This window comes from Prunus mume, linkage group LG5 (assembly GCF_029339155.1).
Source record: "Prunus mume cultivar Tortuosa linkage group LG5, ASM2933915v1, whole genome shotgun sequence".
Classification (NCBI taxonomy): Eukaryota; Viridiplantae; Streptophyta; class Magnoliopsida; order Rosales; family Rosaceae; genus Prunus; species Prunus mume.
Genome location: NC_142702.1, coordinates 15,575,370 through 15,628,189, shown reverse-complemented (window position 1 = coordinate 15,628,189; position 52,820 = coordinate 15,575,370). Strand labels below are relative to the sequence as shown.

The 52,820-nt window shown below is 35.6% G+C and overlaps 6 protein-coding genes and 2 pseudogenes across 7 annotated transcripts; 4 read left to right on the top strand and 4 right to left on the bottom strand.

Annotated features, from left to right (window-relative positions):
* Window positions 1-437: 437 nt before the first annotated feature.
* LOC103331425 (P-loop containing nucleoside triphosphate hydrolases superfamily protein) lies at window positions 438-5,192 on the bottom strand. The gene is made up of 8 exons (XM_008234048.3): window positions 4,753-5,192; window positions 3,865-3,969; window positions 2,876-2,953; window positions 2,024-2,174; window positions 1,820-1,890; window positions 1,473-1,569; window positions 1,092-1,297; window positions 438-747 (listed from the first exon to the last, which is right to left on the bottom strand). Exons 1-8 carry the CDS (start codon window positions 4,918-4,920, stop codon window positions 511-513), a joined length of 1,113 nt encoding a protein of 370 aa, XP_008232270.2. The 5' UTR covers window positions 4,921-5,192; the 3' UTR covers window positions 438-510.
* A 3,947-nt stretch (window positions 5,193-9,139) lies between these two features.
* LOC148917099 (secreted RxLR effector protein 161-like) lies at window positions 9,140-9,764 on the top strand. Its single transcript, XM_089052367.1, has 2 exons — window positions 9,140-9,256; window positions 9,351-9,764. The coding sequence occupies exons 1-2, from the start codon at window positions 9,140-9,142 to the stop codon at window positions 9,762-9,764; spliced, it is 531 nt and encodes a 176-aa protein (XP_088908493.1).
* A 1,334-nt stretch (window positions 9,765-11,098) lies between these two features.
* LOC103331385 (ent-kaurenoic acid oxidase 1-like) lies at window positions 11,099-13,982 on the bottom strand (annotated as a pseudogene). Its single transcript, XR_016127509.1, has 8 exons — window positions 13,672-13,982; window positions 12,776-13,253; window positions 12,434-12,699; window positions 12,145-12,234; window positions 11,991-12,069; window positions 11,766-11,872; window positions 11,549-11,670; window positions 11,099-11,432 (listed from the first exon to the last, which is right to left on the bottom strand). The product of XR_016127509.1 is annotated as an ent-kaurenoic acid oxidase 1-like (transcript).
* Window positions 13,983-17,457: 3,475 nt separating this feature from the next.
* Window positions 17,458-19,861, top strand: LOC103331384 (heavy metal-associated isoprenylated plant protein 4). Its single transcript, XM_008234005.2, is given in 5 exon segments — window positions 17,458-17,503; window positions 17,506-17,634; window positions 17,976-18,160; window positions 19,046-19,133; window positions 19,234-19,861. Coding segments are annotated over 5 exon segments (927 nt in total). The 5' UTR covers window positions 17,458-17,472; the 3' UTR covers window positions 19,728-19,861.
* Window positions 19,862-21,405: 1,544 nt separating this feature from the next.
* Window positions 21,406-22,821, bottom strand: LOC103331383 (AT-hook motif nuclear-localized protein 23 pseudogene; annotated as a pseudogene).
* Window positions 22,822-33,033: 10,212 nt separating this feature from the next.
* Window positions 33,034-35,512, top strand: LOC103331382 (uncharacterized). The gene is made up of 5 exons (XM_008234003.2): window positions 33,034-33,194; window positions 33,907-34,311; window positions 34,426-34,500; window positions 34,583-34,654; window positions 34,995-35,512. Exons 1-5 carry the CDS (start codon window positions 33,093-33,095, stop codon window positions 35,244-35,246), a joined length of 906 nt encoding a protein of 301 aa, XP_008232225.2. The 5' UTR covers window positions 33,034-33,092; the 3' UTR covers window positions 35,247-35,512.
* Window positions 35,513-36,398: 886 nt separating this feature from the next.
* Window positions 36,399-41,174, top strand: LOC103331424 (replication factor C subunit 3-like). The gene is made up of 11 exons (XM_089052165.1): window positions 36,399-38,218; window positions 38,305-38,415; window positions 38,511-38,543; window positions 38,767-38,938; window positions 39,092-39,270; window positions 39,349-39,485; window positions 39,627-39,722; window positions 40,057-40,126; window positions 40,252-40,329; window positions 40,420-40,528; window positions 40,768-41,174. The coding sequence occupies exons 1-11, from the start codon at window positions 37,382-37,384 to the stop codon at window positions 40,842-40,844; spliced, it is 1,899 nt and encodes a 632-aa protein (XP_088908291.1). The 5' UTR covers window positions 36,399-37,381; the 3' UTR covers window positions 40,845-41,174.
* Window positions 41,175-41,628: 454 nt separating this feature from the next.
* On the bottom strand, window positions 41,629-49,349 carry LOC103331381 (Sec23/Sec24 protein transport family protein). Its single transcript, XM_008234001.2, has 11 exons — window positions 48,321-49,349; window positions 47,227-47,388; window positions 46,750-46,892; window positions 45,186-45,261; window positions 44,933-45,108; window positions 44,753-44,834; window positions 44,290-44,367; window positions 43,599-43,760; window positions 43,233-43,496; window positions 42,329-42,433; window positions 41,629-41,870 (listed from the first exon to the last, which is right to left on the bottom strand). The coding sequence occupies exons 1-11, from the start codon at window positions 49,215-49,217 to the stop codon at window positions 41,730-41,732; spliced, it is 2,286 nt and encodes a 761-aa protein (XP_008232223.1). The 5' UTR covers window positions 49,218-49,349; the 3' UTR covers window positions 41,629-41,729.
* Between the last annotated feature and the right edge of the window lie 3,471 nt (window positions 49,350-52,820).

Below are 52,820 nucleotides of genomic sequence, written 5' to 3'. Positions count from 1 at the left end.
GACAACTCCACCTTGGGCACCCAATCCCTATATGCATCGTTTAGGGTGCTTTCCAGTACTGCAATCATCTAGAACTGTGTTGATTTGCATAGCTGAACCATTATCTTTCATACCTCTTGTCATATGTCAACAAGACCTAGCTTGCAGTTTTCGGTCGATATTGCCCTAAATTTAACCACTTGTCATGCTCGATTGTGGAGTTTAGATTCAAACAATTTCCAATATCCCACTTAATATTTCAACATTCAATTCATGTCTTATTTCTTGGGGTGCTGAGATGTTCAGATTAACTTATTTGAGTAGCACATAATGTGTTAAATTCACCACTTGCTTATTTTAGCACATGAAGACCCTGCTATCCAAAACACGGACGGTGTAAAAAGCTTTGGAGGATATATGCATTGGCATTGCTCGTCAAGAATGATACTTTACCAAAATTACTCCAAAGAATGACGGTAGTTTTCCGATAGCATAGCTTGAAAATAAATACTTACATGAAATTACTCCGAACTAGAGTTTTCTTGGAATAGAATCTAAAATGTAATGTCCAAGCCTTCCAGTACGAAAAAGATTCAACAACTTAGCTGCGATTTTATTTACAGCGTAATGTTCGGATTCCAGAGGAACCTGAAAAGCTGCGTGCATGGCCTTGAACTCTTCCTCAATAAGCCTTTCATCTTCCACATTACCATCAAAAGATGATATCACTTCAAAGAGCGTCCGACGAACATCATGCACTACGAAATCCTGGACGAAAAACTTGAATCTCAGTTTCATTTTTGGAAAGAATGATGATGGATCCAGAAACCTATTACTATTAGAGGTAATTGTATTTTGTATGTTAGATCAATAGCTCACTGACAAGATGTTTTGATCAAATTTTGTTACTATCATCTTTATCAATCTCAATTGGTATTGTCAAAATTATTGTTCTTAATAATGTAACAAATTATCCAAAACGCTCTTTTACAGTTCTTTAAAGACAACAAATCAACTGTGAGAACTTTGGAAGAAGCATAAACAATTATGAGACCTAGTTCAGAAATAATATGACAGCATAAGTCTAAGACTGACAACAAAAGCTCTCAAACCTGTGTGTGATCAGTGGGGTATTGCCTTTTTCGTTTCATGCCCATTTCAGAGCTAGTTGAGCATTCTATATTGCGATCTGCAAAAGATCTTTCATTCTCACTGTTGGACAACTTTGCCCACTTCTTGTATTCATCACTCCTGTTCAAGATAGACAGAAAACACTGAGCTAGTTCTTTTTCCCCAGCAAAACAATCTTGAATTGTTCCTGCATGTGGAAAAGCAAAAATGTCAGAATTTTCATTGATCCCAGTCATTTTGCAGTTAACAGTGTATGAGCGAGGCACTTAATCACTGTGGATAGGACAGACCTGCTACGTCAGACCAGAAACAGCAGCCATATGCCTATGGAAGTTGAAATAAATTGTCCGTGATGGTCATACCTGTCAAGGCTAGCTTGGTGCAGACCTCATCATCTAGAATGTGTGGAGGCAAAACACCTGGGGTGTCCAACACATAAATATTGGGATGGCTTGCAATCTGGAAATGAATAGCAACTTTCATTTGTAAAATGAAAAACTGAATGCTGAAAACAGATATAAATGTTCTAATAATAGAGAAGAAACAAAACATAGCTGAATTACATTTAGAAAAATCTTGAAACAAAACAATTTCAGAACAATTTTGTGAATATTCCTTCTATCCACTGTTGGGGTTATTAAAATATATTCGACAAACTTAAACAATATACAATTTAAGAAAATTAAATTAAAAGACAAAGACCACAAACCTTCAAGCCAGTAATATTTTTTGTCTCACCGGGCTGTGGACTCACAGTAGCATGCTTCAACTTTCCTTTCTCTATAAGACAAGCAATAAAACTTACAATTTATTCAAATTCTACTGATAATAATAGAAGAGAATGAATTTATTATTATTTCCAGCTAAACACTCTGACCAAATAAAAGTGAATGACTATGATTTAAAGTGGTACCAGCTGCACTAATCCTTCCAATTCGATGCAAGGAGTTGGCAAGAGCTGACTTGCCAACATTAGGAATTCCAACTAGCAATATTGTTGCGGTATGACTAGAGTGATCAACTTTCTTCAATTCTCGGACTCGAGCTTGCAAAAAGTTCAACAACTGTAAGAAGTAAACCATCCTCAGTATTTATCAAACTCAAAAAGCAATAACTCCAATGAGGCCCAAATTTTAAGAACCAAAAAAGAACAGATTATTCTGCTTTGCACATACATATACTCTGTAGAACCTATCAATTATTATTTTTTAATTGTAAGTAAAAGTTGACATATTAATAGAGACATGATCACCTAGCACATGCATTCTCCAGCGAAGCAGAATGCAGAACTGAAAATGACATTGTTCGAGTTAATTTTGAGAGCCCATATATTTGAGGCTAGTTTAGCCAACCATCAACCCAAGACTACACAATTGAGTTTCCTACTACATTTTGATTATAATTGGGGTATATTTTATTACCTTCCTTTAAGTTTGTAGTTATTCCACCACAACCTCACAGGTTTCAGAAATAGACATTTACCTCCCTGCCATCAGTGTCCATTTAGTCGAAGTTCCAGTAAATGGTTAACAATATCATTTTGCACTGCCCAAAAATTAGAAAATAAAAAATCCTCACGCCTCTATCCCTCCCCCTCCCCTCCCATTCCAGCACTGTGTGGTTATGGCCAACAAGTTGGTCTACATAACACCATACAAAAATCAAATGTGTTATTGCCTCTTCTGCTTCCCTGTATTTTTGTTCCTCCCCTGACAAATGCATTTAACAAAAGAAATAATAAACAAGCATGATAGTTGCATTTTACCTGCTGAATGCTCTCTTTATTATGGGCATTGACTCCATACGAAATGTAATTCTTTTGCTCAAAGTACTTCATCCAATCCTATAAATGAAACAAAATATGAAAGTACTACAAAAGGAGAAATGAGAATGATTCAAGACAAAATACTAAACGTTTATAAATTTCCACAAGTGCATAAATTCTTGATTACGGAGACATTTGAAATAGCTAGAACGCAATTCATGAACCCTGAACTCCATACGTATATTTAGCCCGGGATTTTGATTGCAACATTCTTACACACATTTATAGCCACATGCCCTTATATATAAATGTCACAAACTGGTTCTAGTCGCAAGAGTTAGGTTCTACACTAAAGTTGAAGGTAAATTTTCAATAACAAAGTTGATGGCTCACTGGTGGGAATAATTTGATTGGAAGCCATGAAAAAGTAAACATGAAGTTAGCTTCCATACTAAAGGAAATGGAAAATGCCAATAACAAATTGGATGAGTCACAAGTGGAAGCAATTGGTTGAAGGCCATGAGAGTGGCTATTTATATTCCAACATCGTCTCCTTAATTTGTATGTATTTGATTAATATTTGGCATCCAGAAAGAGTATGGGAAGGCAAAGCGCAATATATTAGACTTTATTCTGTAGCTACATGATAAACCCCACCCCAACAGAGCGACCACTACCAATCATGGCTTAGTTTTGGGGTGGGTAGTTGTGGAGCTAACTGTTAAATCTTTAAGGTGGCCAAGGTGTGATTTAATTTTCCGGGTGTCATATGAGGTTTATGTAATTCCAACAGACCAAAAGAAAAAAGGAAAGGAAAGAAGAAAAACATCATTCTCAGTAGATTGACCAAACTTACAAGCTCTTTAACCATAAAAGAAATTCCAATGTTAGTTCATAGAAGATTGACCAAACTTATAGCACTTCATGCTTGAACACTATTTCTCCTCTTTTATCATGACCAGAAATAAAACAGCAAAAAAAATACACACCTTCAGTTGTGAATGATTTGCAAGGTCCATCTTGTTCATCACTATAATTCGCTTTGAGGAGGATGTATAGTTCCTCAGTTGGTCATACACCGATGACAATGGAATCTAAAAGTAGAATAAATGAATCATTAATAGTTTGTGAACTCTATCATAAAACATAAAAAGCAGAACGTATATGAAATGAAGTTGTTACTATTGAATTAGAATTTCAGAAACCACTCATGATATCTTTTCCATTTAAGATCTCAAGCAATCTGTTTTTTTCTTTTTTTGAAGAATATTTCAAGCCCATTTTGTTTTTTCTCTGAAGAGCCAACTTGAATGCTAGAATACTTTGAAAATGGAAAATCCATTACAAGATATAAGTTTCAAAAAAGGAAGAAAAGCCATATCTTCCTCCATCCACATCCATCATAAACTAACGCGCTTTTTGATAAGGCATACAAACTTCTTTTGCTCTAAACGGGACAAAAGTGTTGTGACTTAAGAACCTATCTAATTATTTACGGTAGGAAAGAAGTGAAAGAAAACCAAGAAAGATGGATATATTGAGCTGAAACGCACACCCAAAATGGTGAATGATAATTTTGACAAAATATTATTGCTCTACATAAGAATAAGTTTTACACGAAGTTTAAAATGAAGTGTAAACTTTATACCACTTATTGTGAAAAATCAGTATAAAATCAGAGGTAAAAGAAGCTTTCTTCTTGTCAGTAAAACCTGGAAACCAAATCCACAGGCTGCATAAACACCTAAACTCACTAACCCAAGTCTTAAACATAAAACTTTCCTATTAAGAGAGAAGAAAAAAAAAAGCTACCACATGTCAGTCAGGCATTTCATCGAACACCATAGAGTGCGTGAAAAATACTTGAGTTAAATTACCCTCGCATCTCTGACTTCGAGAACGAGATCGACCAATGGGATCCGTTCAGCGATGGCGCGAGAAGCAGCAGCCATGTGAGGGCTGAACCATCCGTTTCCAGGGCCTGTGCTGTTGGTAGCTTTTGTAATAGCCCTACCTATTTGTCTTGCCAAAGTAGCCGTTGCCATTTCCCGCTCGCCTGGAGTTCGAAATACCGTTTCTTTTTTTCTTTCCGGAAATTGAGTTTGAAATACCGTTGGGTAGGACTATCCGGATCAGTCCCGCTCACCTGAAAATAGTCGCGGACATAGTTCTTGCTACCGTACAGTTTGGATCCCACGGCTTTCATTGAAGGGTTAACTACGGTTTTGCCCCCTCAACTATAGCATGATTGTTAATTTACCCACTAAGCTAATTTTTCGCTAAATCAAGAACGCGAATTTTTTGAAAATTAAAGACAAATTGACCAACATGCTATAGTTCAAGGACAAAACTTTCATTAAAACTAGCCCCTTGGGCCAATTTGCATTTTCTTTATTTTTTATTTTTATTTTTATTTTTTTTGGAGTTCACGTGATTTGAGGAGGGGAGGTTTACATAATTATGGGTAATTTTCACTTTACTACGGTAAAGTTTACCAACTTTTAAAGTTTGATACATCAAATTTTTTTCGTCTCAGTCGCATACACAAAGTTGATTTTCTTATTACTTTTATACATACCGTTAGTCTTTCTGTGAACAAGTTTGTTAACTACTGATGTAGCAATAAATGTGTCATGTAGACCTACTCATATGATGCCATATGGTCCACAAATATCATTAAATAAATAAATAAAAATAAAAATTCCTCTCTCTCTCTCTCTCTCTCCCTGAACCCAGAACCCTAGCCAACTCCCGTTCTCTTCTTGCTCTCCCATCGAACCCAAAACCCCATCCACCCCTTCTCAAGACACCCAAAAAACTTCTCTTTCCCCATGACCACCCACAAGACCCCCTCCTCCTCCCATCCCCAACCCCCATAAACCACCTGCAACACCCCCCCATATGCAAAGTGTTCGAACTTTTTTTTTCTTTTAAATTTTTGAATTTGTAGAGAGAGAGAGAGAGAGAGAGAGAGAGGATCTGGACGAGTCCTGGGTGGGAGTGGGGGTGTATCGAGGGTGGGGATGAGCATGGTTGTATGGTAGCGTTGGGATTGGGGGTATGGGTTCGATGGGGCCCCAGGGAGATAGAGCAAGGAGAGAGGGAGGGAGAGGGATTTTTATTTTTAATTTAATTCGTTAATGCTTATTTATTTATTTAATAATATATGTGGACCACATGACATCATATGAGTGAATCTACGTGGCACATTTGTTGCCATGTTAGTAATTAACAGACTTGTTAATGAAAAGCTGACAACATGTATGAAATTGGTAAGAAAATTAACTTTGTGTATGCGACTGAGATGAAAAAATTTTGATGTATCGAACTCTAAAAGTTGGTAAACTTTACGTAGTAAAGCGAAAATTACCCCGCAATTATTTATTGGGCATGAGAATTTCAAACTCCTGTCCACATAAGTGGGGGTAGACCGAAGAAGAGACCAACTTAGCTATACTCCACAAACTTTTTTTTCATAAAGAAACTGACTTTTACGTAAACCAATCCCCTTCGGCAATTAATAGTGTACACTCTCCATCTCAGAACGCCAGAGTAATTCCTCCAAGTCCACAACATTTGGAGCCCTTGTTGCAGCCCAAGCATGGCGCAAGACCTATGCCACTTTTGCAATGTAGGCCGCATGAAGATAAATGCAAGCTCCTTCCACTCGCCACCCACGCGAAGGGCCACAATAGGCACCAGCAATGTAAGCGTGGGTGGAATTGTTTATTCATTGGAATCTAGCCCTTAAAACATTGTGGTGCAAGGAGACATGGTTAAGCAAGTTGCAGTGAGTGTTGGTTGAATAACAATAATTTAATTTCACAATTAAATTAAATAATAAATAAAATCACGAAATTAAACTAGACCATAAAATAAAAATTGATTGGTTTTTCAGATAGAGGTTTGTAGATTGCAATGTCCTTGAAATAGAATTTTGCCCCTACTCAGTGCTTGTAGTTGTGCTGGAGTCTACTCCACCAGAATATACAACTATCTAATCATGTGATGTATGTCTCTCAGGCTATGAACATGAAGATGACTTTGAATGATTTCTGTGTTTTTGATGTAACGTAAATAGAACCAGGGCTCCTATAGGTATCAGATAACGGTAAAACCCAATCACACAAAACTTATATGATATTTGAATTTTAAAAAATAATTCAAATAATTAATTAATTAATTAAGGCCCATCTTTTGATTAATTGAATATATATATTAATTAACCATTGGCCCAACTAATTAGGCATTGTGACCCAAATGCCAAACCCACAGGCCACTCAATTGGGCCACTTACATAGCCCAATCAAAATTATTCTGTTTCCAAGAGTAAGTATTGTAGAGACCTTCAAGGAATTCTAGTTTTCCAATATGGGACAAATTTCAACTCAAACATGTTTGCAATTCCTTGCAAAAATCAATAGTGAACACGTCCCTTTCCACCTAAGTTCAAATTCCCTTCTAATAGATTACACTAATCTAGAGTAGTTTAGACTATTGTGTTAGAGTTTGTATAAGAAAATATACTTTCACTTAGTTCCACATTAGAACGGAGTAGTTTTCTTTCATGGTTTATAAGTACCAACAGTTTAAGGGGTTGTTTAGTACGGTGGACTGTCATGAATTAGACTACATCCTGGAATTGTCTTGGATTGGCTTGGTTTGGCCTAAGCTGGATAGCACTTTTACTGTGTTCGGTGTACGTTTGATTGGAGTAACTAAATAATTTTTTTGCAAGCTTTTTTTTTTTTATTGGTTGAAAAGTAAGTTTTTTAAAAATATATATTTTTGGGCATGTGGATTTTTTTGTTTGTTTTCTTATATAACTTTTCTTCTTCTTCCTCCTGTGCATAGCCCTACTACTATGGGCTCTTTCTTCCTAGCATAGTGGTTGTCGTCGTCTCCTTCTCCTCTTATTCTCAGTCCTTTTCTATATGTGCTTTTTTTTTTCTCAAAATTTTTCTCTCATTTTCCTTTTTTACTCATCTTCTCCTTCTTCTCCTTTTCTCCCTCTGCTCACAAAGCTGTCGTCGTCACCTACAGCCCTAAGTTCAAGCTATGAAGTCCTCCTCGTCTGCCATTGGTGCGTATCGAAATCATATGGTTGCGATGGTGGATTTTCTTATTATTTGAGTTTTGAATGGAAGTCAAATCGTATGGTGCTCGTCAAAATTGACTGGAACTGTGTGGCTGCGATGATGGATTGGGGTTGTTGTGTGTGGTAGTGACGATGGGGTTTTGGATCGGTTGCAAGTGCTTGGGTGATTGGTGGTTGTGGATGGCACTTAAGTGGTCGGTGTTTGGCTAGCGCATAGGTGGTTGCTAGCACTTTAGTGGTGCTTGGGTTGGGAATGTCTGGCCCTGATTTTCCATGCATGTTTCACTAAGAACACCTAAGGAGGTGTTTTTGGTGGGGCTAATATTAATAGTCCCACTTAAAACTAGAACAAAGGGAAAACAAATATGAGATAAAAATTTGTCGAGTCAAATCCAAGCTTAGAAGGTGTAACAAACAGGCCCTAAAAACACTTAATAGGATATGGGCATAGTGGAGGCAAAGTTGGCCCTCTTCTCGGTTTGAGTTTGAAATATATATATTTATTAATCTTGGTTGAGGCTTGAAAAAAAAAATATACATATATATGTATATATATACAGAGAGCTTCAGAGGATCCCTCAAATAAGCTTATTCGAGGGATCACATGAGGTGCATGAGCAAGAATACGTTAGTCATGAGGCATTGGTGCTGAGGCAGAAGTGCTGGCATGGTCTAGTGAGAATCGGGATGGGCTTGGAGAAGCATGCGGACTTGGTGGGCCAATCAAGGTAACCAAGGCAAGATGGGTTGGGTTAGTCACAAGATTGTATTATGCAAAAGGATGGGGCCTAAAGGAACAGAATTGGGAGGAAAAGGTCGGGAGACAGGAGCATCAATAAGATGAAAATCATTGTCAACATATGTCGTGCGTTATGGTACATTTAAATTATTGAACGGAAATGTTTGTTCGTTAAATAAAACACTGCAGAAGCTGTAAACAAATCCTGTAGAGGAATCTAGACACCTATAACCTTTGTGATTTGGGCTGTAGCAAATGAAGACACACTCTAGGGTATGGTTTGTGATTTAGACTAAATCGACTTTGTGGGCTAAAACAAGCAGCACGAGCTTGGTACAGCCGCATAGATGCATATTTTGTCAAACAAGGCTTCCAAAAGTGTCCATATGAACATACTTTGTATGTTAAGGTTGGTGATGAAGGTAAAATGCTCATCATGTATCTTTATGTTGATGACTTGATTTACGCTGGAAATGATGGTGCTATGTTTGATGAGTTTGAGAAGTCTATGATGAATGAGTTTGATATGACTGATTTGGGACTGGTGCACTACTTTCTTGGCATAGAAGTAGTACAATCAGCTGCTAGAAACTTTATTTCAAAAGAAATATGTTCTTGAAGTGCTTGAAAGGTTTTAGATGATGAGTTGCAATCCAGTTGGAACACCAATTGAAATTGGTTTGAAGTTGACAAAAGATCCTGATGCTAAGAGAATTGACAATACTTCAAGCAAATTATTGGAAGCTAATGTACTTACTTCAACAAGGCCAGACATCATGCATGATGTTAGTTTGATAAGCTGTTACATGGAGAATCCTACTGGGATGCATCTCAAGGCAGTTAAGAGAATCTTTCGATACTTAAAAGGAACATCTGATTTTGGTGTTCTTTACAAAAAGGGTGAAAAAGCAATTTTCTTTGGCTTCACTCACATTGATTATGGAGGGGATATTGATGATCGAAAGAGCACTTCTGGGCATGTGTTTTTAATGAGTTTAGGTGTTGTTTCGTGGTCCTTAAAGAAGAAGCAAAGTGACACTATCCACAACTGAAGCTAAGTTTGTCGCAGCTGCTTTGTGTTCTTGCCAAGCCATTTGGCTGAGAAGAATGTTGAAGTTCTTGGTCATCAGCGGTAAGGTCCAACAAAAATATTTTTGGACAATGTTTCTGCCATAAAGCTTTCAAAGAATCCATTTATGCATGAGATAAGCAAACATAGAGATGTTCATTATCACTTCTAGCATGATCTCTGCAAAGATGATGTGATTGAGTCATAGTTTTGCAAAAGTAAAGACCAAGATGCTAATGTCCTAACTAATCCTCTCAAACAGCTAATGTTCGAGAAGCTCATAAGCATACTTGGAGTTTGCTCTTCACATGTCGTTGTTCAAGAAAGGGTATCAGCACTGGACTACAGATGAAGTTTAAATCTTAAACTGTTTTCTGCGTAAATCAGTTTAAGGGATGGTGTTAAGATTTGTTTTTAAGTTATTTATTTTTAATAATAGTTGTTGCCTATAGTTAAAAGATCAGTGATACCTGGACTATAAGGAATCCCTAGTTTGTAGAAGTCATGGTTAGTGTGGGTAACCAAGTTTATTTTTCATGTTTTCAATCGTGGATTATGGCTTCACAAAATTTGCTAAATGATGATCATGTTACTTGCAACAGTAGCTTTAGTTTCCCTATTTAAATTGTACTCTTTCATTCAATTCAATTAATCAAGTTTAAAACTTTCAGCTATAGCTTTTGTGTTCAACATTTAAGCAAGTTTTAGAGTTTCAGTTTTATCCAACACAAGGATCGGAGGATCTAGGAGGGTCAGTTCTGGGAGTGGTTCTAGGTCGGGTCAAGCTTCGAGTTGACCAATAGGTGTGAAATGTCATCGTAGTCCAAGTCTGAGTCAGAATTGGAAGAGATGACTAGGTCAAGGGTATAGAGAGAGAGAGAGAGAGAGAGGAGGCATGGTGGGCTTTTTGAGAAGAAAAATAACTCTTTTTTTTAGTACAAGCACTAGTCTAAACTACAGGGGAGGGAGATTTCTCACAAACACACACAACTATAATGCCATGGGGATTTGAACCTGAGACTTCTGGTCTGCAAGTCAAAGCCCTCTTCCACTGGGCTAGACCTCGTTAGCAAAAAAACTCTTAAACCTTCACTTTTGTGTTTTTAAGTTGTTTGTTAGATGGTTTTTCGAAAAATGAGCCTTACAGAACACAAATTATGAACTTTGGACTCAAAAACTGTTTCTTAGTTACAAAAAATATCAAAGTAAAACATGGCCGTTTCTGCACAGCAACAAAATACTAAAGGGCAAAAGCATACAAGACAACTCAAGAAACTAAAAGGACAAAACCATGAACAACAGTAGATGCTGGTTTAATTTCCAACAATTTTATTTAGAGAAACCAACATGGTGATACATGAAACAGGCCTGCAAATGCACAATAACCAGCTCTTATAGCTTGGTTTGCAAGATCTAAGTTCAAGGCAGATCTAAGTTCAAAACTTGCCAACCAAAAAACATAGAACCTAAAAGCTAATATATGAGGCGGACAGAAACTCTGTGTTTTGATAGCCTTTGACTGTGTTTCCTTCTTCACTTCTCCTCTCATATCTATGCAGATCCGCATTTCTTGATTCTTGCCAAGCAATTGTCTTTTGGCCTAGTGTGTGGCAAGTACATCAATGGGCCGTCCGGATTTGTAGGTTCCATCCTGCAGCACCAAATTACAGAAACATTAGAAGAACATACAGAAAAAATCAAAATAAAAACAAATAAATAAATTGTAATTTTAGTCATGGAGAGGAATTTGGTTGCAAGATGACTCACTTATAGTTGAGGAGGAAATGGTGAAGGAAGATAGCGATTTCCAGCTTAGCAAGATCATTTCCGGGGCACAGCCGGCTTCCAGCTCCAAAGGGAAGAAAAGTTAATGGTTTGGGTGTGTAGTTCTGAGCCAGCAGAGAGCAGTTAAACAAGTCAGATCCAAGATATAAATTACTGTTTGCCATAATTATCAGTACATCAAAAGTGCTTCTGAACTTACATCCCATCGATCAGGGTTGAATTCCAACGGATTTGGATATATTTCAGAATCATAGTGAATGCTCCTGAACCAGACCAAAACTTTCCAGCCTTTAGGAACGGTATAACCTGAAATCAAAGCCATTAAGTAAATTTTTTAAGGTGGTTCCACATCAAAACAGATAAATTGAACAAATATACAAATTCTGTTTCCTCTAAAACAAAACATTTAGAACCATGCACTCACCGTTTATATTGACATCTTTCTTTGCCTCTCGAAAAACGGTAAGGGAGAATGTTACGACACGAAGAGTTTCATCAATCACCTATGGAGTTTAAAAGGGTTAGCTGGAATATGATGGCAGGGGCTGAAAAAAAAGGAAGTGAAGTCACTTATGTACCTGGGAAAGATACTCCATTTCTCGATATTCCTTAAACGTCATGCCCTTCTGTGTTGGTGGCCTCCTTTTTACAATCTCTTCTTGCTCTGCCTGCATTGACCAAACATTTTAGCAAACCAGAATTCATTAAAGGATAAATCAGAGTGGAGTGAGTATGAACTCAAAGTGAAGGCCAGAAATTACTATGTATGATGAATTGTCACATTGCACCAGTAAATAAGTCCCCAATATTAAAAATAAATTTGACAAAATAAAAGAACTTGATCCAAAACTAAGTAAATTCATGTACCTTAGCTTTCTGGAAAAATTTTGGGTGTTTTTGTAGGAAAACGGCGGCCCACATTATTGTATGGCCAGAAGATTCATGGCCTGCATTCAAGTACATTAACAGAACATCTATAATTTCCGCATCTGTAAGTTTTCTTCCATCGTCATCAACAACATCTAGCAGAGCATCCATCATATCTTTCTTCTTTGCACGTAGTTTCCGGCCTTCCTTTGAGCTCTTCGGTCGTCCACAATGGATTGAAATGTAGAGACAAGGTTTTTCCGAGCCTGAAATGACTCGGTTAGATGCTAAAACAAAATACAAATACTAATGTCCATGTTACGAAAACAATAATTCCCTCACCTTAAGTGCTTTATGGTATGCAAATCCCGGAAGATTGATTGCCATGGCTCTAACTCCATAGTTAAGAATTGTATATTCCTTCTCCAGAGCCTCCATGACTGGCTCGCTCTCTGAGCTCAGAAAGATGTACATGATAATCCTGAAAGTAAGCTTTCTGAGTTGAGTTAAGAACTCTATTTCTCCCATTTTGGACCATTTCTCCAAAGATGATATGACCCTCTCTTCGATATACGTTGTGTACACGGACAATGCTTCATAACCATTGACTGGAGCTGCTGTTAGCTTTCGTAGACGTTTGTGTTCTTCAAAAGATATACTAGTGAATGAGTTCTTTCCAATTAGTTCCTCTGTGGAAACAGGCCACCCGGGTTTAAATGCATCATCATCTGTCAAAACTTTTTTACTTGCTTCAGGCGTTGTAACGATGATACTTGGGCTCCCAAACATGAAGGTTTTGTAGATTCCAGTACGACCAAACCTGCATTGTTCATTGATAAGGCAATCTAGTTAGATGTGTGCGAGTGTGTGTTGCACTTCTAACTCGGAGTGACCAAAAGTGGAGAGCATAAAGAAACTCTTCCATTCACATCATCAAAACACTGGTATAACTGCCAACGGGGTCTAGTTCAGTGGAAAACGGCATTGTCCTGTATATCAGAGGTCTCAAGTTCGAATCCTCACAGCATCATATAACCATATCAAAATGCCTCCAGCATTTTATTTTGTAAAAGAATCGAGGGTAATGGCTACCAAAATATCGACAATGTACTAGATACGGTAAACTGATATCCAGTACCAGATAATTCATCTGGCTTAGAGAAAGTAAAGAAAATACATATAATTGCAGAAGAGAGAGAGAGAGAGAGAGAGAGAGAGAGAGAGATAGGGGTGTGAACCTGGAAACCATGGAGTTGAGGAAGGCTTCAGGTTTGGAGGACTTGAAAGCTCTTAGAAAAGACCACATGTTGCCAATGAAAGGCCAGCCCAAGTCACCAGGAGGGAGAGAGAACTTCTTTTCACCCAGCGGGGTTTCATAGTACCAGGAATTTGCATTCTGCAGAAACCATTTGAGGGCCACAAGAGCACCAAGGCTGCACAAAAGGACCATCCACATGGAGGAACCAAGCTCCCTTCCAACTCCCAAAGCCAAACCCAACATGATTGTATACCAAACTCTGCTCTTTTACTTTGTGATCACTATACTCAGAGAAAGAGAGAGAACAGTTGCACACTCTGAGAGAAGAAGCTCACAGTCTACTTGTGCTTCTCTATGTGCTTGCACCCCCTTATATATAAATACTCTTGGGCATATGGCCTTGAATGCAAATTCCTGGAAATAGTTAGTTGTTTTACCAAACCCAAAAAAAAGTTCGTGTTGTGATATATGGAGAAATAAAAATAAAAACAAAATAAAGGATATGTGAATATGCCCCTTTTATCTATATTTGGTTTTGTCGTGTGGTAATGGTTTTAATTCTTTTTATGTGTACCATAACGTATCGGTTATATTTTTCTTTTTTTCTTTTTTTGTCTGTGTGGCTTGTTTTATCATCTTAATGCCATACAAAGTAGGTTCAAATTGGGTGATCGGCATTTTTGGTAAAGATCCTTCTATGGAAGAAAATAAATACAATGTATATAGATTATGAAAAGAAATAGTGTAATGTACATAAAATCGAATATGAATGTATCATAAATTTGAAATCACTATATACAATGAATAACAACAATACTTTACCCTTTCAAACATAACAGACAAGCAATAAGGATAAACAATAATGCATAGGGAGATATGGTAAATCATCTACATGGTAATTACTTAGGATTGAATATATTGTGAGGGTTCAATGTTTCTTTTGTGCAAAGAACCTATTAGTATAGTGATTTAGAGTAATTACTTTCTCAAGCAAGGTTCTGAATTCGAGTCTTAACATCTATATAGTGTGTGTGAGTTTAATATACTATCGTCCCTCTTAATAAGAAATGTCCTAATAAAAATGTTTCTTTTGTAACACATGCACTGAACATTGTGAATGTGTTGGTAAATTGATTTATCATTGGTACGATATATCGGTACCTAACACTTACTATTAGTTATATTGGTAAAATTGGTGATAAAAGAAAAAAAAGTGTAGAATTGGTGAGTATTACACAATTTTTTATTATTTTTATATCATTTTTATTTTGTTAATGTTTGTAACCATGGTCATTATCTAATTTGCATCGATCACATTTTCTCTGATTTGATATAGTCGGTATTCTAATAAAGTAATGTGTTTTATTTTGTGGTGTGTTTTAATGAGGCGGTTCGAAAATATTAGAGAAGAAAAAAAATTGGGTACTTCTTGTTCGAGTTCAATGTTGAAAAAGTTAGATATTTAATTCCCAATACTGAAAGATGTCCTAAGATTTATAGTTTTAGATTTTGTAAAAATCTCTTTGTTTACACCGATTAATCATAACGTAATATAGAGGCGGAATTTATATTATAAATTTTTTTCGTATGAGTGGCTGTGATGAGACAAGCATTTACGTGAGGGGAGAGGCAATCGTCGTGGTGGGAATGATGGAACATAGGATTTAGGCCCCTTCATACTGTATCACAATTTTTTTTGTACTTACATGCTAGATAATTAAAAATTAACATATTCAAGTTAACTAAAATTTATCATTCAAGATAAATAAATTATATCAATTCAAATTTCAATATAAAAAATTTAAAATTTAAAGCTATATTACATTCAATTCCAATGTTGAAACTCGAGGTTATCTAAATTGTTTTTTTTAATGAATATACAAGAAATATATAATATATTAAATGAAAATTCTTATTTTTTTTAAGTAAAAAATATATATATATGTGTGCTCGCGCGCTTTTCCTCCATGTTTTATCTTTGTGCTGTGTAATATCAGAAACCTCACGTTTGCATGGAGACTGAGACCCACACGGACGGACGTGGACTCCTCTTCTCTGCTTTTACGTAATATATAAATGCATATATTCTGGAAAACATATATCCAATACATATATTAAAAGGACAAAAAGAAAACTGGCCCCCCTGAACAAATGGTTACAATCGTGATCGTTTTTTGAAAATAATATATAAGATCTTGGATTTCTCCACCCATTATCTAATTATATCCTAGTATCAAATTTAGGTTTTCCATGAATTCACATACTTGGCTCAAGTAACACCACACAGGTGCCGTGTTGAGAGCCTTCCTTCCGTTTGGGTGAAGAAATTGAAAATTACATAGAATTCTAAAATGATGGAATTTTGATTTCTATCATTTCAATTTCTAGCAATTGAAGATTTCGGTGTTTGGATTTATGTATGTCGAATTTTGTAAATGGCACTATGGAAATTGTGAAATAATGCCAATTTTGATGGAAATTGAACTCAGGAATTTGATGCTCCAATTTCTACAATTTTTTCCGCTCGTCATTTAAATAGCGAGCTTAATTTGTCAAACAAGGGAATTATCAATTTCTCCTCTTAAATTCCTGACTTTTAGCTAAATTTCGAGTTGTTTTCCCTCATCGAAACGAAGGGTTACATCAAGACTTAACCCTACAACATCTATACACACACCCCACCACTCTTTATATTAAGTTTTTTTAGAGAGACCAATTTTAAATACCAACTTGTGTATCATCTCTCTAATAGAACATGAGACCCATTGTATTGTTGGGTTCCACCTCTATTAGAGGGATGGTATACAAGTTGATATCTAAAGTTGATATCCTAACATGACTCTTTAGAAAAACACAAACTCCTCTACACTCTATTGTCAGATTACTCTTCTCTTTCAATCCAAGAAACCTACTACATTCTCATCTTCTCTTCATGAACCTTAAATAGGGTATGCAAATAGTAGCTTATGGATCATCAATTGAGATATGTAATGTGAGATTATTTCTTGGTTTGGGACTCCTCCTAGAATTATTGAGGATGTTGTGATTAAAGATTTTCTGTAATTCTAAGGTTGAGATGAACTTCAAGTTGTGAGGGATAAGATAGTGGGGTGTGGGGTTGATGTGGTTTTTTTTTTTTTTCCCTTGTTGGGTGTGTATTTATGGGTGATTTGGGAAGATAATGAGGTTTTTTTAGAAATTGAGAAAATTTGAATTAGAAGTTGAGGTGAACTTAGAATAAGGGATGAACAAAGAAAAGTGCGAGGTTTAAATAGAAAAACTCTTTTTTAATTAAGAAAGCTAGTTCCAAAATTTTCCATAACATTCCATGGAGAATTATCATTATTATCTTACGTCGTTTAAACGAACTTACAATTAGGAATAAATTAAGTTCGGACAAGAGAAAAAAGAAACTAGGTTATTGAGTGGCAAACCTGATTTCCATCGACGTCATTTTGGTGGTGGTCAGAGGAAGAAGAGGTTGTTGCGGTTGGTTGTGTTGTGTGAATGATCTAATGGAAAATCTACCGCAAGGAATGAATAATATTTTCTCCAATGATTCAATTATCAAAGGCAGTTGAACCACCTCCACATAAATTCCCACCAACACATTGCCTTGAAAAACAAAGCAAGACTAAAGTTTCATCAGTTAATTACTTTTTAAACATTCTAGATGGTTTTTTCTTGTACCTATAAACTATTTCCAAAGTGCATAGATTTACATTAATTTACTTGTTTTTGAAATCCCTCTTTGGCTGCTTATCAAGGCTTTGCTGCTAAAATGGCAGCAAAAGATGGAGCTAAGGAGAAAGAAAAGAAAAAGAAAAAGATGAAAAGAAAGAAAAGGAGAAAGATGGTGGAGTAATCAATGCTGTTTACAAAGTCAACCTGCACTGCCGGCAGTGTGGACGTGAGATCAAGAAGCCACTTATGGCTACCCCAGGTATCCAAATGTTCCTTTTGTGTTCATTCCGCATCATGGTTTTCTCTACATTTATAAGCCAATTAAAAAAAAATTAAAAAAAATTAAACTTTATTACTTCTGAATAAATGAGAAGAGGTAGAGCATGTGCTTCCTGCTGAAACAATATAAGATGTTTATTTTATCAGACCGTCAATCTGGATCATTAATCATATTGATTTTTTCCAGAATACGTTGAATACATTCGGCAACATAAACATTTGTCTAGTATATAGTCCTTAATTATGTGGGTTTTCCTTTGTATTGTATATATCGTTCATATATTTGAGGCAACTGATGATGGTGCTGCTTTACGTAAACAGGGGTTCACAATGTGGAGGTAGATATGGAGAAAGGAGAGATAAAGGCAAAAGGCGTTTTCGACCCAGTACAAATTCAGAAACGGCTAGAGAAGCTTTGCAAGAAGAAGATTGAGTTGGTATCACCCAAAATTCAGATCAAGGAAACCCCCGTTATAGAGAAAAAAATAGTGAAGGAACCAAAAGAAGTACGGTGCTCACTCTCACCCATATGTTTAAACAATTTATTGCTCAATATATTACCACTACTTAACAATCGAATCGAATCGAGGGTGAATTATTTGTTCAGTTATATTTCATTGATAGAAACTGTTCACTGAACAGTCAGGGTCGCCTCTTTTTATTTTTATTTTTATTTTTTTTAAGTTTGCTTTTTAGTTATACGTACGATCTTTTCTAGTGCTTGGTTTCCTAATCAAATTCTTAGGTTTGCTTAGCAACTCCCGAATAGATGTTGACCGTTTATCCAACATCGGAATTTAGAAGTCTTCCATAGTAGTTTTAAAGATCTTGGGTTTCTTACCCATTACCTATTTGTTTTGGGTTGAATGTTGGCTCCAATGGCTTCACCCACTCCCCCGTCATCACTCCATACTCCGTCACTGCTTTTGCTCAAGTAGCACAAGAGGGGGCGTTGTTGAGAGTTTGTGTGAGAAGCCTTGCGTAGAAAAGATCTTAGGCCTCTCCACTTGGATGCTCTAAATTTTATATAGCAATAGATACTTGGGATGATGAGTTGCTTGAATTGAGAGTTTAGAAAGGAAATGTACCATATGATGATAGAATTCAAAGGGAGTGAAGTGTTTAAACTTATTCATCAATTGGTTCAATAGGGTGGGTCGTGTTCGTTATGGACCTTGGAGGTCCTGGTTAGGTTCACAATATGTACCTTTTTTTTAGTATTAATTCAACCTTAACCCCCTCATTCATATACCCCTAAGTATCAAAATAGCCCTAGTATCAAAATACTAAGGGTATTTTTTATAGCTCAGATATATACATGTAAATGTAATTGATGAAATGCATGCACTAGCTAGATAGGTTAACCAATTTTGTTTTGTTTGATTCCAAAGCCTATTTCACGGACAATGTTGGTGAAGGTAAACATGCATTGCAACAAATGTGAGCAAGATCTGAAGAAGAAGTTAATAAAGAGAAAAGGTAAATTAAACATATTTCAAAGTTTTCTTGAAGATTCGTAAGTATATCTATATTTAGGGTATTTCTAACGAAGCATATATGTCAATAATGTATATTCTAGGTATTCACAATGTTAAAACTGACATGAAAGCACAAACTCTGACAGTGGAAGGAACAATCGAGCCGGAAAAACTAGTATCGTATTTACGAAAAAAGGTGCACAAACATGCAGAAATTGTGCCCCCAAAACCAGAGAAAAAGGAAGAAACAAAAGAGAAGGAGAAGGGTGCCTCAAAACCAGAAGAGAAAAAGGAAGAAACAAAAGAGAAGGAGAAGGGTGCCTCAAAACCAGCAGAGAAAAAAGAAGAAACAAAAGAGAAGGAGAAGGGCGCCTCAAAACCAGCAGAGAAACAGGAGGAAAAGAAAGAGAAAGAGAAAGAGAAAGACAGTGGTGAGAAATCTTCTGAACCAATCACCAGGGTCGTAGAAACTAGGGGAGATATGCAGGTGGTGGAGGTTAAACCAAAAGAGAGCAACGCTCCATATTTCATTCACTATGTCTATGCTCCACAAACGTTTAGTGATGAAAATCCAAATGCTTGTTATATAATGTAAATAGGTGGGGGTAGAATATATATATTCACTTTGGATTTATTTGGAACTGCTTTTTATGTATATAGTAGTATGGTTGAATTCAAGAAACAGAAGTACCCATAGATTAAATTGGAAAATGCCTTCTTACCAGACTATATATGGCAATATATGATGGAATTTTCAGACTAAGTAAGGACCATAGATCTGTTCAGAGTATTTATCCCACATCAGAAAGTTAAGAGATTTTCCACGAGCTATCCCCACATTGTCAATTGATTTCTGGGTAGAACCTCAAATGATTATTTCACGATGATAGTTTGGGCAAATATTACTTTATTCTTTTTTCAAATCGTTTGTCTAAATTATAGGATTGGTAAAGTATGCATGGCTGATCATTAGAATAATATTGTTGATTCCTGGGATGGACAACATAGCTCGATATATACATAGCTTGTAATGCATGCACAACATCAAACATGTATTAAGAAATGAAAATCAACAAAGAAAAAGGTTTTGATAAAATAAAATAAAAAGACAGAAAAGAAAAAGGCGAACAATGGCTTGAAAATCAAGAAACCGATATGTGCTGGCCACGCTATTCAGATTTAGGAATTTTTGAAGTAAAGTTTGAATTATTTTATCGTTGTACAGAAAATGAGTCCTGAATTCAGTCACAGAGTTAGCTGATCCACTCAAGGACACAACATGAAAACTTAAAACAAAAACTCTTGCATCAAACAAGGCAGTCGTTAACCTTATGTCTTGATTGGCTTTCTCCTTTCTTCTTTTGGTCTCTGCTACTGCCAAGTAAAATTTTCGTTTTCGGAATGAACAAAACAAATCGAAACCTATGTATTTCACAAAACAAATAGAAAAACAACGACAATAATAATGATAAATATACTAACTGGGGTTCCCCCGAGTAATATTTTTGTTTTCTGAAAGAAAAGCCCTCCAAGAATATGTACCAGATAAAAACTACGGAAATTTTTTTGAATGGAAGAACCTCTGAGATTATAGTATTTTAGGAAAAAGAGAAAAGTGTAAACAAAAGAACCTCACTATAATATATAATATGGTTTTAAGAATAACTAGAGCAACTGGGGTTGATGATGTCTAAGAGAGCACTGTGCAATATACTAGGATGATTTAATTTTAAAAAATATATATTTGATTGTGTAGGTGGAGTGGTCAGATGTGAGAGCCTTTTTTAATTAGGGAAGAAGGAGTGGACAAGCAAGTGTCGAACTTTCATTATGAACATGGGGTTATACCACTGAAACTATGATAGCTTTTGCTTTCTTATATTCATATTGTAAGATTGGAGAGATTGTATATTTCATGTGCTAAGATATATGCAGTTGGAGAGAGAGAGAGAGAGAGAGAGAGAGAGAGAGAGAGAGAGAGATTTCAAATGACCAAAATCATATAATTAATTATATATCCTTGGGAGTGGAAAGCTTGACATAGCTATATATATATATATATACATATATACATCATCCTACATATAGAAAAGGCAAAAGTTAATCATTTTCATGACAAAGCTCCAAAGTTCAGAAGACAATATTATACATGATTAACAATCATATAGTTTATAACTCGATCTGTATTAATCTTATGGATTATAATAACAATAATTTATCAAATGTTATGTTAGATTTTGTGGTACTTGAAACATAATTACTTATCAACAATATTATCATAATTTCAGACAAGTTTTATTTTATATCAATCGAAAGCTACAATATTCTCTGAAAACATTTCTAATTAAGAAAAGGGAGTTCCAAAATCCAACTTCCATCATCATTCCATATGGAGATGATCATCAACAACACCACATTAAAAAAGCACTTAAAATTAGGAACCAAATTGAAGTTAGGATAAGAGAAAAATAAAAAAGAAATTAAGCAAGAAAAATAATTGTACAAGATGGGGGATGATTGATATTGTTTAAGGATCGATTCTCTGACCTTGGTCATGACCTGACCTATAGCTAGCAAAACTATCAATAAGGCGGCCGCCCGGCAGAGTTTCCTCCCCAACTATCAACCTGCAGCTGATGAGGCATGTTATTGAGCGGAAGATTGAAGAAGGGAAGCCCCGAAGACGGATCTGGAAAGGGGTTGGTTACTCCTCCACCGCCGCCGCCACCACTGCCTCCTCCGCCTGAAGACTGCGGCACAGGCTGCTGCATCTGCAGCTGCTCCTCTTCCTCCAAGGGCAACCTCTCATAGGCTACGTTGGTAAACGATGAGGCTATGACAATAACAGGCCCAGATGCTATGAGTGCTCCTACAACATTTCCACCCATAACCTGGCCCGAACCACCAGCCAAAAATATGGTCAGGCTAGTGGCCCCGGGTGGCGCAGGGGGCGGTAGAAACGAGCCTGTCAACGACAGAATCTCAAATCTGCCGTGCAGCGTGACAACTGCGCCAGCCGCAGCTGGTTGACGCAGGCTCACGTTGGTTACCATACCACTCCCACTCAGCACGCAAATCCCTCTCTGCCTTTTTCTGGCGTATGTTCCAACGGAATCAAACACATCACAGCCACTGCTGACCTCCAAAATATGAGCTCGCAAAGTGTTTGCGCTCTCCCGAGTTATGATCACGGGTGGTTTGGGCTTGTTCCTTGACCCTGGAGGTCGACCTCTGGAGCGTCGACCTCCAGAATCCCCCGAACCAGGATTCGGGGTCACAAGATCAAGTCCCTTGATGATGAGGGTTGTCATCAACGACGTCGTTTTGGTGGTGGTCAGAGGAGAAAAGGTTGTTGCGGTTGGGGGTGTTGTGATCATCATCAGAATCCGGTGGTCTTTGGAGGTGGAGGTCGGGGATTTGGAGCTGCTGATGAACAAAGCGAGATGCTGAGCCCAAGTCTAAGCCAGCCATACACAGAGAGCTAAAGAGAACAGAAAACAAGAAAAATATAGTAAAATATGTGGATAATTTTAATATAGAGAGGTTCAATATTTTATGGGTTTCTTGAGAAAGGAGAGCCCCATAATTTCAAACCCTAGAACGAATAGAAAACAAAGGGAATCGAGTGCAGGGAAAGGGAAGGGTACGAGTTTAGAAGAGAGAGGTGGGAGGAGGAGGAGAGAGATATCATAAAGTGGCAAACGCAGCCATTCTCAACATCTAAAGTATATAAATATAAAAAAATAATTATATATGTGCATATAAAATAACAGAGATAAAATATTTCACTTCTTTAGTAACTTTTAATTTTTTTTAATTGTTTCAAATTTTAATATGTGAGTTGAATTTTCTGTGTTAACACTGAGTGTGCTTGAAAGGAATAGTCTATTGAGTATATCTGAAAGAGTAATAATTATTATAGTGGATCAATTGCTTTGTTGATGGTTTATTATATATTATACCCACCAACAGTTTATAGTTGATCAATTGTTATTGATATGCTGAAAGAGTAACTATTATTAATGGATCCATATTTTATGACCACATTAATTCATCAATTGTTATTTAAGACTTGATATGCTGAAGAGTATATTGTTGTGATCATGATCACATTATGCAGGAATTGATATGTAACTTCTTACATCAGTTATTATTATGAATTGTTAACTCACATATCTCATATTTTAAATATATATATAATTTGTTCATAAGATGTTTTTGTTGAGAAAATGCAATAGTATTTTTATTGATAAAACATAATAAAGTACAGGCAGCCATAGTGCTAAATATGAATACAACATCTCCAATGACTGAACACAAAAATAATTTAGTTTGGTCTAGAGAGAATTGTGCTTAAATATAAAAAGGCTTGAAACTCCGACTTGGCAAACAAAAGCACATGTACTCATACTTACAATACAGATCCACGTGTGCAATGATAAATCCATATCAAAAAGTTGAAAAGTAAAACACAAACTTCAGCAACTCCTAAAGAGTGAGAATTATTAGATTACACCAAACAAAGAAACAAGAACACCGCTTAACATTCTCTCCGGCAAACCGAAAAGACTCGTAGCACCATACCGGCTAAATCCATAGTGTCGCACCAACTAAACCTTATCTAAAAAAAAACCGTCAACTTTCAATTTTGCAACTCCAAATCCAAAACTCACTACCCAAAAAAAAGTGGCAACAAACACCATTATTTGGTGACATTTGCTGAGGTGATTAAAGGTGCCACTTTTTTGTAGTGACTTGAGTAAAACCTTGTGTACGTGGACCAAGTGACAACTACATCATGGTGACTACGATGATTTGCAGTGACTACTTCAATAACACAACGAAAACAAAAGAAGCTAGGTCGGCAGCTACCACAACCCATCCATCCCAGCGACAACAAAACCACAAACACAATCAAGTAAAAGATCCAACAACAACATAAATTCACCAAGAACCTACAAAAAAAACACAAAAAACAAACAAACAAATTCCAAAATCCAAACATATATGGGCAAGAGGACCCACAATCCAAACGGAGACTGGAGGAGGGAATGAGGGAGAGAGGGTTAGAAAGATGACAATGGAGAGAGAGGAGAGGGGAAAACTAGGAAAAAGAAGGGAGAGGGAGGAGGGAGAGAGAGGAGATGAGAGAGAGAGAGCTAAAAGGAGGTGAGAAGCCACCGACCACCAAAGGGGCGGCGACTACTGTATAGACTCTAGGTTTTTTTTTTTTTCTCTCTACAAACTTGGGCTTGTGTTTCTTTATTTGTTCATATAATAACTATTTAGTTTGGTAGCATTTAATCTTCACCTTATTGAAGGATATTTTGAGTTCAAATCTCATGAACAACTGTTGTTAAATAAAATAAAAATAAGCATTACTCAATGAATACTAATATTCAAGGGAAGTAGTGAATTTCTCTCCCCTTCCTTTTTTTTAAGGACCTTTCATATTGAGAGGGATAATAATATATTAAACTCACACACACTACACAGATGCTAGGACTTGAACCATAACCTTTTTTGGGGTGAGCAATTACTCCAAACCACTGCACTAGTGGGCTCTTTGCTCTCTCTCCCTCCTTTCTTTGTTAAAAAGATTATTGAAATTTAAATGCACTTAAAAATAACTATTTTTATCTAATTATTTTCCACTATCTCATTACTCTCTCCTTTTTATCATCTCACTATTAGCCTCTCCATGTAAATAATAACCTCTTTTCATCTTAAAATTCTAAGAGAGAGAAGTTTCAACCGTCACCCACCTTGGGGTTGGTGGCCTCTATACCCTCCTCCTCCCATTCCCTCCCTTCCTTATCCTCCCAGACCTTCCCCTCCCCCTATCCACCTCCGCTCCTCGACCATCCCCTCCAAACCCTCCATCTTAGGTGAGAGAAAATTGTATAAATTTATTTTCTTATTTATTGATATGTATAATTGTATGATTATAAGAATATGTCTTTATGATTTTTGTAAGTATTTGTGAATAATGTATAAAATTAAGAGTTAGGACCGGTTTGGGAATATTGTTGTTACTTTAAAAATAAAAAAATTAAAAAAAAAGTTGTTTCTGTATGCTTTGAAAATAATCAGTTGTAAGGTAAATCATCTCCATATTTGGTAAACAAGATTTTGAAAGTGATGTTAGTATAAAAAGTATTGTCAAAACCGTTTGGGTAAATTTTAATATAAAACTCTTGTATCTATGAATAATGAATTAAATAGACATGATGTGTTAAGTGCTAATCATAAGGTGGCTGTGGTGAAAGAGATGAAGTTTAAGGTGGTGGTGATGGTGATGGAGGTGGATATGTTAGTGAAGGTGGTGGTGGTGAGGAAGGTGGAGGTGGTGGTGATGGTGATGGAGGTGGAGATGTTAGTGACGGTGGTGGTGGTGATGAGGGTAGAGAATGTGGTGGTAATGGTGGTGGTAATGATGAAGGTGGTGGTGGTAAGGTGGAGGTGGTGGTGGTAGACGATATCATTTAAAATAAATAAATAATTATGGTATTATGGGAATTGAAAAAATTCATTGAAGGCTCATCTCAGCTTCTTTTTATTTTATATTTTAATTTATTTTATAGAAACGATGGTATTTCATTAAACCCATAAGAACTTTCATGTTAATGGTGGCCTCAAAAAAAAAAAAAACAAAACCTCGGGATAGGAAAGAGACTAAATAGAAGAGTCAAACAACTTATATGAAACAGACAAAACTAAAACCCAACCACACAATCCTTAAAACACATCTCATCACTACGTTGGTATTGTCAAAGAAATCCTCCTATAATCTACATAAAATATCATAGTTTTTCGTACAAAGTCAAAATTGTACTGTGGGTATATAACTCAAGTAATAAAGAGCATGCATCCATATGTATCCAATGCCATGTATATGATTCCCCTATATCACTTTTATCCCCAAATAAAGAAAAAAATCCATGACCAACACAACAATCTTTGCCATCACCACCAATCTCATGTGCTATTGCCACCACAACTGCCACCACCATCTCAATATGCAGCATATACATATATACACGCAACTTTTGAGATCAAAATTCAAGCTAACACATATAAAATATGATAAGAATTAGGAACAATTCATAAATGAAAAAAGTCCTTTTTAGTCCCTATGGTTTATTAGTTTTATCATTTTAGTCCTTTGTAGTTTTAATTTTGTCAACTCCTATAGTTGGTTTTTATCATAATTCAAGGATACATCTAAATTTCCATCTAATTCCGTCTAAAATACCCGTTCATATAAGAGACACATGCTTATTTCATCAAGAAATTGGACGGAAAATTAGATGTGTCCTCAAATTACAATAAAATCTAACTACATAAGTCAAATTATCGTAATTGAAACTACAAAGACAAAAGTGAAAATTTTATCAAACTACAGGTACGAAACTTACTTTTTGCTTCATAACAGCCATTATATACTAGCTCCGAAACATACCTCACACAATTTATTTTATTTGTTTAACTGTTGAACTATAGCGAGCCACAGTACTACTAAGACAATGGACATAGACATGTGTGTACAAGAAAAAGAAACAAAGGATTGTAATAAAAATATTTAGTTGCTTCTGAAATGAGATTAATTAAGCAGACACACAACACAACACAACAAGAATATTATATTTAACAGACAGAGAAATCAAGGCCTCTCCTTCTCTCTTGCTTAATTAGAAAATCCAACAAAGCTCACGCACACAAATTCAAAGATAATAAATTACTCATGGCAACTCAGGATTTTATTTTTTTTCTTACGAAGAGAATCCAAATTAGGATCTATCCTTAATCTGTTTCTAATCCATGTCATTTGAACTAATTAAACTTTTGGGGAGACGAAGAACTTTTGGGGAGAGAAGAAATATATATATGGCGAAATGTCACTTCATGTGTCTCAAGTCAATGCTTTCCTTTCCTTAAAATTAGGTCCCCTCTTATATAATATTTGAAGTTTATTGTCCATGAGCAAAGCCAAGCGTGTTATCAGAATTAACAATTAAAAACTTTGTTGTTTATATAACAAGCGTTAGAGAAATTCGGCACCATTTAATTTTTATAAATAAATTTCAGACTTTTTTTCAGAAATTATCAAAAAAAATTTATTTTAAATCTTTATTATATGTGGATAAAGCAGAAAGTAATATTTGTGTTGGATAAAGTTTTAATGTGTATGTAATTTTCTATGTATTATATGTGAGTGCTAGCTACTTATAAAAAAGGTGTCTATCACATCGCAACCTGTTTTATATGCCATTCATTTGTGGCGCACTAGCCATGATGGATTCATGGATTCGAAGTATATGTGCCTTGAAGTTTCAACACGACAAAGATATGCCTAATAGTTATTTTAGATCTACTGATTGTTTTCTTGAATGGTTTTTTTAATTTATAATATAAATCTAAAATTAGACTCCATGACTAGTATATTTTCCAATTAGGGGAGTCTAATACTACATCTATATCTTTTTTCGTAACAAAGCGATATTTCAAACTACTTCAACGTATGAGGAAGGGGATCGAACTCAAGTGAGCATGGGCTTATTTATTTATTTTCTAAATTTACTTATTACACAAAACAATAATTTATGGACTTTCCTTGTGCGTTTTTATTTCTTATATTAGGACTCTAGGTTATTTTCTATATTTACCAATAGTAATTCAGAGTCTAGAGGAAGACTCTTTGAATATTATTATAGTTTATGCTCTTTCAGCGTCAAAGGTTTTCTTGCGTTTTATCATTTTCTAGTGTTTTCGTGTATAGTGCGGTTATTATTGATGTGAGTGATTGTTGATTCGCATCACAAGTTGCGAATTTTCTTGGATACACTTATGTACTAAGCACATAAGCAGATCCAAATATGAAGTAATTTGACTTGCTTAAAGGAGTTAAGCACAAACATGGAATTACACGATTGGAACACCACCTCTAAACACAAGTTTCCATCCTTCAATCATTCATATCCATATAATCTTCTTGATCGTGGTCATAGAGAAACAGTGCAAGAAAAGAGAGTGGGAAAGTTTTTTTAATTTAACTTTTACAAAAAAGAACCACCATTGAAAAAATAAGAGTGAAACATGTATTATAAAATTGGATAATGTGTCGAGTAAATAAGTTTTGAGTCCAAGATTTTGGTAAGTGCTCCCCCACGAATTTCGGTCACCATGTTCGAAAAGCTGTCACAAAAGTAACACCAAAAAAGTACTGCATTTACACTAGAAAAAGCACACATAAAACATAGATAATTCAATAAATAAATAATAAGCTAGTAAATAATAAAATAAATAAATAAATTTATATGCGTGATATGAACGAAGGGGTTTCCCAAAAGGACGAAAACCTACCTTGGATTTTGCTCATCCAATCCCATCTGTTCTTGGATGCGAGACTAGACCAATCCCCAATATCATTCCTGTCGACATCATATTTCTCCATCATCCCTTCCCTCTTTCACTCCTCAGTTGACAAGGTCATCTTTATTTATTATTTATTTATTTATTTGTAGATGAGCACGAACACATAAATACATACATACATACATACGCATCTACGTGTAACAACGCCTAGGGATAATATTGTGGATATTGATAATTTTATTCAAGCTTTCATGTGTAAACGAAATGTTATTGTCAAAGTAAAATAATTAAATCACTACTCAACTTCAACCGGCCAACCAAAATCGACCCATTAGCTAACTTTGCATAATTTTAAAGACTAAAATGACCCGTCAACACTCAACGATAAGATGGCTAAATTAGTTGGAAGGAGCCTCTAAAGGCATGAGTCTTGCCTCTAATATAGCAAGTGTATTAAAGTATATTCAATTTTCTAAAAACATAGCAAGTAGACCCAATTGAGGTAAACGATAAAGATTCCGAGTTCGATTTTCGTGTTAACAAATAATTCAGTTGAAAAAAGTTCGGATTCTCTGCTTATAACTTATACTTTTGGATCGTAATACTGTGTTTCGTTTGAATGTAATGTAACATAAATATTGCTTCATTGTATTCATTATAAAAGACTTTGGATTAAAATTTTATTCGAAAATCGAAATTCAAAATAATTGTCCAATGCCTCTTGAACATAGAGTTAAAATAATCCTTGTCCAACTTTGACTGCTTCAAAAAGATTATTTCGCACTTAGCATCTTTTAATAATTGTTTAAGGGCAAGTGCTCCTCATGGAACCTAATGACATGCAAATTTGTCGTTTAGGAATTAAAATATTAACAACTTTCATTGATTATCTCAACAACGACAATATCATCGACCAATCAAAAAGCGTCTACGGACACAAGAAAAGTAATTAACAGTAGCCTAATGTCTCATCAAATCCGAGGTCCCCACCACGTTGTTGTGATTATCAATTATTTTATTTGCGACCTAATCTCGTCGTATGAAATACATAATGTTGTGGGATTGTCAATTAGATCATGGCTCCACCTAACTTTCGTGGCCATTTTAAAGCAAGTCCAAGGTTTTAATTTTTTTTTTCTCAAAAGCAAAGAGCACTCGATTTTATTACTATTATTATTATTATTATTATTATTATTATTTAGAAGCGATATGAGATTTATAAAGTACTTTTATAATGGATCGAGACACTCACAATAAAATTACACCACTATAATATTAACGCTAACCACAACAAAACATCAAAGTAATTACAATTTCTACATTTTGTGTTTAAATTATGTGGTGGTTTTTTTCTTTATTTTTTCTTTAATAGAATGTATGTGGCATTTTTTATATGTCCTTATTTGTTTCATCTCAAATCTCATTTATTTTCAAACATGTGAAGTGTTTTTACATGTTTTATTAACACTTTCAGAAAAAGAAATTTTTTGGTAGTGTTATCCGAAATAGTTTAACTTGTTTTTCAGTTACATACGTTATTTAGTGTATTTTGGATGTGTCTAATTGGTGATTCCACAAGAATTGACTCGAAGTGCATAAGTTTTTTATTTTAAAAAAAAAACTCAAAATTTAATATAAATTTATATATATCTAGTAATTAAAAATGATATTAGTATAAGCGGTTTTAAGCAAAAAGTGTTTGTACAAAAACATTTCTAAACAAAAGTGATTCAAGCGATTGTAGGGACTGTGAATGATTGTATAACGTGAGATTCAATTTGAAATTTGAATATCAATCAACAGTTATCAGTCATCTACATGTGCACGACGGATTAGTGCTAACCAAACTCTGAATCATAACACTTAAATAATAATCAACTACACTTTCGGTCAGACATTATACTATAAGTGCTGGCTGCTTTTAAATTAAAACGCAGAGCTTGGAATTTTTTTATCCAATTGTTAATGAGATCAACTGTATACATGAAACATACTTTTTTTTTTTCATAACCCTTTGAAGATGAAATATATTAACATATATCTAGTTTCCTAATGAACCAGCCGTTACTATTTTTCATATAAAGGAAAACAGAATTGACATAACAAATTAGTATGATAAAAATAACCACTTTCTGGTTTAAATATCCTTAATCTAGTGATTAACAAGACTTGACATGATGGAAAATCCTCACCTGTGGGAAGATTCCTTGGGCAATCATTTATGAACAAGAACATATCTAATATATAAGTCCTAATTATGTATTTTATAATCAAAATTTGAAGACTAAAGGCCTAACTTAGATCACATCTTACTAGAAAGTAACATTTTTTTTTTTTTTTTTGTGTTCTCTTATCTTATAGTTTAGATATTGAAAAAGAAAAGTAACAAGGTCAATGATTTTATAGTTTCAGGATTCTACAAATTAAAAAGTTGTGTTTGGTTTTTAAAGTTTCCTACATGCACTTGAATTTTGAAGGTCAATTATTAGAATAATTATACCATGTTTTTCTTCCTCAAGTTGTTGGGAAACTTTATAATAAGAAAAATGGAGGATGTAAACTTTACCCAAAGAATCCAAGAGTTCACTTCAAACACATAAAGTGGCCATTTTTTTTTTTTTTTTTCATTCTAGCTAAAAGATGGATGTATATATATAATAAATGGAAAATAAGACTATAGATCCACTTGGGTTGTTTATATGAATCATGCTATTGAATCATGTTTTGGGAGATTCATTATTATACTCAATATATGGCCACAAATTGTATAAAAACTCTACATGAAATGGATTTTAGAAACACAACAAAGAGGCTTCGAACTTCCTATAAATTAAAAAACTTCAATCAATTTCTTAAAACAAGCTCAATCTTAAAACCTCATAAATAAAAAACTCAAAACACTCAATAGGGCATTAAAGTAATTTAATAATCAAAATTAAATTTAATAGGGTCAGCTGTCATTTTTTAGGTTTTTTTAAGGTTTATTTATAGAATGAGTAATTTCTATAGAATGTGATATTTAGAGATATTTTTATCTATATTACTAATGTTAAGAATGAGTATATAACTAAATATCTCTTTATTTTTTTGCCTAAAAACAAAAACAAAAACAAAACAAACAAAAAAATTACATCACGGTTCCGAATCATACAAAACTTTTTAAGGAGATAGATGAAGGTAAATAAGAAACCTAAGTAGAAAGATTATCTCAAGTATGTCGATGATTAGCTAAAGAGTATGCTACCATAAAGGTGTGCCAAATATCGATGATTGTATTTCTTTCTTCTCCTTTTGAATCATAGAAGTAATTCAACCCAAGTATGTTTGGGAAGTACAATACCAGTTTTCTTTTTTCTTTTTCGGTCAACCTACAATACCAGTTGGTAGATCTTCAATGCTAAAAACACTCCCCCTACCATCAGAGTTGATATGCAGATAAAAGTGGTGGTCGACCTTTTGTTTCATAAAGTTTATATGGGTTGGCTTGGGCCCAATGTGCTGTTTTTCTTTTTATAAGCTCTTCAACAAGGAAGAGAAAGCTTGTACTTGGGTACAAGGATCAAAATTTTATGACTCATAGACTAAGCAGAAAGCAAGAGACATAAGCCCCAAAAGGGCCCAAAGTACAAAAGCCCTGCTCCAACCTGCAGACTTTAGAAATTTGTTTTGGTCAAAGGACTTTAGAATCAAGCAAAAGAAGAAAGCTCATATCGGCACTTGACATGGCATCAAAGCAAAGCCATGGATCCTATTACTCATTCTACTCTACTTGGTAATTAAGGACAATCTAATCCAATTTACTGATACAATAGAAATTTTCAAGCATACGCACGATACAAATTTTTTTTAATGATGTAAACTATCTATTTTTTTAGTCTTCATCTGAAGATCATTTATATGAGAAATCAGATACATTAGAAAATCTACTATTGATTTGATTTTGACCTCAACTATTTATTTTATTACAATTTTTTTAGGACACTTTTCCTATTAAGAGATGGCGATAACATATTAAACTTGCGTACACATCAAGAATACAACGATTCGAACTCAAGACCTTTTCTGAAGAAGCATTTGCTTTAAACTACTACACTAATGTGCTCTTTTTGCGTGAGCTATATTTGAATGGAAACTAAAAGTATAGGATTTTTATTTTTGGGGTAAAAAATGATCGGATTATGAAACTACACTTTGTGATGGGCTCAAAAACATGATTTGCACCATGTCAAGTTGCGTAGTTCTACCATCACGAGAGGCCCAACAAAACCAAAATAAAAACTCAAAAGTAAAATCCCGAAATGCGAGTTTGAATGCAATGTATTGGACATCTGTCCCAAAAGTTTATTGTAGTTGATCCAAAGTTGATCCAACGTTCTCCCTTTTTTTCAACAAAATCAACCATACCATAAATACCGTGGAGGAAAAAAATTTGAAAACAACCTTTCCGTGTCTCCATTTTGACCTTTCCAAGACATAGAGACAAATTTGATGTGACAACTTAGAGCATCGAGGACAAATCTCATACTGCCACGTATAAAGTCATATTTACTGCCCTCCAGTGCTCCTCTTCTTGAACCACTCCTCGATGCCCCCCAAAACCAAACACAGACTTGCTCAATCTGTGAAAAAGAGGGAGAAAGATATGGGTAGGAGAGCTGCTTCAAGGAACGAAGAAATGGCTCACATGGTAAATTCCTCTTTATACCCCCAAAAAAAAAAAAAAATCACCTACCCTTTATTTTTGTTTTTGTGTTTAAACCCATACTACATTTTTGTTCTGCATCCTCTGTATTTTTTCAAGCGGTCTTGACTATTTTGTTGGTATGGCTTAGTTGTTTTACTTCACCTGTCTTTGTGAAATGTCATGTTTTAGTTGTAAAATTTAATTATTTTTTCTTTGTTTTCCTCATGGGGAGTGTTCATGGTGGCTAGCATTATATGGTTATTTTATTTTTTATTGCAGTAATTTTTATATTTGCAATTGTAAATGCAATTTGGTGCTCTCTGGCTGAGGCATTGTCAAGGTACTTAGCAACTGTGTGAAAGGTTAATGGAAATCTTGTATTTAATTGAAGTTCTTGTTTTGAAAAATAAAATCTGTTTTCCTCAGCTTGTGTAATATTTTACAAGATCCGCTGTGTATATAAATCATTGATCGTTGTGAAGCTTCTGCTTCTGCTTCTGCATGCGTGGATGTGGCGTGCTTTTGTGGCTTTATATTTGATACATTTGCTGTTGCATTTGTTGTTTGCTTTTGCTTTGATCAGAAATGTTGTTACCTTCAATGAAAGTGGCTTTTATTATTTGGAGTAGACAGTGAAATAGATTGAACATTTTTGGCTGAAATTCTGCATTTTAGTTCATTTTACTAATTATTGATCATGGTGTTCAAATCAAAGCCTCAAGGCACAAATCCCTCATCTGAAAGAGTGGAACCGCAGCCTGAAGCTCCACGTTTGGAGATGATAGAGCAAACTAATTCAAAGCTTCCTGAAGCTCCACGTTTGGAGATGATACAGCAAACTAACTCAAAGCTTCCAATTGAAGAACAAGGTACCAAAACATCTAGGAAAAGGCCAAAGTGTTCTGGTGCTGTTGTTAGGCGATCTTTACGTATCCAAGATAGTATTGTGCCTACTGAAAATCAGAATATGGAGCATGTGATTGAAGATGCAACCATTAGCGAAGGTGAAAATGAAGATGAGCAGCCTGCTCATAAAATGCACGGGTCAACCTCAGGGGAGAAAAGCTTGGAAGAAAAAGTTAACTATCTTGTACAACTATTGGATACAATGAACTCAAAGGTAATGCATTCTTCCAGGGAGATAATTAGCTTTTGGGTGTAGTTAGTTCTATCCAGTTGCATTACTTATTTGAAGCCTTTTTTTATCTTCTTTTACGGTTGGTTGTGAAATCAGGCAAGGAATAAAAACTCTGACTTCTGCGAAAGCCCAGCTTCAATGTACAAAAGCTTGTATGCAGATTCCCAAAAGGTTATTCTCATTAATATATGTACTATCATGTTTTTTCATCTGTCTAATCTGCAAGGTTTATATTATTTCCTTTTATATGCAGATTAAGGCGTTAGAAACTGAAAACCATCAACTTTCTTTAAAGTTGGAAGTTGCTCTTGCCAAACTTGAAGCAGTATGTCAATTAACTTTCCTATCTTGAGCTTGTATCTATAACAAATAGACATTATTTTCCAGTTTAAATTTATATGTGTGCATCCCTGCTTTCTTTCTATTTGTCGGCCATTATGGATTTGTCAGTTTTCATATTAATCTATTAAGTTTGCGTCATACAAGTAGGATTAACAAATTGTAGTTTACTAAACTACATATATTCTGCAATCCAAAAAACATATAGTAAGTAAAAATATGATAAAATAAAGGAGAGTTTTGTTATGTTCTTTGCATTATAGACCTTTGTATTTTCCCCGAAGCAGTGGGGTGATCTGACTCTTTGCATGCTTTGGTTGGTGTAGTATGAGAATGGGACTCGTGCTTTCTCTGAAATGGCTGATAAATTGAAGGATTTGATTTTAGTCTCAAATTTGGCAAAAGCTACTGAAACTGCAGTAAATCTGTCATCTCAAACAGCACGTGGAGCTTATTCTCGGAAAAAAAAACCAGCACGTGGAGTTGTTGCTCCTCAGGAGGACGTGCTCTCTCATTTAATTAACCCAAAAGGGCCAACTGTTGAAGGACCAAAAATTGCTGCTAAGAGAAAGAAATAAGAATGTGAAGGAAATGGAAGGTACTGTTGAAGTTCACCAATTAATGTGATTAGTTTAACTAGTCTTTGTAAAAAAGGGAAACCTGTTGGTACTTTGTTTTATTTTTCTTGAAACTGAGGGAATGTTTCATGGAAAACTTATGTGTAATATGTACATTTGGTTTGTGCATCGTAGACTTCAGTGTCAATGTGATGTGTGTTCGTTTGAACCCTAACTATGAGCTTGTATAATGCTTAGTTATTCTTCAATCATCTATTTTTTTTTTTCATAGTTTCTTCTATGAGATTGACAATGTAGTGTGCAAAAAAATGTCAATTTATCTTTCATTTGCAATATGCAATGGGGGAGGCAATTTTCCTCTGCTCCCTATAGATACTTTATTGTTTATCAATCTTTTCTACGAGCTGGGTTTTGCTGATTGGATGGTTAAAGTCTTTAGTTGTCATGAAATGTTACAGAAGAGAATTAGTCTAGGCATCCATGATATGCTTACTATAAATGTCAAGTATTGTTAGAGTTCAATGAGCTGTGTTTTGTGTTCAATGCTAAGAGTCAGAACGTACTATGAAGTTTTCAAGCTAATCAAATTGGTTTAGCCAGACTTCTGTAGCAAAGGAAACATGTTGGAAACTGTGCTTTATTTTGTTAGTCATTGAGGGATTGTTCACGTCTATTTGTATGTTTAGTTTGTGCATTTTAGATTTTGATATCAATGTGATGTGTGTTTGTTTGAAGCAAGTTGTTTAGATGTTCCTCATGCCACCTATTAGTAAATCTCATACTGCTCAATTGAGCATGTTTGACTATGCCAAATTAAGAAGGGGGCATTTTCCTATTTCTTTTCAATCTCATTTGCAAGCTGATTGTTCATTGAATGGTTAAGGTAACTTGAATGCTTTACAAGGGAATTGGTCTAATGAGAATCTGAGATGTTATGCGTTTCATACTAAAAATTCTCATATGCTTGTCGGTGATACATGTTTTGCATTTCATATTGAGAACTGTGATCATCTTTGGTTCTATATATATATATATATAGGTTATTTGTATATACATCCAATTAGTTAATATTTAATGATTGCAACTGTTTATAATGTTCATCCTAGTTGGCCTCACAGGATTGTGATATGTGAATTGCTTTAGCCTGCAAATTGTCACATGGATTGAATGATGATGGGTCCTATGATTGTGTGGTTAGTTGATAAAGCATGAAAAAATTGCTAGGCATCAGATTCACTGATGAATGATGTAATTTTTTTTTAGTATAAGTGATAGTGTAAACTACCGGGAAGGAGTTTCTACACACAACCAAGATGTCATGGGAGTTCAAACTTGATACCTCTAGTGTGCAAGTCAATAACCTTTTTTACTAAACTAGACTCCGTTGGCCGTGAAAAATGTTTTATTGTTGGGAAATAGTTAATTCTAAACCCAGATGAAAGAGTATGCAAAACCAGGCTGCACTTTGGTTCTTTTTATCTTTTTTTGGTGGGTAGCTAGCTAGCAGGTCTATTGTCTGGGCCTGTGGAAAATGTGGATGGAATATGGAGACAATAACACATTCTGGATTTAGTTCTATGTTTACACCAAACAGTAGAATCTACTTAGGACACAATTTTATATCTCTGCAGAAGATAACATTTAAAATTTGGTTTGCACTAGATTTTTCCTGATATTCTTCTGAAAGTTGAAATCAAACCAACTAATTAAAAGAAAAAACTTGTGTGCTGATAATAATGTTGTGATAATTACAAGAGGTCAATTTTTTTCTTTTTGTTTTTAGAAATGTAAAATAATAATAATAATGTCTGGCATGTTTAAAGCTCATAAGCTTCCAAACAAGAAGTAACAAAAACAAGATTTACAATTGTCAGAAACCTGTATTTAATTTGCTCCTTGAGTCTTAGTATATAATTATATTCGGCTGCTGCATGTTTAATTTGACCCCTCGAATCTAGTTCATCACGCCATGAAGTCATTTTTCGTCATGAGATTCATCGACCTTCATTGGAGTTTCCATCCAGAATTCCAAAATAATCTCACGTCAGGACCCATCACCATCACAAATCCAAAAATCCACCAGTGCTGAGCGTCGTCATAATGTCATAATGTCATCAGACCAGCTCTGAAACACAATGCCAAGCCCTTCAATAATCTCCCGCTCTTCCTCCTTCCCACGCCTCATCAAAACCTGGCCTTCTCAGTACACTCTCCCGGAAGACCTCCCTCCTGCAAACCTGTCTGCATGCTCAGTTCCCACGTCGAAAATCGCGAGTGTCAAGCTCTCTTGGGGCAGGAAAATAAGAAGACTTATTGGGAGGAGGGGGAATTCAGATTTGACAGAGCAAAGCCTCGAGGTTCACAATAAGACACTTGTTGGGGAAAATGTGGTCAACCATCACAAGAGGGTAGGGCAAATTAGTCTGAACGACTATTACAAGGATGGGATTGATGATGAAAGAAGCTCCAAGTATAGTCCCTATTACATCAGGGGACTGACGTATCCGAGCATCATTGTCCCTAAGCATCCAATTGCTAATACTCCCGGGCACGAAAGCAACAACTCTGCTATTACTTGGACCTCAATCTCCACCTTCTTTTCGGGATTCAAAGTGCGAGAGTGGAGCTCTTGCCTTGGTTCTAGAACCAAGGAGTACAAAAAGAATTTTCAGCCTGAAATGTACACCGCGATCAAACCCTCCACGCGTTCAACAGTTAATGCTTCACCGAAGAATTCAGAGACGTCTTTGGTGGAGGAGAGCATAGAGAGGGAGGAGGTCATGAAGAGTAGCAAAGAATATAACAAGGAGAAGCCATTGAGGGAGAGAGTTAGAGCAGCAGCTAGACCAAAAAACGAAATAAAGGTGATGAATGAAGCTCAGAAGGAGTATGCGTGGGCAGACAAATACCAACCTCTGTGCTTAGAAGATTTCATATGCAATAAAGACAAAGCAACTCAGCTGCAGGCTTTGGTATGCATAAACAGCACACATCAAGTACTCTGATTCTTTTTTCTGTGTATGATATACTAATTTATGCATTCAAAATAAAAATACAGGCCAGAGGAGGAGCATGTGGGCATTTCATCTTTGAAGGACCACCAGGCGTGGGGAAGAGAACGATGATCTGGGCTATGCTTCGCGAGGCGTTTGGACGTGACACAATACATGTAAGTATCATGATAAGATTCACTATATTCCTCTTAATTTATTTAAAATTTGTATTAATGTTATTATATTTTTCCATGTTCTTTGAAATTCTCAGGCCAGGGAGGAATTCAAGGCATTTAACTTGAAGGTAGTTTAGTTTCAAGTTGCTTTATTTTATTAATTGATTTCAGAACATTGAACAATTAATCATAGTACACACTTAATCAAGCTTCCTACTTAATGTCTATTCAACCCTATTACAAAATTTACACCACAATTATGATCTTAATATCTTATGAAATCTATTTGCTGCATGATATAATCATATAACACACGTTGACCTTTTACTCTATTTTACTTTGATTTCATAGGGTGAAATGGTTGGTAGTATAGAAGTACATGTAAAGCAATCCCCTCAACATGTAGAAGTGAATCTTTCTGAACTGAAGGGCTATGAGAAGCATGTGATTGTTGAACTCATGAGGGAAACACAGGACAAGACGACCAACAAAGCTTTGCCCTGCGGCCTCGACAACTGTCGAGGTATATACATATATATATTTGGATAACCTGTATAAAGGAAAAAAACACACACACACACACACACACACACAGAAAGTTGATCTAGTTCTGAAATTAAGGCTTAGTACATGAAATTAATGAATCCTTGATTGCCTATTATTTATCTTTCTGCAGCAATAATCTTATATGAGGCAGACAAGCTATCTACAGATGCCCTACTTTATATAAAGTGGCTATTAGAAAGGTATAAAGGGTGTAATAAGGTCTTCTTCTGCTGCTCTGATGTCTCAAAGCTTCAGGCAATCAAATCACTTTGCACTGTCGTTGAGCTTTTACCACCTTCAAAGACTGAGGTGAGGAACTAACATATTTGTTTTTTTCGGCTTCTTTGAAAAAGAGTTTGATTATAAGCTTCTTGTCTGCATTTTCAGACTGTTGCAGTTTTAAAGTTCATAGCTAAGCAAGAAGGCATAGATTTGCCACATGAATTGGCTGAAAGGTTTGCTGAAAATTCTAAGAACAATTTCTGTCTAGCCATTCGTTCATTCGAGGCTACTTGGAAGAAATGGTAATTAAGAAAACAAAAGTTGTTTTTGTTTTTGATTTGTTTAGTTTTATCTGTTTTTCTAATTTCCGGTTAAGTATACTACCATTCCTTGTGCTAATCTACGCATGCTTGGTGGTGTGCTCTGCAATGGTGTACATGCAGCTATCCTTTCAAAGAAAATCAAATCATTTTGACAGGTTGGGAAGATAATATTGCAGATATTGCCAAGAATATGATCGAAGAGCAAAGCCCAAAACAGTATGCTCTTTCGACTAGTTGAATGCCTATTTTATTGGTTATATAAATTCAATATGTAGTGAGGGCCGGTACTATACTAGGTTATCCTAGGTTAGAAGCTAATTGTCTGAGTTAGAAATTATTGTATGAGCCGGTTATATATAACCTCAGTGTCACAATATGTATTGAATCTTGCGTGCATGTTGTGAGACGGAGGTACAGAGATTCTTCGCTGTGAATGGAGCTTAGGCTAATTTCTTTATAATACGCTTAGAGTTGTGATTAACATTTGCAAGTTGGGATTCAATTGTCACCTACAGAGGAAAAACTGAAATTGTTCCATATCATTTGGCAGGCTATATATAATCCGTGGAAAGCTTCAAAATCTTATAGTGCATGGCGTATGCCCCGAATTCATTTTCCAAGTAAGCATTTTGTTTCTCTTCTTATTGGTGGCATGCTTCTAACTGAAGTAATACGTACAATATCTATATATACCAGTTAGTAAAACATACTGTGCTGACCGCTCATTTGGCCACACTGTATGCAGTCCCTGGTAGCAGAGCTGAAGAAGTATTTGGATGATAGTTTGCAGGATCGAATTGAGAGCATGTACGATGAATACAACGTATGAATACAAACCTTGTAGGCCAAGTTTTTTTTTATAATAAGTTTTGAATAATGAGTTATTAATGTGTTATTCTCTTGTATCATGCAGAGGAATGACGAAAATATGTTTGAGAGTGACAAACATGATCATGAGGAAATGAGTAAAAGGCTTAACGATCATTCCAGAAAGTCTATTAAGCAGTTCTTGAGGATTGAAGGTAAAACAACTTGTTTCGAACTCGTTTGGTTTGTGTTTGATATATAAATGCATTATGCATGTGGGAAACGCTCTCTGCCCAGACAGTCTAACAAAGTAAGATGCTAGATTGTTCTGTATTTAGACTATCGATCACGTCGATGTCTGAATACACGGTCTAGAATCGGTCTGTCAACAAAAAAATGTAGCTGTATCACAGTTAATTCTTATACCTAACATAAGTTTTTTTCTCTCTCCCAGAGTTTATAGCTAAATTCATGAGCTGCTATAAGGGTTGCACACATACGAAATCTTTGCCCCATGACGGTCCGACATAAGGAGACTTCTTATTGGTCGGCCAAACAGACTCCCAGAAGGAATCATGCATCCTAAGATTTCCTCTTGGGAGCCTTTTTCTTATTACAAATATGATCATAGTACATGGCTTCAAACTACTTATCGAGTAGTGTTACAATGAATAAGGTGATGCGACGAAAATGTTTGTCATGAACATTTTGATGAGTAAAAACAGTGCTATTTCCTGTATGATGTAAATTGATAAGACATGGTTTTGTTTTAAGCAATGTATATTACCAGTTATATGCTCACAAAGAGACTTGGCAATTTTCTTGGCATTCTGCGTTCTCTTTTTTTTCTTTTTTTCTTTTTTTTTTCCCTACAGAAAAAAGGTTTAATCCTTTAACAAAAGGGCCTTTGCTTTGTAAAGTACAAAATTACAAACAAAAACCTACAATGGCTAAGCAACTCTTGAGGAAATCCCGAAAATTCAAATCCTCTAAGATTAATGCAGACTAAGAGGTGAGCAGAAAAATTGGCCTCTGAAAATATACATGTTTGAGATGAACTAGTATTAATTTGCATACCTCAATTTTGGGAGGCAGTCCAATGTAACTCATCTAAGTACAGTACCTGATCAAAATCTGACAACGTTACTGATCGAAATCATAAAGAATAGTCAATTTTGTGGCACGGGCAGCAAGCCTATTGATAATTGTTTAAGAGCTAGGTATTCCAACCAATGGTTAGCTAACTATTCTAATTTGATCAATCAATATATTTATTGTCAATATAAAAGCATGATAAGCTTTTGTATACTATATATAGAGCCCAAACCATATCAAAATTTGAATTGAATCGTATGCATTACTGTACAAGAAATTGAAAAACAAATTATACAAAACTGCAGCATACCCTCTTGTACATTATTGAACTGCTAATCTCTGGAGATGATCCAAGAAGACTTCAAAACCAACATCATCTGTAAAGATAACATCCCCTCCTGGAAGTGGAGCTTCATTGTTATAAGTCGCAGAAGGATTCAACTTTGCCAAAAGAAAACGGGCCTGAATAAAGGAACGGGATTAGTGACGATAAACTCTACACACCTCATAACAAATACCCTAGAGTAGTGTATCAAGTGAAACACAAGTTTGCAATTATTTTCCTAAGACTTGTGCCGTAACAAGCAAAATTGACAATAGATTCAAACCAAGAATACCCTAGAGTAGCGTATCAACAGTATCAGTGCCAGAAATTGAATTCTTATCGTTATATAAATCATCAAAGATAAATAAGCAGCTCATAAGAAAATGACAAGATGACAATGAAGGGCCCACTAATATGTTAGAGACTAATTGTAATGCCACAACTAACTTCCATTACTATTTGAGGGCCCAACCAAACCATCAGGGACGTAATTGAGGGGAGAGGAATAAAAGAAAGGTCAGCGTCTGTACCAGAAATACAGGTTTTTAGGTTTAACATCCAATAGATAGATACTACAAGACAACATCAGAATTACCTGAGAACCATGCTGATCACAAATCACCAGGCGAGGTACTGGAAATCTTTCCTTGATAATTTGATCTCCATCATCACGAGGAGCTTGTAGCAATTGAGCAAATGCCTGCAACCACAGATTTGTTTTAGTGGACTTGTAATATTTTTGAAGTAAAATATTTATTTGTTTGAAGTAAAAATAAACAGAACAAAACAGAACTGAATCTGACAGACTTGCAAACCACCATTGTATGGGATAAGAGCAACAAAATATATTACCCTTGAACATATAGACCCTATTCATGGAGGCATTTAAAATGGGAAACGGTCACCCAACTAAAACTAAAAATTATTTAAGGTATATGGGTGCAAGGACAACAGATACACCATCAAGCCAAATATGAGTTACTTATAAGACTAGGCAATACCGCATTTTCTAAGATATGTCACAAATTTTGATAGTTGATCATGGAGTTTTAATTTCTTTTACCCCCCATAAAATATGCAACAAATATAGTTCTACACAATTAAGTGGTAATATTTCAAAGGAAGTTAAACATTTATTACAAGACTGCATATATCTTAAAATAATCAAGAGGTTAAAGTGCTAACACGTGTGTATACAGACAATCAACTATCTGAAAGCAGGGTCATCTCTAACCCAAGGGAGTAGCTTCAGTAACCAATTGTAATGCTAAACTATGTTATAATCAAGTACATGTCTATACAAAATTAAACTGGGTCAGGAATTTTGCAAAGAGAACCAAGGCATCTACATCTTTGACTAGCTGGACATCTGGATGCAGCCCTCTTTATATCATGCAATGATAAAGGATTCGCTTGTTTTAGACTTGAAACATAGATCCAAGCCAAAGACATGCTGTTTAGATCAAATTTACTTCAAGTCGATGACTACAAAAGATTACCTGATGTTCAGGCAGATCCTGATACCCTGCTTTTCGCCATTGAGCAATAGTTGAACCATGAAAAATAACAACAGTAAAGTAGGCGTCTAAGAGCAGAATCCTGTCTGCCGCAATGGCAGCAACATCAAGAAGTGCTGGTTCCGGGCCTGAATGAAATGAATATGAAATCAATGAAGGCTGAATCATCACAACTGAATTGGCAACATTTTCTCGGTTTAGGATCATTCTGAAGTATGCGGTTTCATCTGGGCTGTTGTTAAAAACCTGTAACACAATTTCAACTGACTTTATTCACAAGAACTATACAATAGCATAACAAAGTGAAGAAATTTAGAAGAAACATGAAATAAATATAGACCTATATACCTGGACAAACTGAGAACGTCGTAAATGAAACATAAATTGAGGGAAGATTGAAAACCGTGGAGATAAGCTGAAAGAAGATGGACTGTCCTTTTGGTAATCTCCAAACCGAGCACACATACGTATCAATGATTTATCCAGCCATCTTATAGGGTCAAACTCTGCCTGGATACCCACCAATGGCAATATTTCATGAAATGGCACAAGATTTGTGCATATTTAAGTCATATCTTAAAAAATACAAATATGATACAAAAATCTAGAATGACGAAAATCACTTCTCATGACAGCAATTCAAATATATTGACTAAAAGGATAAGATTTTTTTTGCAATTCCACCACATCAAATATGTAAATGCAAATCTAGTAGTGACACTTGTCTCCGTCCTTTCCTTTGCCAGTCACCTTGTCGCATTAGATTTTGGAGCACAACAATCTCAAAAGCTCAAATGGAAAAGATCACTTAAAAAATAAAATTAGCATATGATATATTTGTTCTTTTAAGTTCCTGTATACAGCATCCTTTATAAGAGAATGATGATCACTCAGTGAATAGTAGATATAGAGCAATTGGCCATATCAACTTCACATGGAAACTTTATATTGCCATAAATCATCAGCACAATCTAAAAATTTAGGTTTCAAGACCTGAGATTAAGTTTATAAAATAAAAGCGTGTAGTGTTAAAGATTACCTCAGTTTCCATTTTGAAAGAAACTAGGCGTGCCATGACAACAGCAGCTGCTTCTTGGTCAAATCCAGCAATCAAGTCCTAAAGTATATGGTAGTTTCAGATTACAATTTTTTTAATAAAAAGAATGGATACTAGCCCAACCCCATAAGGAAAAGAAATATGGACATGAAACTTCAAATAGAAAATACTTAGTAAGTGGTTGTGGAGGTTCTGAGAAAGCAAAGTTTGCCATGATGCTATGTAATCAAAAGCAGGTAACACATATGTCTATGAGATACAGGATGGGTTTGTGGAAAGCTGAGATACATATGTATATATAGCAAGAAGTCAATATCCGCTATCAAAAATATCTTCATTAAATCAGATACAATATTAGAGATAGATGTGCTAAATTAATAGTCCCTTTGCAAGAAAAATAAATAATGCATCATATATTGAGGACAGGCTGAACAGAAAAACTTGCCTGTAGGCTTCCAGGTCCAGCAACCCATCTCCTCGAAAGGGTCGTAACACGAAGTCTCATTTGACCACTACTATGCTGATAACTGAAGAAAAATATCTGTAATCAGTAAAGACATTTTTTTTCAATCCTACGCACAACACAAAAAGAATTACTTAGAATCTGAGAGCATGGAGTTCATACTAAGTTAGAAATTGGAAGTAAAACTGATTGCTAGTGGGCTGAACAGTGGCATCTGGGATTTCCTTCTTAACAATTTCAAATATTAGACATAAAGATGTTGCTTTGTCAAGGCCACACATCTTCCATGCACTTGTACTCCCCTGACCTACAACTGTGTCGGAGGACAAAGGACCTTTCTGCACAAGGCAACCAGTGTAAAGGTTAAAAAACACAACCAGCTCAAAAAAGATCATTGAAATGCTGTTGATTATACCTTTTCAAGAGATGCACAAGGACCAATAATGCCCTGAACTTTGACATCTTTTGAGCAGTTTATCTCAAATATACCGCTGCAAACAAGATCAAAAACCAGAATTCAAGTAAGATTTGTCACAAGTTTAAACATCTACGTTGTAACATACACAGAAACGAGAAAAATTAAATTCATTGTTACGTCCACTGGCAATCTGGCACAGTATAAGTGATGTAGTACAGCCTGTAGGTGTTAGATTAAGCACTTAACAATAGAACAAAGAAGAATATACGAGACCGAGGAGAAGAAATAGAGATCGAAAAGACGAGATAAAGGACAGAAGTAGTAGAACAAAGAAGAATATCGGAGATCGAGGAGAAGAAATATAGATCGAAGGGATGAAATCAGAGAGTTCTAGGAAAAGGTTTACTCAACATTCAAATCTGAATTTTAAAGAACTACATGGGGGTATTTATAGCAAACTAAAACCTAGACATAACAGGATAAAAAACCCTTGCCTAAACAGAAATCCTAACCCAAATAAAATAGGAAACTTAAAACTAGAAATCTGGAGAAGTAGAAATCCTACTAGAATTGGGAAAACTAGAGAATCTAGGAAACTAACAAATACATTAGGAAACTAATAAATCTAGGTCTTATGCGTCCTGCATCAATAAGACTGCTCTTCTAAGGAGCATTATATGAAAACTTACTGGAGTTGATGTCGTGATATCAAGCATTTTGCTATAACTTCAACTATATTTTCTTTTCAGAGCCATAAAAGCATTAAACTTTGCCATAAATAATAGGAAAAAAAAACTAAAATGAAAAATCAATTCCTACATTCCTAAATTCATTGATCTGAAACTATGTTCAACCAGAAAGTCATCACGAGACCAGAAAGTATCTAATAAAATAGCATCTGTACCACCAGTATCTAGTGGTATATAAGCAATGCAAGTTATTAATACAAAAACAAATAGCCAATTTAAGGCAACTATGCAAGATAATGTAAGGAGAAAAAAGACATTATGGTGTAAAGCATATACATATCTCAAATATACATTCTAAGAAAACAAAGGTACAAAAAAACCCTCACAAAACTTCAATGAAAAAAAAATAAAATTTATTGTATAGAATTTTGTTTAGAAACAGCAAACAGCATTTTGGGAATATTTAGGCCCCAATTGGAGTTTAGAAGAGTTGTAATATGCACGCCCTGCCTTTTTGTATCACAGTGAGCTATTCTTCCAAGTCAGGAACAGCCTTTACTCTAATCATATAAGACTTGTTCTTCTGACCTCGTTTGAACTAAAGCCCTTGTTTTCTTCTTTTATCCCTCATTTTTTGTGAATAAAACAGACTAACTTATAAAAAGAGGGTTACAAGCAAGAAGAGTTCATTTTCAATTTTCACAAATAACCAACATCAAGTATATGTAGTAAGAAAGCCAAAGTATAATACAAACACAAACATTGACAAAAAACCGTTACATAATTATCTAAAACTACTAGAAAAAATTCATAGTGAAATTTGAAAATGAACAAGTGCAATTTTCCATTTTGGGATTAGCCAAGAAACGTACTTTGATGACAAACCAAGCTCATAATCACCCAACTGGAAAACCCGTTTAAGTGAGTCCTTAAACACCGAATGGCCAAAACTTTCGGCAAGCACAACTAGTCCTCCAGTTCTTTCAACTGCAATTTTAATTTCTGCAATCCCCACCTGAAAGAGAAAACAGCATGCAAAAGAAACATGAAATACTTTTAGACCAACATAAAACACCAACAAATAAGACCCCTGAATTTAATCTGTAGAACCCAAGCCGACAAGCTCAAGAAGCTCAATAAATTATTTAACTTAGGACTAGTCTTCATTGCATAACATCCTTCCCCTCCATATCAATGAACAAGAACATATTATCCATCCCCTTCCCTAAAAGAGATATTTTTTTTAAAAGGACATAACTAGACATCCTATGTACATTAAAAAGGTCAGTTATAAATTACTGTATTTCAAAAAGATATATAACAGGCAAAAGCAAAAACTTTAAAATAACCTGGTCAAGGGCACAAGCAAAAAGATCAAGAACGTGTCCTTGATGTACAAGCTGCTTTGAAAGTCCCTCGTAGAACTTCACGGCTTTATGAAAATGTGGGGCAGAATCTTTATCCAGGTCCTTGTGAGAACGAATCGGTTCAGATAGGTTTTTCGACACAATCTACAAAAGATACACAATGAAAACTCAGTATAATATAGATAACTACTAAATTGTTCCACGAAATAACTCCAACAAAAATATTGAGACCACAACCAATAAAGAGGTAAGTATAATTGTCACAATGCTATTACCACCATCTCAACCTGTTAATTTAAATTTTGAAGAAAAAATAAATTTAATCAAGAAACTCCTAAAACAAGGCATATAGATGCGGCATCCTAAAGATGATGACATTCTCAACAGTCATGGTGGCGGCATACTAGACAAAGGTCCAACTATCACATGGTACTGTTAGACCATATCCATGGAAGGAAGGCGAGAGGTAAGCAATTGGGAAATGTAGGTCAAGGTAGTTCCACTTGTAATCAAGCACGGAAAATTCACTAAGAGGGTTATATGTAAACCCTTTGCCCCACCTCATATTTTGAGGAAAACCATTTGCATAAGCCAAAATGTGATAGCAAACACGTATTACCAAAAAGGCCTCACAAACTGTATGTTCCATTACTAAGCATTTTTAATGTATGTTGAGCAAAACCACCATTTACATAAGCAAGAATGTTAGAAAACATGTATTACCGAAAAGGCATCACAAACTGCCAATGTTCAATTACTGCATTTGCTGTTTTTTTTTTCCTTCCTCTAATCACTTTTTTGCAAATGTATGCAAAAAAAGATTCCCTACTTATGACTTCTTGTGATCCCAATTAGCAGGAAAGCTGCCTAAAGAAGTTCCTTAGGATGCAAGCCATAGGAAATGGACCACAAGCTTCCAACCAACCATCAACCATGTATAACACACCAAAATTCTCTGCCTAATAAGTTTTGATAAATCCATTAATGCTTACTAACAATGATCTTTGTAGCAAAAAGCATAACGAGACTATATCTCAAGTTTCAAAGCCAACAAAAAAATGAGTAAGAATCCTTACAGCACCCTGGCCTTCCGTGGAGGGCCCACCAATGAACGCCATAATCCGGGCCCCAGAACCCGGCACGCAAGCTCCCAACAAGCTGGCAGCCACGCCAAGCGCAGTGCTGGTGCACCGGGCAGCCCGCTGATCAGCCGGTACAGGCCAAGGGTCCTTCTGCAACTCCTCCAACACCGAATTAAGCGCAAACTCACAATCCGACGCCGGCAATAAAAACCGGGCAATGCTCTCGGTGCTCAGCCCGTCCCGAGGTCCAGCAATTACCCCAGTAGTCGGCTTGGGCTTCTTGAGAAAAAAACTCATCTGTTCAAGCAGCTGGTCCTTGTTGACTTCCTTCGATCCTTTGAAGATGTAAGTCTTGGGAACACTGGAGAAACCCAATTCGTGGACATGTACGAAGGTCCCAAAAGTGATGAGACCCACAAGAGAGTGATCCGGAAGAAGACCCAGAGCTTGGGAAAGAGCGGACTTGAGAAACGACAGCTCCTCCTCGATCATACACGTGTCGACGACGAAAATGAAGACCGGAGGCGTGGTGGGTTTCTCGAGCGACGAGTCGTATTCGATGGTGGTGTACTGGGGGAAGAGCTCCGCGGGGAGGTTTTCGTCGGATATGGAGGCGTAGTGGGGAGGGAAGTGGTTGCGGGTGAAGCAGAAGGGGCAGATCCAGATCTTGGCGGCGTAATCGACGGTGGAGAATGGGTTGAGGACGGAGCGGCAGGTGCGACAGCGGAGCGGGGCGTAGGGGAGGACGGGCATGGCCGGGAAGGGCTTGATCGGAGTGTAGATGGCAGAGACTGGGACTACGCTGTTTGTGGACTCTTGCTTTGTGCCTGGAATCACATTCCATGGCATTCGAACGCCGTCCTGGGATTCAAGGTCCAGGAATTCGCTCATTTTCTCTGTTTGTTTGTTTGTTTGTTTGGTTGTTTGTTTGTTTCTGAGACTGGCGAGGCGATTAGAGAAGAATTTCCGTGCAGGGAGAGAGACCTGAGAGTCAGAGTGTGTTGTTGCCAGGGGGAAGAGAGAGCGAGAGACTGAGAGGGGGATGGTGAAGGAATGGGCCAATGTCCAAGAATGAAGCCCAATGGTCTATTTTGGACTCCATAATCCCACTCGAACCCAATTAAATTTTAAAAAAATTTGCATGAATCACACCTACCCACTCGAACCCAATTAAAATTTAAGGAAATTTGAATAAATAGCACCTAGACTAAGGTAAGGTGTGTACATTTACCACCCATAAATCAAATTTAGTTATTTACCACCCAATAAATGAAATTAGAACAAAGGGGTTGGGGTGTAATTGTTAAGTACTCATAGGGAAATCGGTAATGTGTATTTATGTATCGAAGCATAAATTTAGTTAGTTTGTTGATTGGGATACGATAGTTGTTCTAGGTTATGCAATGAGATAGATATAATTTCATTTACTGTACTAGACAATAGGAAGACATTAAATGACAATTGTTATTTTTGAAATGAAATTGGTAGTTCCTCCTCAAAAGTATATATCAAATCGGCTTCATCTAAATCAAAGTGGGTGTGGAGATAGTGAACAAAACGTTAAATAAAATGGAACTAGAAAATTAGTCTTTTATTATGTATAAGCAAAATAGAGTTAGAGAAAAATACATAACATTAACACTATAGTTATACACTTGTGAATGTAATTGTAAAGATTAATTGTATGAAATATTGTTGTAGGCATGGGTACCGAAATTACTAGTGAGGAGACGGTAGCACTGATGCTAGTTGTCACTATGTTACCCCATATGGTAGATAAATTAAACATTTTTATGAGCTAGATTTCAAACCCTGGAATATCGAATGTGTTGTCGTTGTTCCACAACAAAGCAACGTGTCAATATTTTTAACCTATACTGAGGTTATATGTTTCTAAACAAGTTCGTAATCATGCATTGTGTTTCTTATTTTATATTCTCATGGGAGACTGTGTGTTGTTTGCCTTGAAATTCATTAAGTTTGTGATCAAGGAGCTACTGTTAATGGATTGCAATGTTGGGAACATGGAAATTTTCAAGATTAAGCTTGCAGCCGTGTTGTTGAGAGGTCATGCTTATGTGTAGTTTTTAACTGATATGGAATTTATATGTGTGAACTAGTTTTCGATGGTTATATGGAATTGCTTGGTTTGGATAATCTCTTATACGTGTTGATGCTTGTATATGGATTTTTTAGGAATTATACTCATGAAGATGTCAATTGACAAAGAAATATTATTAGAACTGCATGCCAAAATACATTGCAACATGGGAGTTTATAAATAGAAATTACTAACTGCATCTAACGAAGGCACACTTTTATGACATTCCCTGATATTGTGAACTAATAGTTTATAAGTACAAATTTATGACTCCATACCCAACTCAAATCTGTGTTTAAGTTCAAAAAGTTTATGTCAAATGGTTACAATTTTATTTCTTATGAGTTCAATGATGCTTCCTTTTTTGAAATCCGAGTGGACCAAGATCATTGAAAGAATCTAAATTGACACCAGTGTCCGCTTGACTTCTTGAATTAGCGTCCTTGTGCCATCATCTTATGAAGATCCAACACTTAAAGGTTCCAATGTATCAGTCTCATCTTCGTCGGTGGTGAATTCATCATTGTGAATCTCATTTTCATGTGTCATTGCTCTATTTACGGTGCGAGACAGTTACACGCAATATGTGGATTCATTATTCCTCTTGAAACGTATTTCCTATAGCGAATAATCCATAACACAAGTCAAATTTTATATGGAAACCCCTTGTTATTTTGCAATGTACTAAATAACCCACTTGCACAGTTGAGCATCTAGACTTCGCGTTCAATGTCCATGTCATCCTTGTCCTCTATATGCTGTCGACCCTACTACAAAAAATGCAAGGTTTAATTACCTTTAGAGGATTGACAACGGAAGATGTTAGTGACATGTATTTCAAACTTATGTTTGTCATTCTCAACCTCTTGATTTTAGTCCTGGCTTTTTTGCACTTGTCGTGTAGAAGTGACGTCAATTCCCAATCATTTTCAACATTTCAGCTGCTGTTTCGACTTTTACCCATTAGTCATGCAAAAGCTTGATATTAAACGGGTATTATCGTTTAACTGACGTGCTTATATAGAACATCTTGTTTTCATATTACGAATACAACAAATGAATTGCATAAACTACATTTGATGATTGAATTTCATAGGGAATTTGTAGACCCTACAGAATCTTGAGAATATTGTCAAACTTAAACTTTGATTCCAACCCAAGAAAATTTATTGTTCATTATGGCACTATGACCTCGTCTGCAATGACACCCCCTAGGCGAGATGGCTGAGTCATATATAAATTCAACGTTTTGATATATATATATATATATATATAATGATAATTAACATACTAATGAGGGTCTATGTTACCTGACTGCTAGTTGTTGGGTAATCCTTGTACTTTATAAGTTTATGAATGAATATTGAATAGTTGTGAGAGAGTAAGTACTTCTTCACTTGGTAAAAGGTTGGACAATACTGTCTTTCAGGTAATTCGACAAAAGGTTATCATTTATCTCCAAGACGTTTAATTGATCTGATACAAATAAATAAATAAATAAACAAGAACTTCCTATAAATATTCAATGGAAGATTCATATTGAACGGAAATTATCTGGTAGTGCATGAGGTACCTGAACGTATCCGTAAAAGCATGTACGCTATGAGTGTGTCTCACGACCCATCTTTGCCAAGATAATAGATTACACATGGCAATATTTGTCGATTCCCTCGTCGTGCGGCAGTTGTCAAATACTTCAAGTACTTTGAAGCCCACACCTAAATAACAATTCGATGTAACAAGTTGAATAATTCGAATTGATAAATGATTTATACATCCTTAAATATCAAGCAACCAACTAACTCACCTCCCAAGAGCATAAATAGGTGATGATGCTCTTGTTTTTTCCTCCATAAACTGCATCCATATTGTGATACGATGTTGCTAAAGCTGCCTCCCAATTGTAGTCCTCAACTTGGTCATCGTGGGCATGTACAAAAGTTAACCATTTGTGCTCTTATCATTGAATAAAATGGTTCCTACCAAAGTTAGAATGAATATCCGAGTCAATTGATCAATATAAATGGTTTCCTCCATTCGCTATAGATATCTCATTGTTTATCAATCTTTTGAACCTTGACTATAAGCTTGTATATGCTTAGTTATTCCTAAGTCACCTATTTCTTCATAGTTTCTTCTATGAGATTGACAATGGTATGCAAAAAATGGGTCAATTTATCTATCATTTGCAATATGCAATAGGGGGAGACAATTTTCTTCTGCTTGCTATAGATGTCTCATTATTTATCTATCTTTTCTGCAAACTGGGTTTTGCTAATTGGATGGTTAATGTCTTTAGCTGTCATTGAATGGTATAGAAGAGAATTAGTCTAGGCATCCATGGTATGCTTAATATAAATGTTAAGTATTGTTAGATGCTCAGTGACGTGTGT

Coding starts and splice junctions, on each gene's coding strand:
- LOC103331425 (XM_008234048.3), bottom strand. CDS start 4,920: ATGGCAACGGCTACTTTGGCAAGACAAATAGGTAGGGCTATTACAAAA. Junction 1,891..2,023: donor TGGAAGGATTAGTGCAGCTG/GTACCACTTTAA, acceptor CTTGTCTTATAG/AGAAAGGAAAGTTGAAGCAT. Junction 1,570..1,819: donor AAAATATTACTGGCTTGAAG/GTTTGTGGTCTT, acceptor ATTCATTTCCAG/ATTGCAAGCCATCCCAATAT.
- LOC148917099 (XM_089052367.1), top strand. CDS start 9,140: ATGCTCATCATGTATCTTTATGTTGATGACTTGATTTACGCTGGAAAT. Junction 9,257..9,350: donor ATATGACTGATTTGGGACTG/GTGCACTACTTT, acceptor GAAAGGTTTTAG/ATGATGAGTTGCAATCCAGT.
- LOC103331382 (XM_008234003.2), top strand. CDS start 33,093: ATGCCCCCCAAAACCAAACACAGACTTGCTCAATCTGTGAAAAAGAGG. Junction 34,312..34,425: donor TGGATACAATGAACTCAAAG/GTAATGCATTCT, acceptor TTGTGAAATCAG/GCAAGGAATAAAAACTCTGA. Junction 34,501..34,582: donor TGTATGCAGATTCCCAAAAG/GTTATTCTCATT, acceptor TTTTATATGCAG/ATTAAGGCGTTAGAAACTGA.
- LOC103331424 (XM_089052165.1), top strand. CDS start 37,382: ATGCCAAGCCCTTCAATAATCTCCCGCTCTTCCTCCTTCCCACGCCTC. Junction 38,939..39,091: donor CGGCCTCGACAACTGTCGAG/GTATATACATAT, acceptor ATCTTTCTGCAG/CAATAATCTTATATGAGGCA. Junction 40,127..40,251: donor GCCCCGAATTCATTTTCCAA/GTAAGCATTTTG, acceptor CACTGTATGCAG/TCCCTGGTAGCAGAGCTGAA.
- LOC103331381 (XM_008234001.2), bottom strand. CDS start 49,217: ATGAGCGAATTCCTGGACCTTGAATCCCAGGACGGCGTTCGAATGCCA. Junction 45,109..45,185: donor CTTGTGCATCTCTTGAAAAG/GTATAATCAACA, acceptor TGCCTTGTGCAG/AAAGGTCCTTTGTCCTCCGA. Junction 42,434..43,232: donor AGGATCTGCCTGAACATCAG/GTAATCTTTTGT, acceptor CTGTGGTTGCAG/GCATTTGCTCAATTGCTACA.